General features: G+C 34.7%; 5 protein-coding genes, 1 long non-coding RNA gene and 1 pseudogene across 9 annotated transcripts; 4 read left to right on the top strand and 3 right to left on the bottom strand.

The window, feature by feature from the left end:
* Nucleotides 1–9,441: 9,441 nt before the first annotated feature.
* LOC122302482 (plant cysteine oxidase 2-like) lies at nt 9,442–13,853 on the top strand. 2 transcript variants are annotated; one of them, XM_043113770.1, is made up of 6 exons: nt 9,442–10,027; nt 10,710–10,828; nt 10,939–11,101; nt 11,555–11,770; nt 11,891–11,987; nt 13,574–13,853. In XM_043113770.1, the coding sequence occupies exons 1-6, from the start codon at nt 9,799–9,801 to the stop codon at nt 13,587–13,589; spliced, it is 840 nt and encodes a 279-aa protein (XP_042969704.1). In that variant the 5' UTR covers nt 9,442–9,798; the 3' UTR covers nt 13,590–13,853. The 2 variants fall into 2 exon arrangements, with proteins under 2 accessions (XP_042969704.1, XP_042969703.1); XM_043113769.1 differs by lacking the exon at nt 13,574–13,853 and having other exon boundaries at nt 9,444–10,027; nt 11,891–12,296.
* A 1,622-nt stretch (nt 13,854–15,475) lies between these two features.
* LOC122305837 lies at nt 15,476–18,347 on the bottom strand (annotated as a pseudogene).
* Nucleotides 18,348–32,327: 13,980 nt separating this feature from the next.
* LOC122302481 (galactose mutarotase-like) lies at nt 32,328–35,765 on the top strand. Its single transcript, XM_043113768.1, has 5 exons — nt 32,328–32,648; nt 32,785–32,834; nt 34,257–34,380; nt 34,489–34,596; nt 34,838–35,765. Exons 1-5 carry the CDS (start codon nt 32,474–32,476, stop codon nt 35,470–35,472), a joined length of 1,092 nt encoding a protein of 363 aa, XP_042969702.1. The 5' UTR covers nt 32,328–32,473; the 3' UTR covers nt 35,473–35,765.
* A 6,704-nt stretch (nt 35,766–42,469) lies between these two features.
* LOC122302480 (3-dehydroquinate synthase homolog) lies at nt 42,470–46,932 on the top strand. 3 transcript variants are annotated; one of them, XM_043113764.1, is made up of 10 exons: nt 42,474–42,661; nt 42,745–43,008; nt 43,128–43,294; nt 43,906–44,004; nt 44,129–44,197; nt 44,265–44,405; nt 44,505–44,594; nt 44,894–45,061; nt 46,029–46,107; nt 46,215–46,932. In XM_043113764.1, the coding sequence occupies exons 1-10, from the start codon at nt 42,607–42,609 to the stop codon at nt 46,340–46,342; spliced, it is 1,260 nt and encodes a 419-aa protein (XP_042969698.1). In that variant the 5' UTR covers nt 42,474–42,606; the 3' UTR covers nt 46,343–46,932. The 3 variants fall into 3 exon arrangements, with proteins under 3 accessions (XP_042969701.1, XP_042969698.1, XP_042969700.1); XM_043113766.1 differs by having other exon boundaries at nt 42,475–42,661; nt 42,763–43,008; XM_043113767.1 differs by lacking the exon at nt 46,029–46,107 and having other exon boundaries at nt 42,470–42,661; nt 46,215–46,400.
* A 1,854-nt stretch (nt 46,933–48,786) lies between these two features.
* Nucleotides 48,787–50,843, bottom strand: LOC122303821 (homeobox-leucine zipper protein ATHB-20-like). The gene is made up of 3 exons (XM_043115795.1): nt 50,527–50,843; nt 50,042–50,421; nt 48,787–49,412 (listed from the first exon to the last, which is right to left on the bottom strand). The coding sequence occupies exons 1-3, from the start codon at nt 50,657–50,659 to the stop codon at nt 49,050–49,052; spliced, it is 876 nt and encodes a 291-aa protein (XP_042971729.1). The 5' UTR covers nt 50,660–50,843; the 3' UTR covers nt 48,787–49,049.
* A 5,986-nt stretch (nt 50,844–56,829) lies between these two features.
* On the bottom strand, nt 56,830–58,867 carry LOC122305576. The gene is made up of 2 exons (XR_006241166.1): nt 58,293–58,867; nt 56,830–57,226 (listed from the first exon to the last, which is right to left on the bottom strand). It is a non-coding gene; the product is annotated as an uncharacterized LOC122305576 (long non-coding RNA).
* A 4,830-nt stretch (nt 58,868–63,697) lies between these two features.
* Nucleotides 63,698–66,027, top strand: LOC122302479 (uncharacterized protein At3g28850). The gene has a single exon (XM_043113763.1). The coding sequence runs from the start codon at nt 64,432–64,434 to the stop codon at nt 65,770–65,772; it is 1,341 nt and encodes a 446-aa protein (XP_042969697.1). The 5' UTR covers nt 63,698–64,431; the 3' UTR covers nt 65,773–66,027.
* The last annotated feature ends 212 nt before the right edge of the window (nt 66,028–66,239 follow it).

Here is a 66,239-nt window from a genome sequence, read left to right as displayed (position 1 = left end):
TGAGATGGAAGATTCGAAGTTGAAGTTCACCATGGCAGATGAATGGGCTACGAAGTGAAAAGTAGAGTCTGGGAGAGAAGAACAAAAAGAAAGTAAGGAAGTTAACTGATTCAATGTTTTATTTTTAATATTTAATTGATGCCATGTGGGCATTCCTCGTCAAGCGGGAGCAAGAAGCGGGATCATCAAGTGGTGGGCATAGCATTTTCCATAAGGAAATGAAAACCTTTCTTATAATAAATGAGCACTCGCAATGTTTATCCTTTAAAATATATTATTAAAATTTATTTTTTTATTTTATATATTAATTTTTATAAAAAAACTATACATCAATTTATCTTAATTTTATATTATTTAAATATTTTATTTTTTAACCTTTTTTATTCATTTTAAATATTTTCTTTAATTATCAATAATATTTTCATATCTTTTGATATTTACAATATCTTCTCATTATATTTTATTTTAAATTAATCCAAATTTATAAACTAAATCAAAATATAAATTAATTAAAAAAATAGATTATATAATAAAAATATTGTCAAAGTAAATTAAAAGTCTATTCTCGATAATTCTTGAAAATATTCTTAAAAAATATCTACATTTATTATTAACAATATCAAAAATTTTGCATGTATAAAAGTCAAAGGTACTATAAAAAGAGTGCTAGAGAGTATATGAGAGATAATAGAGTCGGGCCTATATAAAAGTGATAAAACTGTTAAAATGAAAATAAGATAAAAATGAAAGAGGATAAAATGAGAAGAAAATAATTTAAAAATATTTAAATGAATGAATAGTAATCTCTACATATAGAAAATTTACTATAGTTGAATGTAAAATAGGAATAGAATAGATGATCCAATGAAAGAGATTTTTTGTCATCTTTCTTTATACTTTACAAAAATTTATATTTTACAAAATTCATTGGTAGTACTTTTAAGCAAATGAAAAGTCTTTGAGAATATGATGAAAATTATTATAATAATAATAAAATAATTTGAGTTATATATGAATTCAATATATGAAATTAAGAACATTTAAATTTTTACTGGTGGCAATGGTAAGAATCTGGTGACGTGTGAGGAGGTATTAGAATGTTATGGGAGAGTACTGATTTATATAAATTTTAAATAAATTATGTACAATCTATTTGTAAACAATTGTATTTCACACTAAGAGTGTCAAAAAATAAAAATAAAAAAACCACTCATTTTAATTTATCTTTTTTTTTTTTTTTTTTACAAAAGATTTGTGCACTATTTATACCGATACGTACCTAACATTAGCCATTGGAGAAGGAGTTACTTTGAGGCCAAATAACACTTTTCTGCAACAAATTCACGTTCAAGTTTTAATGCAGGTATGTCTTGATAGTTTGTGTTAGTGGAAAAATCTGTCACAATGAAAATGAAAGAGAAACATGCAATCTCGATAAGATTGAATCCTTAAACGAAATAAATGATCACGCTGTATTAAATAAGTATAGTGAAATAGACTTGAGGAGAACACCCCCTTCCTAGCCCCATGGCATGGTTGCCATATACTCATGGCCAGTTATAAAAAGCGAAGCTCTAGGTATAAGAAAGAAGTGATGCATAGTTACACTTGTTACATTCTAGACTATCTACACTCTCTTTACTCTTGCTACTATTTTATATATTTTCTTAAAGTATTATTGAATTTGGCATCAGAGACTCATCCTATCACTACAAGGGTCACCTTCTTTCAGTATCATCTTTGTGTTCGCAAGCTCCAAATCAAAGACCTGAACTGTTGAGGGCCCGACTTAAAAACATACGAAACACGATGTTTATAATTTGTGCTAAAGAATATGGCCTTACCATATACGGAGATGAATCCCTTGTCTTCTTGCAAAATAATTTTTTTTTAAGTAATTTTATATATAATTATAAAGTATATAAGTGTCGTGTAATTATTTTAAAAAATAAAAAATTACCATTAAAAAAATTAATTTTTTTATATGAGTTTTAGTATTTATTCACTTTTTTAAAAATAATTATATAATAATTGTATATTTAGGAGTGTAATTATTATTTTATTTTTTATTTTTAAGAAAAAGGATCTATGAACGAGCTATAATTCAGATCACAAATCCTAGAAATTGTTGTCCTTAAAAATGCGATTGTCAACATGCTTACCGAACTACCTTAATTTGCTTTTTCCTGAGAAGTACTGCTAATTGAGCCAACTTATATGTAATCAAGAATGCATGATGAACTGACATGAACCTGAAATAGTCAAGCCGCACTTATTTGGGTGATGATGCAGGCAATGCGTGAAAAATGTTAAAATCTTGGTGATTTAAATAAGGTGGGCTCTTCCTTTTGACGAGTGCAGGGAATGTGTGTATATCACGTGCGACTTTTTGTACAGAATAAGAGGTGGTTCTTGATGATCTGGCGGAGAACCTAAGGCCAGAAACGTCTCAGAATATGACCATATTGAAAAGTGAGATTTGTACGTCAAAAATTTCGACAAATTAGCACGTTTTGAAATTTGAAGGTACCTGCCATGATCCGCGTTCGGCTGCGAAAAGGATTATCCACATTTGCGTCCAAAATAGCAATAATTAGTTCGCCGCTGTAGTCAATTTTCATCCAAACTGGAATTGGGGCAAAATAATATATCTCAAATTTAAAATTTTTATCTTATTATTATAATTTTTTTAAATTTATATATAAAATATAATAAATAATTCAATTTTTTTAAATCTCAATATAATTTTTTTTAATTTTAAAATAATAATAGTACTAAAAATAATATTTTAAACTCTCATCTCAAATTTAAAATTTTTATCTCTACTCCCAAACTTCTCAAAAAAAAAAAAAAAACCAAAAAGCCCTTTGCAATCATCAGCTTTAGGGGTGAGTTCGGTCCGGTTCAGTCCGGTCTGGAGAGGTTTTATAGACCGGACCATACCTATTCGGTCTAGAGTTTTCCCACCTTGGACCGAACTGAACTCCCTCAGGACCAGTTCGATCTAGTCCTATTCGGTTCGATCGGTCCATTCGGTCCACGGTTAACTTTTTTTTTTATCTAATGACATTTTTTTTAATACTTATATAATTATATTGTGACATATTTAATATATATACATATAGTATACTATTATATGTATATATATATATATTAATAATACGCTAATACTATTAGTCTATTGGTACTAATAACTATACTAATACTAATACTATAACTAATAACTATATGTAATGATAGTAATACTATATCTAATACTATATTAAATAATAGTAATACTCTTATTACTAATACTCTATGTAGTTATAATGATTTAATACTAACATATTAGATATTAAGCTAACTATACTAATACTATTATAAATTTACAAATATATGATATATTATAATTTATACTATAACTTTTATAATATGTTAATACATTAACATATATACTAGTACTATATATATTTTTTTGATCAGTTATACTAGTACTATATATTATAGTTAATAGTTATAAATTAAAAACTATAGTAATACATTGATACTAAATATATATAGTTATATTTTTAGTGATTTAGTTATTAACTTATTATGATTAGTATAACTATATAAATTATAATAGTATTAGACCATTAATATAGCTATATATTAGTAATATTAGTTATAGTGAATCAGTGTTTTAGTATAACTATATAAGTATTAACTATAATAATTTATATATATTAATTAAATATAAGTATAGTGATAATTAAATTATATTAATTAAAGTGATAAATATACTATATAGCTATACATAGTATTAATTATAGTGATTAGTATAACTATATAAATTGTATAATAGTATATTATTATTAATAGTAGACTATTAGTATAGGTCACTATAGCTATTGTTGAAGTATTAGTTATAGTGATTTAGTATAATTATATTAGTATAAGTATAACTATAGTCTATATTAGACAATTAATATTTTTATACCATATATAATTATATAATTAATTATGTACAACTATTATATAAATAATATATATAAATAATTTTTTTTTAATTTTCTATTCGGTCTGGTCCGGTCCAGTCCGGGGTGAAAAACCCCCGGATCGAACCCTTTCGGTCCCTTAAAAATTGAACCAGATCGGACTGGACTGATCCCAATTCGGTCCAGTCCAAATAGGACCGATCCGATCGGTTTATCCGGTCTGAACCGTCTAATTTTCAGCCCTAATCAGCTTTTTAATCCCAATTTAAAGTCCATGTGAAAACGGCATTAACTTTCAAATTTATCATTACAAATATATACTCATTATGGCAACGTTCTTTAATTTTGATCTATTTTCCTCTCTCTTTTTCTTCTTTCTATCTAGACAAAAAAAAAAAAAACATTAACTCCTTAATACGTTAAAATATCAAAAATAATATTTATAATTATAGAAGAAGTAATTATCAATAAATATAAAAATTCACATAAAAATTAATTTTTTAATAATATATCCTTTTTTTTTTAATCAAAATGAATCACAATGCTTGCATAATCATGATTGTATATAAGGTTACTCCTTCAAATATGTATATATATATATAAAGTAATGTTACTTATTATCTCAATTTTTATAATCTTTTCATCATTTTACAATGTGATATTACATAATTAGAGACTATTTATTATATTTTATTTTTAAATTTATCATATAATGCTATATCATGAGATGATAAATAGATATTTTTCATATATATATATATATATATATATATAGTAGAGGTGAAAACCGACTGCAGCGGTTTGGGTTTTGTCAAAAATTGAAATCCATTGAAATCCACCGATATAGAAGTTTTCGAGAGGATGAACCACGACCAAAAATTGAAATCAGCAGTTTCACAGCCACTTCTTGGTTGACAGCAGAGCACGAACATAGTTTAGAGAGAGAGAGAGAATCTAGAGAACAAGAGGGTAAGGAAGGGGAAAGATGACAAGCTAAAACAAACGAAGTCGTTTTACTTAAATTTAAGTGAAATGACGTTATTTTACATTAATATATAAATATATAATATATCGGCCGGTTCAAAGTTTTAAATTGGTTCAGACCAGAACCAAGCTAGTCAGTTTCTTCTATTTTCTACCAACGGCCAACCAGTTCTTTATCAATTATGTCTGAATCCTTTCGATGCCGATCCATCCTATTGGTTCCTGTACACTTATAATATATATACACAATAATATTTGAAGAAAATATAAGTTCAGCTGTAGCTAATCAAATCACGTGGGACTCTATTCCGAAGGAAAGTGATGGCTGATGGTGTAGAAAATGTGTAGAAAATAAGTAAGAAAGACTTTTATAATTGAATGAATAAATGTTACGTACAATAAAAATATAGGGCATCATGCGTTGTTGGCCCTGCACGTGGAGATGTCTATTGACGCGTGGACGAGGGGCAAAATATCTGGGTGGCGTGTGTGGCCTCTGATAGGGTTGATTTTTGTGTTGTTGAGCTCTATGACGGATTTTCTATTGAGGGACGTTGCTAAAAATATGAAAAAAAAAGGAATACATGATGTGGCTAACCACGGTGGTGGGTGCCGAATCTTGTAGTGGGCAATGGTGAAGTATCTGAAGGCAGGTGGGAACAACTCTCTCGCAAATTAGACAATCTGTAACTTTCGAATTTGATCCTAAAATTTGATTTCAAAACTAGCAGCGATTAAGGTCGGAAAGCACAGAACGGTAACATGCTTATCGGGAAAAAAATGTCAGAAAAATTACGTAATGAATCTACAGATAACTTAGGATTCTGATGCCACGTAGAAATTAAGTAAAAATAGATTTCTATAATTAAATGAGAAAATATTATATACAGTAAGAAAGTTAGAAAAGAGGCCAAGTGAGGTAAAGAAGATATATATATATATATATATATATATAATATTATATATATATATATATATATATATAGGTGGGAGTAACGTGCAAAGCACGTTTGTCTAATTTTATGAAATAATTATTTGTAAAAAATAATATATATTTTATAAAAATTATTAATGTCACTTAATAATTTAAGGCATATTAGAGAAAATAAAAAATTAGTTCAAAATATCATATAATCTAATATATATTTATAACATCTATAATTTTAGTAAAGATGTATACGAAAAATTTAATAAAAGTCTAACATAAACGGTAGTTCAAAATATGTATCATTTGATGTTTGTATTATTATTCATCAATTTATGTTATCCTGTAGACGATCAATAGAGATAACATTGAAATTCTTATTTTGCTGTTGGTTGAGTCGATCAGGGACAACATAAAGTTAAAACATAATCTTTTTATAAAATTTGTGGTATAATATTTTCTATATATAGTATATATATAAATCCTAAAATATATTTTGAAGTTGTTGGCCGAATTTACTCTTTCTTGATTAGCTCAAGGATCATGGCTTTTGTCACGTACCCATCATAGCAAGCCTATGTGTGGAATATGACTTAGCGGAAGTTACGTCCTACTACCATGGGAAAAGAAAAAACACTTTGATTAAACACACTTGTATTATATATTATATGAGATTTTTAAATTTAAAATATTCAAAAATCTGAGTTAATGAAATGTATAATACACGTATATTATACTTAACTCTTAAGGATTTACATCTTATGTACCTAATACACGTGTATATGTTAAGGAAAATGAGAAAAATATAATAACTAATCTTTAATTACTTATTATTATATAAACTATTAAATATTATTATTATTGTGATTAATAAATCATATAACAACATTGAATGCTATCTCTCTCAATATTTATGTCTTCATTTTATATGTCAAACCGTTAAAACAAACGGTGTTAACTTTAACGGAAAAACAAGAAAAACCGTTAAAACAAGATTTTCCGTTTCATACACACTTTTTATATATAGAAGATATATGAAACGCTTGGATTCCCAATAATACCAAATAAAATTAACAAAATATTTTGTTGAAGAAACAAAACTCAAATTAAACTCAAACGGCCGGATGGCATGCACCACCTTGCAAACTCACGAGGGCACGCGTTCAACATTAATAGCATGACTAAGGTAGCTGGTGGATTTTGAACCAAAACATTAGCGTACATGTGTTTATTTTTTAACACTGTGCGCAGTGGAATCGTCGGCCCCCAAGCAGCCTGTACTTTCGGTTGTGGTGCTTTTCTAACTTTTACGATAAAAACACTTCGGCTAATTTAGATGGTAAATCTATTTTAATTTATCTTATTTAATTATTATAATTTTTTTTAAATTTTTAATATAAAATATATTAAATAATTTAATTTTTTAAAATTTTAAAATAATAATAATATAAACAATATAAGATTATAATAATATTTTATTTTATTTAGCTCAACATCAAAATGAGACCTCCCCACCAAACTCGTTCGTCGCCTATTTACGAAGTTTTCGTTACGAGTTTCTAAAGATTTTGTGAACCTAATTAAGTGCCAAGTGTCCCAGCATCAACAAAGAAAAACTATGCTTCTTGAACACTCGGAACTTGTCATTGATGTTTTGACACCTATCCTTCTTCTTTTTTAATATAAAAAATGACATCTGATCAACACCCTCCAAACTAGAAAAAAAAGAAAAAAAAAAAAAAACCTTTTGTCTTGCTGTTTCGTCCCTGGAATTGGATCCAATTCCTGATTAAGTAAAACAAATAGAGAAATTAATTTATGCCTAATTTTTATTTGTTAATTAACTTTTTGCAGGTGGGTGTTTTTCATCGTATTGTTTTTTATTCGAAAAAGTTTAGTTGCAAATATACTTATGTATTAATATATATACCAATTTATTATAATTAGTTAAAAAATATATTTTATTAAAAATAAAGTTAATTTAAATTTTAAATATGAAAAAATTAGTATTGATATGCAGATTAGTACGCGACTTTACTTATATATAGCAGAACTCTTTTTATTCTATTTGATTTGTATATCTTCTGCTACAAAATATTTTGGTTAATTTTTATGTTTGAATTTTGGCCTTTTTGTTTATTTTATGACTCTAGGCATTTGGTTGTAGCCATATCTTTCTTTCATCACAAGTGAGAGTTATTAATAAAATTAAAATACCGTTTTTAAAAAAAATTGATTGAGAAGATATTTATGTTTTCAAATGCTCCTTATATATATTTTTAGAAAATTACTACAAAATACAAAGAAATTACACAAAATAAATTCACCAATTGATGTAGTTTTATGAAATCCGTTAGATAGATTTTATAATAAAAATAATTTTATAATTTGAAATATCACGTTGAGTTATATCAATTTATAAATTTATTTTTGTATAATCCTTTTATGACTAAAATATTTTCCGTACTTTTATAATTATTCTTACCAACAAATGGAGTTGCAATTATGTTGTATATATTAATATGATCTCTTCTAAAATAATATATATCGTGTTCATTCCGGAGACTCATGATATACCATAAGATTCATGCATAACTCCAAAGAGGACGGCCAGGGATTGAGTTTCTCAGCAATTGGAGTTAAAGATCAGTAACAAGAGATTAATTTGAATTAGGATCCACAAAAAAAGGCTTCATGTTCTAGGAAAGCTTTAATATAAACTTTCACGATAACCAGAAAATGATGAGAAAGAGATCAAAGGGTAAAAAGATCGAATAAATAGTTAACATGGTGTTAAAAAAATAAATCACATACACTAAAAAATAGTAGAATTGGGGTTCAATTCAATTGGTCTCCCTTAAAAGGAAAATTTTAATTGTAAGTATAATTACACATTAATATATAGACCAATTTAATGTGATTGGTAAAAAAATAAATTTTATTAAAAATGGTGTTAATTTAAATTTTAAATATAAAATAATCAATATTAATATACAGATTAGTACTCGACTTTACTTTTACGTAACAAAACTCTCCTTAAAATGGTAGAATTAAAATATTCAATTCAATTAGTACGGAATCTTAATTATAGTCCAAAATAGAGAACATTTTCATAAGGGAGAGGCAAATTTTGGATTTTCCCAATTGAGGTGGTCAGGTTTGAAGTTAGTAGATAATATCACGCCAATTTTTAGAAAGGGGATAATTCGGATTCCTTAAAAGTTCCCTCATACGGTGTGAAAAATATATTAAAAAATAAAAAAAAAATAGTTGTAAGTATAGTTATATACTAATATATGTATTAATTTATTATTATTAGTTAAAAAATAAATTTTATTAAAAATAATGTTAATTTAAATTTTAAATATAAAAAAATTAATATTAATATATAAATGAGTATATAATTTTATTTGTATGGAATAAAATTTTAAAAAATAAAAAAGTAAAGCAAAAAAATAAAGAAGTTCAAAGGAAGGGGTGTGACTGGATGAAAATCCGATGTTGGAACAGCCCACTGGAAACCAAGCATGGCCCCTGGTTTTTTCAGTCCTTCAAAAATCAACTCTCTCTCCCTTTCAGCTAACCCTCGCCCTTGTCCCCTTTATATTCCCCCCCTCAATCCGCTCCCACCATCTCCTTCACCAACAGAGATGCCAATTCTCTGGTCTCTGTCCTCGTCTTACCCCTCACCTCCCTCTACCATACTCTTTCTACAAGTACCTTAACGTATATTTTATCAAGCTGTACCTCTCTTTTTCTCTTCATCTGTTTCCTCTGTTGCTCGTTCGTTGATACCTAGATGCAAATTCTGCGTTTTGAGTAATACACATTTTCGCAAATTGTTTTCTGGTCAATACCCGAATCGTGATCCTGCATTTTCTAGAAGGTTTTGGGGGAAGGCCATTTGAGTTTCCGGTGTGAATTTGAGGTTGAATGGGGATTGAGACAACTCGGGCTGATCGAAAGGTTAATAAGGAGTTACGGGAATTCCCCAAGGCGACAAACACGACTTCGAGAAGCAAGCCGAGGAAGAGCCGGCGACCGCAAAAGAAGACGTCGCCGGTTCAGAAGCTATTCCAGACTTGCAAGGAAGTATTTGCCAATGGTGGTACCGGGACTGTGCCATCCCATGAAGACATTGAACGGCTACGAGCTGTTTTGGGTATGTTTTGCTTCTTTATATATGGTAGAATTGATTTCTGTGTTTGAATACGACTTTTTCGTATGAGTACGCCTGTGGGTATTGAAATTTGATCGAATCGAATATTTCTGCTGGCTTGTGCATTGGTTTCTGGGGACAGTTTGATTTGGCAGTTTCTGAGTTTGGTTAAGTTTTCTGTTTTCCGTTTTTCTCTTAAACCGACATGTTTGGGTTTCGAGTGGTATTTGCTTTATCTAGAGATGTTGGTTCTAACATCTATGACTCGGGGCAAACAATGTAATATCGTCTTGATAAAAAACAAAACAATGTAATACGCCTAAGTAAGATCAGTTCCTTTCTGGATCGGTTATTTATCTTAAATAGTTATCATAGGATGGTGGGAATAACATTTTCCTTTTTGGTTTTCGGTCCAAACAACGACTATGGCTTCTACAACGGGTCACCCTCTGATCCCTTAAATGCCGCCCCAAATTATGGCGGGATTCGGTTGTTGTTATTTTTTTCATATTCCTTTTCTAATAACGATTATCTGGAGTTTGGAAGCCTATGACGTATGATATAGTACCATAGTACTACTACCAATGCCATCGGCTCTACTCGTGCATACATCAGCCTTCTACAAAGCTTGTGGTTTTCCCTCTTCATCTATTTGTCCTTGATTACCCTGAATTCATTTTTGCAGATAAAATGAAACCGGAGGATGTTGGCCTCAGTCCCGATATGCCGTGTCTCCGGACACAAGGTGCTCGGAGAACACCAGAAATAACGTACATTCGGCTCTATGAGAGTGAGAAATTCTCGGTATGGAAGCTTCTCCGAGGTGCCATCACGCAGTGACAAGACAAAATCAGTTTATCCTAATGCATGAACATTATTTACCTGAGTCTCACATCCCTTTTCTATCATTGCAGATGGGGATCTTTTGCTTGCCGCCATCTGGTGTTATACCACTTCATAATCACCCCGGAATGACTGTTTTCAGTAAGCTTCTGTTCGGGACCGTGCACATTAACTCGTATGATTGGGTGGTTGATGGCCCTAGTTACACATCCGCTCAGTTGAATCCTTCAGAAAGTAAGTCTTTCCTTTCACGTTATGCCATCCAAAGTTTCTCCTTTGGAGAAAAAGCGGAGTTTGAATGACTGGTACTGCATGCTTGCCGATGTTCAGCCATTAGTACAAATCCTGTGTTCCAGTTTGGTATTAATATACGATGCCAAAATCAGCCTCTTTTAAGAACGGGGGGAACGATAGTTATATTAGAAAGGCACTTATAAAAAGAGTAATGCATAAGGAAGGTAGTATTTTACATCTTAATGATTGAAGAAATGTTTTGGGGGCGTAAGCATCTTATTGAATGTGTGGAAATCCTTCTGTTAGCTTGTTACGATAATTTCATTCGAAAAAGTTTTGAGTTTGATAGACCAGATAAGCCCTTACAATTAGAAATGTTATTTTCAATGCTTTCCCTTTCTCGTTTTCGGATAAAAGAATCACCATTAATTTGACGTACTTTTATTTTTGCAGCCACAGCTGCTGCTCGTTTGGCTAAGGTTAAGGTTGACTCCGACTTTACTGCTCCTTGCAACACCTCTATCCTTTATCCTGCCGATGGAGGTAACATGCATTGCTTCACGGCGGTGACAGCATGCGCGGTGTTAGATGTGCTTGGCCCTCCATATTCTGAACCTGATGGCCGGCATTGCACATACTACCGCGAATTTCCTTTCACCAGTTTCTCAGGTACCATATTGCTTCATGCCAGAGTTTAGTACGAGATTAATTTCCTACAAATTATAAACGGGGGAAATGTCTTTTACTTGATATGGAAATCTTTATTATTTGTCTTTTTGTGAATTTCAGTTGATGGGGTATCAGTGCCTGAGGAAGAGAGGGAAGGTTATGCATGGCTTCAAGAGAGGGAGATCAAACCCGAGGACGTTTCTGTAACTATAGCAAGGTACAGAGGCCCAGAGATTGTAGATAAGTAATCTCGCCTATCTACATCTCTTTCCCCACGTATGACGTACCCATATATGTTGGCAAATTTGCAGTAGGCTGAGGCCCGGGAACCTTTGTTTTCGTTTGGTGCCTTGTTCTTTGTTGTTATTTTTCTCAATCTCTTTACCATTTTTTTTCCTCTGTGGGACATGAGGCACTAGATACTCTTCTTTCTTTCTTTCTTTTTTTCGCTCGACAGTTTTTGTACATACTCGGAACAAAAAACATAGAGGTTTCTCGGAAATGAGTATGAAAGTTACTTAGTTAATTGTCAGCATCTAGTGGATGACTGAGTCTATTTATGCCGTCTGTCAACTGATGACAATTAGCAGTATCTACCTGCCCCTTCCAGAGGGGCAAAAAGGTTACTAATAATTTGAGGACGTCGGGGTAGCTAGAGAGGTATATACGTAAAGTACAAGAAGTTGCTTTGGGACGGAAACTCCGAGAGGTGCTCTCATGAAAGACCAAAGGACCAAAGGTCACCGCAGCATTTACTATGAACAGGGTTGTTGTCATCCAGATTTGTCGTTACTTCGCGCTCTGTTTTTGTGATGGTGATCGGATGGGGCTGGTGGCTCTCTTTATTTTCTGTTGGAAGTCCTGGAATGAATGTATATTTGGGGACAGCACGACGTAAAACTGAGTCTGATGTAGCGCTCTTTTGACATCACAATTTCCCATGCGCTTTCAACGGGACGGCTGCTGAGAAAAAGTTGACATGCCATGTAGCCAGAAGTTGAAATAAATTAAATTAAGCCGCAACAATTTTCACACTTGTGCTGTCTGAGTTTGCATGCTGGACTCGTGATATTGGCGGAATTTAGGGCTGGATGAAAATTTAAAAATTCGATTTTAATTTTGATTCTGACCCTACTTCGACTCTGATTTAGGTTGAGTAGAAATTTAAAAATTTGATTTTAATCCTATTTTACTCTGGCTTTGGCTTGAAGTTTTCTTTTCAAGAAAAGTCAGAGTCGAATTTGAAGGTGGAGGTGAGTTGATTCCGATTCACTCTGATTTTGACTCTGACTTTATTCTGATATTGTACATATTTAATAAAAATATATATATATTTTTTATATATTAATCATATAAATATAATAATATGTAATAATAATATATAAATATTAAAATACATAATAACATGTAACACCAATGGATAAATACTAACATATAAATAATAAATTTATAATAACATGTAATACTAATGTATAATAACTAAAGTATTGATTATGTAAATTTTATATAACTATATCTTATATAGTTAATTAAACTCAATAATACATATACTAGCATGAGTTAATTATTATTATAAAAATATTATATATTAATCATATATATTTTATATAACTATAACTTATACAGTGAGTTAAATAATAATATGAACAAATGTACCTAAAATAATACACTTTTATTATAATAATATGTAATACTAATGTACCTAATATACCGTATAGTAGTAATGTATAGACTATAGTAATCAATCTATGATTCTATAACAACTTATAACATGTAATACTAATTTTGTTCTTTTTTCTTCAGGCACAAGTTGGAATGAAATTCGTTGCAATTTGTATAGATTCTTTTGTTGTAAGTTGGAACTTGTTGATGGAATTAGAACTTGATGGATGATGAGCCATAAGTTGGTTGGATAATTTGGGATGATAGATGATGATGGATAATTAGTTTGTAATTTTGGTTATGTATTTTTAATTTGTAATTTTGTATAAATGATTTTAATTTATAATTTTGGTTATGTATTTTTAGTGTGTGCATCATAGTTGGAAAATTTCTTGTTGCAAGTTAGAATTTTGTTTTATTTTACAGTGTCCAAGATTTTAATGTGTGTATCAAGTTCTAAGGATCTATGGATGAATGATCATTGTGTGAATGATTTATTTTTAAAAATTTGGTTAAATAAATTAGCAATTAGAAATTATATTTTAAAAAAAAAATTGATACGGAAGTCCAAATTCGATTAGAGTCTAAAATTGTAAAATTAAAATATCAAATAGATTAAAGAAAAAAGTCCAATAAAAAAGCCTAACTCCGACAAGTCAAAGTCGGAGCAGAGCCTATAGAAGTTTGAGTTGGAGTCAGAGTCGGAAGACGACAATAGTCACAATATAGACTCCGAAAAGTCGGTGCTCAACCCTAGTGGAACTAGAGAAGTATCTGGCATTAAAATACGTGACATCAACTAGCTATAATATATATATATATATTAAAGAGGACAAAATCGAAGTTAAACATGATAGCATTTCTCTAATTAGTAATATATAGTGAAACAAAGCATTTTTATTTATAGCGCGGAAATCTAGTTTTGGACCTAGACATCATGTACACCAGCGTGCTGCATTGCAGGATCGATCACATGGCATGGAACAATATCGGTTGATGAAACATATACAGTACTGATAATGCTAGCTGGAGCAATGACTCAAAATGTCTTCTTGATACGTCCACGATCTTTGTCAAAAAAGAAACTGTGCAGAAAATGATGAAGAACAAAGGCAAATCGAAAAGTAAATAAAGGTAGAAGGATATTCCCCTGAATCAGCGAGCCTTAAGTCCCATTTGGATATTTGGAACATTTCAATATATTTGTGAATGGTAGTTTAAAACTTAAATATTTGGTTTAACATGTTTGATGAGATTTTGGAAAATGAGATATAAAAAATTATTAAGTTAAAAAAGCGTTTGAATATAATTTTTTAATATCATTTATGTTTTGAAATTTAAAAAAGTAGTATTATTTTTTATATTTTGTCTAAGAATTTGAAAAAATTATAATGATTAGATGAAAAAATTAAAAGTATGAAATTAAAAATATTTTGTATTTAAATGATGTTTATGAATGAAATATCTGAATAAGCTTTAAGCGTTTGAATACAACTCACTTGCCTTTCCATTGGGATTTCTGTATTGGGTCTCTCTGATCTGTCTCTCTCAGTGTTTATATGTGTGTATGTGAGGAGTTCAACCGTTCAAGGAATTCATAGGTGTGTGCAGATGATAAGGCAATAAAAGGCAACCTTTAGTCTCAACAGTAGTAATAAAAAACCACTTCAAGTATTTATATTTTAAGGGATCTTAACACATAATACACTATACCGTTAAGCTCTAAATTAACGGCTTTTTGATGTTATTAGTTTGATGTTGGTGGTAATAATTATTAGTTCCTGCATGCTTATTGATACTGTTGGCCATTCGGCATGAGTCAAAATTCAGTGACTATCAAGGATATATATTATATAGTCTAAGAAAAATAACGATCTAATGGGCAAAAACAAGGAAAAAAAAAAAAGGAACATCCATGTGCTTATCAACTTCATTGCTTATTGGATCGATCGGATTGATAATAAGGGTTTTATGCCACATCTTATTACAGTAAAGTATATGTTTATGCATTTCCTTATTCAAAAGAGTATTATATATAATTAATCACGGGAGGCATGAGGCAAAGAGTGAAGTTCCAGCAGTCAAAACCACCATAGGGATATCCACTGCCAACGTAAACGCATTTATCGCTCACTCATGACATGCCACCACAGACGGATGCTCCAGTTTCAAAGGACCACAGAATTTCTCCATTTTTAGCACTCGCTGCATATATGGGTCCTTTAATTCTGATGTGTGGATCCAGCTAAGAGAAAATTGTTAACTACAGTAACAGGACCCGGGGAGGTGGCATTGCTTGGATTTGCCGTTGACCATAGGATATTGCCATTGCGAGCATCGATTGCCACCCATCCTCCGGCAGTTGTGACTATCTCTGACGGTTTGAGAGCGAAGTGCTTGCGATCAGAGTTTGCAATGTTTGTCTAGACCCTTGCATTATCGATCGGTTGCTGATCCCCCGATACCTCCTCCCATAACGCCATCGAGTCCAGCTTCCTGCATCAAAATCCCAGTAAGTAAATATCGAACAGATATATATATTTTTTTTTAAGCAAGCGAGTAGACTTCATTAAAAAAGTAGAAAAGATGATACATGATGAGAGGGTGGGGTTCCCCAACAAATGTCTCAGAAAAATAACAACAGTGAAGACCACGTGCGGAAACAAGCCACCCGTGAGTACAACGTGCCGAGAATTTTGGCACGGCTCTGCGTCGTCCCAGTAGATTGGCGATTGTAGGGAGCAGTGGTGCGGCGCGTGTGGGTTGAAAGAGGCCGGAGAGAAGTAGATCTGGCTAAAACCGAATCATAGGAGAGAGGAGGAAAAAAACACTACTTTGAAAGTATATTCACAGTACGGAAAAGAAAAGGAGAACACCCTCCTCTCCGACGAAGACTATCTCGAGAATGGAGTTTTCTAGAGAGAAGGTGGAGTGTCTCTCTCTAAAAATTGGAAGACTATCCCCCGAACAGAATTTGTTCTTAATTTGACTATAATTCCATTTATTCTATATATTCCAAAATTAAACAATTCGATAGGAAAAGACAAAGCACTTCTTTATAGGCCTGTGCAATATATCCAATGGGCCGACCAACCCGTGAGATCCGATTGGAAATGAACCGATAAAGTCGGATCATCGTTAAAGTCGGTTTTAACACATGTTGACCCGATAAATGTCGGGATGTTATTTTGAACCCGACTCTTCAATTTCCTTTTTAATCTCCACCCTCGCTTCATCAAACCCTAGCCCTACACCCGTCTAGTCCATGTCGTTGGTGCTCTGTATGTCTCCTCCTCGCAGCTTCTGGGTGTATTGGAAAACCACTGAGCTACCCGTCACTAACATAGAATCCATCATCGCTTTGATTTTCGCTAAATCATTTGGCCATCCAAAGCACCCTAAGCTAATGAGTGCCGAAGACGACGAAGATGTCCTGTTTCGAACCTTGTTCTTGATGAATCCCACCAGTTTCCACTTGTATTGAACTCGTCCGCCATGGTCGCAAATTAAAAAGCTCGACAGCTTCTTTTTTATTTTTATGTTGTATATTTGCTCCTCTAGCCTTTTCTGATCTGGTTTGGCTTCACACTCTTCAACTCTTTCGCCTTCTTTGTTTGTTTTCTTTGAGCCTTTGATGTTTGATAAAATGAATGAAAACGTTTTGCTGCTTTTCGGTATTTATACTATTGATTACTACCGTTTGGGAGAGGTAGAGTTTGTAGAAGTGATTTATGAGTAAGATTTGGTGATGTAGTAAACCAAACCTTTAGACATTCGATTGACATTTATGGTTGGGAGAGAATTTTGAAGAAAAAGAAATCGGAGGAGACGAAGGGGGTAGAGGAGGATCGATGCAGAGTAAGGACAACGGGTTTGACCCTATTTGATAGTTAAGGTTTGGAGTCGGGTCGAGTTGATGGGGGCTTCCCTGGCAGGCTGGGTCAAACCTAAATTATAGGTTGGACGGATCAGTGTGCAGGCCTAATTCTTTATATCTCCTTGAGAGGTACTTTTGTACAAAAGTCCCTTCTAATGGTCAGTTCTTGACATATCATAGTTTGACCAAAAGTTTAAACATATATACATATATATATAGGTTTGACTCTTGTAATATTATATCGTCCATTTACGCTTATACTTTATTCAAGCAGAAGATAGGTTGTAAATTTGTGCAAAAGAGGATACATTAGGCTAGCAAGCAAGACTAAAGGAGTTTTCTATTACTGTGATCCAAAGCCCATGCAAATCCACTTTTCTGAACAGCACCAACAAATTGAGTATCATTTGTGCCTCCCCAAAATGGGCATCTGGTTTTGGACCATGTGGACAATTAGGGGTGGAAAGATTGTTACATGCAAGGAACCAAACATCATAATATCCTAATTGTCAAAACCACTTAATCTTGCCAGAGTCTAGATCAAGCCCCAGGAAGGAGTCTCAGTGGTTATCTGGCTCGACACACTAATTGTTTGATTGTTCTCTTTTTCCTGACATTGGATTACTTACTGAGTTTTACTACGTACAAGCAAAGTCATGTGTTAATAATGTGCATACCAATACTAATTCTTTGATATTCAAAATTTAAATTAACATTATTTTCAATAAAATCTACTTTTTGACCAATCACATTAGATTGGTGCACATATTAGTATAAAATTATGCTTGCTACTAAATTTTGCCTTATTTTTAAGGGTGCTGAGTACAAGTTCCCAGTGGCAATGTAGACATGATTTCTTGGGAGATCAAGGGACGGGCTACTTCCATGGATGTAATTTTTTTATATCTATTATATTATAATAAGTGATTATTTAATTGCTACAGTAATTTTTGTTATTTTTCATTAGTTTTCTTGTTTTCCCGTTTGTATTCCGTTACTTGTAATTAAGTCCATTACTTACCCTTCCAGTGCACCCATCATTGAGACCAACCATGCAACGAAGATGTCCATACTCAACGAGAGTGGAGGAGAGGCGCAAAGAACTTGGAGATGGAGAATATTACGTTAGTGAGGTAGTGGTTGAATACTCTGAGAGAGAGAGAGAGAGAGAGAGAGAGAGAGAGAGAGAGAGAGAGAGAGAGAGAGAGAGAGAGAGAGAGAGAGAGAGAGAGAGAGAGAGAGAGAGAGAGAGAGAGAGAGATGTTACAGGAGGGAAGAGAGCACGGTGTGAGGGAGAGAGGAAAGTCATCATGAGACCGTGAGAGACGTGTGACGGTGGCAAGCGGCTAAACAATAGAGAGAAAGAGAGTGGTGAGTGTGTGTGTGTGTGTGTGTGTGTGTGAGAGAGAGAGAGAGAGAGAGAGAGAGAGAGAGAGAGAGAGAGATGCTTTGGGTGGCCAGAACTTACCCAATGAAAGAACAAGAAGCAGCGGCACTACGTGATGGAGGTTGAGTTTATGGTATCTCTAAGCTTAGCTAAGAATGGCGGCCAATAGGTTTGAAATCAATAGAGGCCGATCTCTAATAGGTTTGAGTTTATGGTTTGCTTTGTTTCGTGAGTGGGAAAACATGGGATGAATGTTGAGGAAAAAGTCGTGAAGTTACTCGGATGTCCACCATCATCTAGCAACCATCAGGCAGCCCAGCTCCATCGCGTCACTTCCCCCATGACGAAGCTGAAGCATTGAGCCACTGCCGTTGGAAACTTGCACGTTCTCTTCATCCCGGAAGCCCAACCGAGTACATCCATCCTAACGTGAGCTTCTTTGCGCCTTCATAGCAGCCAACCACCCCAAACCTCCTTGCACCACCACCCCGTGCATACCTTTGTAAACCGCCTAAGCCCCTGTTTTCCCTACATCAAAACATAGCAAGCAAAACTCCTCTCCAAGCTCTCAGTTTTCAACCACCTGGGCTCCGTCACATGCTTCACTTTCTTCTCAGTAAGTCTATGCCGCATAGCCTCTCGTTATTCTTGAGTGAAGGTCAGTTGCCTGCATAGGTTAGCTTCCTTTTTTATTATATATATATATATATATATATATATATATATACTAGGAAACGCAACGTCCTTCGGACGTTTGCCTAGTGACGGGCATAAATTTGGTTGTTAATCAAAGAAAATGACGAAAATAAAAAATTGTATAAGTTTTCACACTATGTTGATAAAATAAATATTAATAAAAAGAAATCTAAGAATTTTTGTTGGACGAGAAGATTATAAATGTTAAATGTTGTGGATGTATATAATAGAAGTCTGGTTCGATAATATGCCATATTGTTTTGTAGAATATAACAAGTATTACTACAATATTGGTATATAAATTTTTATACATATCTGTTTGTATAAAAAAGTCAACACTGAAAATATATTTGTGATGCAATGGGTCATAATTCAAACAAATTAATATTTACTCAATTCAAACAGATCGACGTTTAGTTTTATAATCATTTAGAGGCTCGCATAGTTAGTCAATATAATTTTGAACACCTATGTTGGTCTCAGAAATGAATAAGAAAATTACTTTCAAAGTGTGACAAAAGTAATTTTACAATTTGAGAACAATTAAACGGAAGCTACCTTTTACATATGGCTTTCAATGATAAATTAGTTATTTTCCATTATTCAAATTGTAGTGCCCAACAACACTAATTTAAAACCTTATGCTTTATTATAACTCTACTTGTCTATTATGCAACTGACTTTCAATCATATATATCTGCCTCTGACTGATATACCCTCTTTAAATACCTTATGAATTCGGGTAAATCCTCAATTTTAGTATGATAAACATTTAGCAATTAGTTTATAATTAAGGGTCATTTTCACAAGTTTTAAACTTAAGTGAACACAATGAATAATCTCTCAAAAAAATTTAAACAAAGCAAAAGATACCTAATAAATCATCATTTGAAAAGTTAAAATAAATTTCAAAATGAGAAAAAATATACGCGACATATTAGACAGTAACGAAGTTCGAAAGTAAAGAAGCAAACTTAAAGTTTATATACAAAATAGTGTCTCATTTAAGTATATAATTATACATATAGTGTCTCATTTAACAAGATAGTTATACATATAATTATACAAGATAGTGTCTCGTTTAACAAAAAAGGATTTAGAGTATCTATAGTGCAACTTAATTTATAGATTCAATAGAGAGAACATTGAGCTTGTTCTGTCGTAACTGTCCATATTGATTCATCTCTGCGCGCAAATGTATAATTCATTCTTTTTCTAAAAGTGCAGTTGCAATATTTGCTAGATATGGTAGATGTTCCTGTAATAATGAAAAAATATAGAACAATGTAATAGATTTTTTTTAATAAATTTCTAAAGAGAATTTTTACCTCGCCTGTGTGCTTTAATAGATCAACTGCTATTGAATTTAGAACTTCTTCTGCCACCAATCCAAAGGCAACAACTGCTATGCATCCTGTGTCATTTTCTATTTCCAAATATGCTTGAGAACTATAATTAATGAGAATATTATTATTGCATAATTTTTATAATTATTATTTTATATTTATTATGTAAAAAATAATAATTTAAACTGTTGAAGTAAAATTTTTACCGTGGTTGTCCACAAGACATATAGTAGAACGGTTGATGCAAGTCGAGCAGTAAAAATTTTGCTTTAATTGTAAATGTCGATTTCTGTATTAAAAATGAAAAAATAATTTTGTAGTATGAATGTAGCAATAAAGTGAATTTAAATAGAAATAAATAATTTAGTTTTAAAAAGGAAAATTATACCGTCATTGCCTCTGCAGAATCTATAATTTCAGCAATTTCAAAAATTTTTGTCATTGTTTGCATGGCATTACTTGAACTCGATCCTGTTGATGTATTGAAACCCTTGGCAATGATTTCTTGTAGTAATGCATAATTTTGGGTTGTCCTAAAAAATTATATTAATAATTAAAGCAATGTATGTAATAAAAAAAAGTTACATTTATAATTAAAACGATGTTCGTAATAAAAAAATGATAATATATGTTAAAATTATACAATATTATTTCATAATGAATGAAACAATAAATAATTTAGATTTTATAAAATTAATTATTGAAATAATTATTTTAAAAAGATAATTTACCATGTACGTAACGAAATTGCAGCTGGTAAAAGATGATCGATGGTAAACATGCTCGTCTGTTGTGATGATAAAGATAGACCTGTATTATAAATATGTGTTAACAAATATATAAATACATGATAAATAATCAACAAAAGTATTATTTTGAATACCATTATAAGAACCAACTTTAATTCGCATTCCGAGAATTATTGGTTTTGTTGCAATGATGTTTGAAATTTGTTGGCATTCGTCATCAACAAATTGAGCCCACATTGTTAAACTTAAAGGCTTTAGGCTATACAAATTAGAAATAGAATTAAGTTTGTAATAATAATATTATTATAATATGTTAAATAAAAAATGCTATAAATGTAATTAGAGATATGATTAAACCTCTCATCAATTAGTTGTATATCATAGCTAGAATCTCTATTTCAACAAAATATTTTTTGCTAGTTCCTAATGAAACGAAAGTATATAAATATATATAATAATTATTTATATAATCATTACCTATTTCAGAATCAGTATCCTTATAAGCGTCGAGCTCATTAAAAGGGATGATATTGTACTCCGGAGCCTTTAGCATTGGTTTGTCATTTTCAACATTTTCAATAATTGTCTTCGAATTGATGATCCATGATATTCATGCGATTCGATATGGTGTCTTGGATCTATTGCTTTCACATATGCATTGCCTATATAATAAGATTGAAAAACCTGCAATGTATCATCGTGCATATCGATATCCTTATCAAATATTACTGCTTGTAAACGATTTTCCTATAAAAAAGAAATTGAAGAATTAATCAATTGAATTTAAAGAAATAAATATTTATATATTAATAGCAAATATAATATAATAAATACAATAAGAAAATATGTTTGTAGATTAAAATGTATAAAATATAATAAATACAAAATGATTCATACCTGAGGATCTATCAATGTGAGGTTCTGATATCTTGTTATTGAGTTTCGTGCAATCCTTTTTGGAGATTTTTCTGCAACTAGCATTTTTACTTTCCAATTTTTGGTAGCTGGAGTAATGTCCTTAATTAATGCATAAACGGTTCGCATATTTGCCGTGCTTACAAATTAGAAGATAGATAAGTATTATTATATATATTATAAACTATATAATATAATTAGAAAAACAATAGAATGTATAAATGATAACAATATTTGAAAAACATCAACTGAGCAAACTAAAGGAAATATTAAATATGACTATTTATATAGGATTATAATGAGTTTGTTATTGTTTAAAAATCTTTATACACAATATTTTTTGTACAATTTTTTTCATAGTTATCAGTTGTAGTTGGTCTTATAAGAATTTTTACTGAATTGACAGTTTTCGCTCTTGATAATGCTACATATAATTGTCCATGAGAAAATACTAGTTCAGGTAAATATATTCCGACAGAATTTAATGTTTGTCCTTGTGATTTATTTATTGTCATTGCAAAACTTAATTTGATGAGAAATTGTGTTCGTTTAAATGGAAAACCATTATTTTCACTTATATCTGGTAAGAATGGAATTCTGGGTATAAAAACTCTTTTGCCTTTGTGATGACCAACTGAAATTTTTGCATCAATAACATTACGATTAAAATTACAACAAATCAATCGTGTGTCATTGCATAAACCTTCTGAAGGATTTATATTTCTAAGTAACATGATGAGACAATTTTTTTTAGCAATAATTCATGTGGTGGCAATCCATTTGGTATTAAAGTGTTTAAAAAATCTTCCATTATACCTTGTTCAAATGTATCAATTGTTTCATCGAAACTATAATATCGCACCATATCGCCAAGGAATTTTTCAATGATTATGACATTTATTTCATCAACTGAGTGATTTTTTGGTGTTAATATAGCTCTATTTGTCATTTCAATTAAGTTGTTTGAATAATTTGATATGTCTTCAAAAATAGTTTCTAATAAACAATTTAAAGATTCGGCATCATTGTTATATTGAATAAGCATTTCTGCTGGAATTTTGATTATATCATTAATAGTAATTGGTTCATTACCATTACCAACTTCAATTAAATAACGACAAAAATCAAGATCCAATCTAGATCTCATATTTTCTGTTAATTTAATTTTGATTAAAGAATACCATAAATGAGAACGAGCTAAGCTTGCATCAATTTGTTCTTCTTTTGTGCTTTTTCGAATTACAGGTAATACTTGACGAAAATTTCCGCCAAAAATAATAACTTTTCCACCGAAAGAAAGGTTTGTATCATTTATATATTGTAACATCTTGTCCACTGCCTCTATTGAATGTTTTCCAGACATAGGTGCTTCGTCCCATATAATTAATTTTGCAAGACGCAATAATTTAGCAAGATTTCCATGTTTGCTAACATTGCATGTACTATTTTTTTCTATATTCAATGGAATTTTAAAGCGTGAATGTGCTATTTGGCCTCCAGGTAAAATTGATGCAGCAACACCAGATGATGCAGTTGCAAGTGCTATCATATGTTTTGATCTAATTTCAGCAAGAAGTGTTTTGTATATAAATGTTTTTCCAGTGTCAGCAGGACCATCAATGAAAAATGCAGCAGGTTTGTTGAGAAGTAAAGTCTCGAGAATTAATTCATATGCATGTTTTTATTCAGAAGTTAAATGATTTGATGCAAGCAGATCTTCTTGTGGAATTGTAATAGTTAATTCATCATCAATTTCTTGATGTCTAAATTCTTCATCGTCAGAGAATATATCAATTAGAGCAAGATGATACATATTTATATTCTTTCCCATTGATTCAAGCGTAAAAGAGATGTTTTGTAATACCATTTTTTTAATAGTTTTTGCTGTTGTATTTGTTAAATAAAAATCTGCAGACATTTCTTTTTCAAATCGTTCCCAAAGGTCTTTTGAATTTGTAATATTACAATATACTAAAATTATTGCAAAAAAAACGTCTTAAACTATTTGGCATTTGGTATAAACAAGTTTCTTCTAAACATTCTTCTAAACTACTATTTTTGTTCAGCAAACCATGTAAATTAGCTGCTTCACGAAATGTGGGCACAACAATACCATTAACTGTTTTTAAATCTTCAAATGATTTTGGCCCTCTAATGTGATTCGGTAATATTCGCAAGTAATATCTTCCACCTTCAATTGGATTTGCACTAACAATTCGACCTATAACATTTCCTTTTTCTCTTGGAGTCCAAATTTTATATTGTTGATTCCAAACGAATTTTTCAGGAAATTCTTTGTACAATAAATTACGTGCATTTTGATCAATTTGATTTGTTAAAAAGAATTCAGTTAACATTGATTTTGTTGACAAATCTGAATTTAAAATGTTGTTTAAGTTTTCATGTGTACGAAAAGCTACTAAATGTTGATTTTCAAGGTGCAAATGTAAACTATAAACTGATGGATACATTTCGTTAAGTGCAAAACCATATATTCTCCATGTAGCTTCAGGTGGTGTAATCCATCTACCTGATTGAAATTGTTCAATTTCATCAATTTGTTGGTTATTTTCATCGTTGATTAAATTAAAAGCGATACGATCATTTCCTTTGTAAATATATTTATACAAATATTTGACAGCTTTGATTGTAGAACAAATTTCAACATTTATATGACAATTAAATTTTGAAAAAAGATATGGATTATATGGTACAACCCAACGATTATCTAAATTTTGTCATCTAACTTTCACAATTGTTCCGTCATTAAAACGTTTGTATAATGGAAAACAAACGTATATTCACAGTGCGGAAAAGAAAAAGAGAAGGAGAGGAGAGTGAAAGCTACAACTCCACCCTCCTCTCCGGCGAAGACTATCTCGAGAATGGAGTTTTCTAGAGAGAAGGTGGAGTGTCTCTCTCTAAAAACCGGAAGACTATCCCCCGAACAGAATTTGTTCTTAATTTGACTATAATTCCATTTATTCTATATATTCCAAAATTAAACAATTCGATAGGAAAAGACAAAGCACTTCTTTATAGGCCTGTGTAATATATCCAATGGGCCGACCAACCCGTGAGATCCGATTGGAAATGAACCGATAAAGTCGGATCACCGTTAAAGTCGGTTTTAACACATGTTGACCCAATAAATGTCGGGATGTTATTTTGAACTCGACTCTTCAATTTCCTTTTTAATCTCCACTCTCGCTTCATCAAACCCTAGCCCTACACCCGTCCAGTCCATGTCGTTGGTTGTATGTCTCCTCCTTGCAGCTTCTGGGTGTATTGGAAAACCACTGAGCTACCCGTCATTAACATAGAATCCATCATCGCTTTGATTTTCGCTAAATCATTTGGCCATCCAAAGCTCCCTAAGCTATTGAGTGTCGAATACGACGAAGATGTCCCGTTTCGAACCTTGTTCTTGATGAATCCCACCAGTTCCCACTTGTATTGAACTCGTCCGCCATGGTCGCAAATTAAAAAGCTCGACAGCTTCTTTTTTATTTTTATGTTGTATATTTGCTCCTCTAGCCTTTTCTGATCTGGTTTGGCTTCACACTCTTCAACTCTTTCGCCTTCTTTGTTTGTTTTCTTTGAGCCTTTGATGTTTGATAAAATGAATGAAAACATTTTGCTGCTTTTCGGTAAATTTATGTTTTGGTTAATTTCTAACCATGTGATCTTGAATTAGAAGCTTGTATATGTTTTAGGACATCTTTTTAAACCATGTAATGATTTAGTTTGAAGATCATATATTTATAAGTCATAGATCAAGAGATTTATCAAAACTAGTTGAGGAAAAAGTTCTTGTTTTTGGACTAAGTGTAAAACCAAAAACTCCAAATTTTATTTTGTGATTTTGGTGACTTTAGTTTGATGATTTAAAGCATGGTTGATGTTAGGATGATATTATGAAAATGTTAGAAGTAAGATTTGATTTTTGAAATTCTTGGAGATGTTTTGATTTAAGGTCAAAACTTGTGATTCAAGTGCTTGGATCTTTTTACAAAAAAGTTTGGTGTTGATTATTAACTTTTTCTAAATGGATGTTTTAAGTATGGTTTTGAACTTAGGATTGGAAGATGTTTGTTGCAAAATTTTGGTTTAAGCATGAGTTTTGAAGTTGGAAGGAATTGCAACAAAAATAAAGGGAAATGGCCTATGGATGTTTCAACCATAGTGTGTTCTTCATAGTTGTGTTTTGTTTTAAATTTTTCTGAGTTGATATTTAAGTTTAGGATAAAATTTACATGAGGAATGTAAATTTTAGAAACTTTTAGAGTTAGTATGCAAAATCCTTAAGTTATGGGTAAAACGGTCATTTTTCCACATGTAGAGAGTAAAATGAAAATTTTACTCTTTAAGTTAGTATTTTCCATATTTCAAATTATTAGTGATTTAGTTCTAACTTTTAGAATTACTAATTACAGTTCTTCGTGATCGCACTTGAAGTTTTATAAGAAACGCGGAGATCGAGGTAAGTTAGCTTTTAACTTACTAGCAGTCTACTGTGTATGTGTGCTAAGTAAAAGAACTACAGTGTATGTATGTATGTTATCATATGTGTCATGCCATGTCAAGTTATCATGTAATTGTCTATTATACAGAATTTATTCTGTCATCAATTTTTATCTGTTACATAATATATTCTGTTATATATTACTGTACATTACAAGTACGTCATGCTAAGTATGTCATATTAAATATGTTGTCTATTATATGTTATGCCATGTTACGAAATGTTTCTATCTCAAGTTGGTCATGTATTCTAAGTTATGTTCAAGTCACGTTATGTTACGTCAGGACTTCAGTCCTTTCGTATTCCAGTCACATTTCATCTTGAGTACATTATGATGTGTAGAATACATGGGGCCACAACAACTGTGGAGTATGCATTTTTAATGTTAAGTCAAGTTTGTGTAGAATACATGGGGCCACAACAACTGTGGAGTATGTATTTAACTACAATTGTGATGCGTAAAATACATGGGGCCACAACAACTGTAGAGTATGTATTTTTCATGTTAAATCAAGTTTGTGTAGAATACATGGGGCCACAACAACTGTGGAGTATGTATTTAACTACAATTGTAATGCGTAAAATACATGGGGCCACAACAACTGTGGAGTATGTATTTTTCATGTTAAGTCAAGTTTGTGTAGAATACATGGGGCCACAACAACTGTGGAGTATGTATTTAACTACAATTGTGATGCGTAAAATACATGGGGCCACAACAACTGTGGAGTATGTATTTTTCATGTTAAGTCAAGTTTGTGTAGAATACATGGGGCCACAACAACTGTGGAGTATGTATTTACACGTAGAATACATGGGGCCACAACAACTGTGGAGTATGTATTTTTCATGTTAATTCAAGTTTCAGAGCAAGTTCATGCTAAGTCAAATTCAGTTCATGTTTCAATTTAAGTTATGTCAATTATGCTATGTTGTACGCTAAGTTATTCTTTAATTACTTATGAATTTGATTATGCATTTATGCTTTTACTGTCATCCATGCATCATTAGTCTGTGTGGAAGTTTTTTGTTAACTTGCTGAGATTTGTAATCAAATCTCACTGTGGTAGTCCCAACTACCATTCCTCCCGAATGGTAGATCTTGTTACAGGACCTGAAGGAGGACCAGGAGCTGACCAACTAGACACAGTCGACTGAATGACGGTGCGTCGTTAATGTTAATATAGTAGTTAAATTACTACTTGTACGATGAAGTTGCATCTCCAGTACTTTTGGATCATAACTATTTTGGAATAGTGCTGTGATCTTAGTTATTCAATGGATCTTTATGTATGAAGTATGTTTTAAGTATTGGGATATTTTCAGTTTGGTGCATAGTATTGCTAAAGAAAAAAATTATCCGCTGCGAATATTGCATAATGTTAGATGCATGTTAGGATTATTGTATCTTATATGTCATAAACGGGGACAGGTAACCTTGTGTTGCATGTCTCGACGCTTCAAATGTTCGTCCGATCCCAAACGGAATTTGGGGGCGTCACATTACCCAATGAAAGAACAAGAAGCAGCGGCACTGTGATGGAGGTTGAGTTTATGGTATCTCTAAGCTTAGCTAAGAATGGCGGCCAATAGGTTTGAAATCAATAGAGGCCGATCTCTAATAGGTTTGAGTTTATGGTTTGCTTTGTTTCGTGAGTGGGAAAACATGGGATGACGGGCTGAGGAAAAAGTCGTGAAGTTACTCGGATGCCCACCATCGTCTAGCAACCATCAGTCAGCCCAGCTCCATCGCGTCATTTCCCCCATGATGAAGTTGAAGCATTGAGCCACTGTCGTTGGAAACTTGCACGTTCTCTTCATCCCGGAAGCCCAACCGAGTACATCCATCCTAACGTGAGCTTCTTTGCGCCTTCATAGCAGCCAACCACCCCAAACCTCCTTGCACCACCACCCCGTGCATACCTTTGTAAACCGCCTAGGCCCCTGTTTTCCCTACATCAAAACATAGCAAGCAAAACTCCTCTCCAAGCTCTCAGTTTTCAACCACCTGGGCTCCGTCACATGCTTCACTTTCTTCTCGGTAAGTCTATGCCGCATAGCCTCTTGTTATTCTTGAGTGAGGGTCAGTTGCCTGCATAGGTTAGCTTCCTTTTTTAGTATATATATATATATATATATACATTTTTTTAAAATTTTTTATAGCCTTTCAGAAAATACCTACGTACAAACTTACGTTATTACCAAATAAATAAAAATAAGTGCTATTTTTTAAACCACCGTGGTGCATTTGTAGTCCTTTTTTTTTACCCGTAAACAGTCATTGAGACTTTTTTTTTTTTTTTATATGTTATTTATGCCATTAGCTGTGAGTCATTACCGAATATGATTTGGACTTGCATTGTTTTTACGATGAGCTATACATTGAACTTATGACTATATTATATATATTATATTTGGGGTTTTAAATTATATTACGAAGTAATATTTTCTTTATGACTAAATTCAATAGAATAAGATTGTAATTTTGTTCTAAATGCTTTAAATTCGATTCAAATATATCTTACTAAACGAGTTTCCATTGTTTTAACAAATTGTGTAAAAAATAGTATTTTTGTGGACTTTAATTCCCACAAGTTAGTCTTCAAAAAAGGCTTTGTTTTAAATTTGGTGAATTTTTTTAGTGCAACTGGTAATTTGAATTGACTGGTTTTTCAAAAGTCATATTGTTTGAGTTATATGGGTTTGTTTTAGTTGCTTATTTGTTAAACTTGCATCAATTTATGGTCTGTTTTAATTTTATACAAATTATACTATTGCACTTTCTACTTTATAAACAGATTGTAATTATTTTGTATATTTATTTAATTACTTTATGCTTGGATGTTAAAATCTTGATTATACATTCTTTTAGTGTGATGATAGTATTTATTGTGGCTGAAAAGATGTTATTTTTATTTGTCTATAGTATTTTAATGTATCTTGACTTTAATTTTAAACTCATCTTTTTGTTTTCTAATATATCCAAATATGTAATTATTATATTTACCGATATATCGTTATCCAAAAATATTTGTTAAAGTTTATTTTTTTAAAAATTTTTAAAAACCATATTAATTTTGTAAAAAATATTTTTAACCAACTCTGCAAATATGCTTTACACTTGCTCCTGACGTAGTACATATACATATATATGAAAATTCTATATACCATACTACCATCCCACTTTCATCCCATTAAGTAAAATGTGTCATATTCATTACTATTGAATAATCATTTATTGCATACTTCTTTATCATCTAATAATGATAAATATGTCACATCTTATTTAGTAAGATGAAAGTGTGATATATAGTTTTACTCATATATATATATATATATATATATATTAAGGAGTAAGGTAAAATATAGTTATGAATTATGCAAGTAAAGTACAATTATTTAAAAAAGAGAGTAGGATTCACCATTAAAAAAATTAACTTTTTCATATGGCTCTTATATTTACTCACTTTTTCAAAAGGAATGCGTGACATTAGGAGTGATAATATGTCACACGACTCGTTAACCCAACACGAACACGACACGATAATAGCGGGTTAGGGTTTAGCCTTAATGGGTTCGGGTCAAAACGGGTTGACCCGTTAAGACACGATTGCTTAATGGGTTGATAACGGGTTAACCCGTTTTGACCCGTTATAACCCGTTATGACACGTTAAGAAAATTAAAGTTACAATTATACCCTTATATCTAAAAATAAAATTGTTAGAATTTCAATTTTGATATTTTTATTATTTGGATTGTAGTTTTGGACTTATAATTAGTTTTATAATTTTTATAAATATTGTAATTTTAACATTTATATAAAATTATGCTAAATTTAATCAGGTTAAAAAGGTTAATTTCAGGCCTATTCAACCCATTTATATAAATAGTTTAAAATGAGTTGTATTGTGTCGTATTAACCTATTTCGTAATATTTTCTTAATTTATTTGTTTACTTATAAAAAAAAAAACATATTTCGTAATATTTATTAATGGGTCAAAACGGGTTGACACGATACGACTCGTTATGTTAATGGGTCGGGTTAGGGTTGACCTATATGACCCGTTAACACGATTTGACACGACACGAACACGACCCGTTAACACGATTTGACACCCCTACGTGACATTTGCATATTTTATAACAGCAAATATTATTTCTATTTTTGGAGGTTACCAACGCCTTTAGAGTCTAAATGCGGCCTTGAATGTGTAACACACACTAAGTGAAGTTCTATGCCTACAAGGTTTTTGCTAAAATAAGTAAGTTCTTAATTGAATTATCTTATAAATCAAATTACATCATATAAACATTATACTAAATATGCTCTACAAAATAGAATAACTCATGTAATAATATACTATTGTACATCTCCATTGTCGTACCATTACGTTAGTCGAAACCTACCTAGAATTGCCCATACGGCAAGCATCCAACAATGTAAACAAGTCCTTGGCTATAAAATTGGGAAGAAGAAAATAATATGTAATTTTGCTTCTTCGTAGATGAAACGTTCTTGTACCGTGGGTGGAGAGACGGAGCATTGTCCTCGACAAACCAGCCAAACACAAAAATTATTCTCTTATTAAATGAACAAGAAAAAAGGAGTCAGCCGTGCAGGCCCACCACGTTGATGCAGAAAATCACGTGACACAAAATAAATAAATAATAAGTGCCCCTTGGAAAATTTCTTGCATATATATACACACACACATATATCCCTTATAATTCCATGCACCTACATTACTCATAGGGCGACGCCATCAACTTTAAGTGCCAGAGTTGAATTTGTGAGGGAACGTTGATGGGGATTTGAATTGCATGGCCGACGGCACTATTATTAAACAAGCATGCCTAGCTATATAAATGAGTCTTATCTGTTACATGGAGAGAGAATTGAATGACTTTCTCATGCGTGATATGCTCACACATTTTTTATTCTGGAAATTACATCATGAGGCTATAGAGGGCTTCCGCTATCTTAAGGGGCAGAATCTACGTACTGGAAACCTCTTATTGGGCTAAAAAGATGCACAAGGTAGGAAACAGTCTTGAAAGGTCCCCCGGGAGGTGCTCTATATAAATCCTCGATGGTTCTTTCCAATGGCATGGCCCAGTACGTAGCATAGCCCAAACAACCATGGAAGGTGAAGACGCCGAAATGGCGTAAATGATACGATCCAGATCGCTAGATAAGGGTCAATGGAGTAATTCTATCTTGCTTTCTTTTATTTAGAGCATCTTGACCGAATTACAATCTCGTGGGACCCACTATGAAGAAAATATGGTTTTCTTTTGGGGCCCGTGACATGACAACGAAGAACGTCCCCACTCCCAACATTGTGCGGCCGTGCCTTTACCAAGTCAAAACACATTGCTAAAAACAGCGGAGCCTTTGTCTACCTTCCGACTCCTGTTATTGTTTATCTGTTCAACTGGTACCCATTATCTCTATTTAGCGCAAATTATCTATCTTTGCACATATATAAATATGCCCATTTAACCATCGAGATGCTCATTCAAAGAAACGACAATTCTTAAAAAATGTCCGAGACTTCTACGTTGTGCTGCTTCATCATCCTAGCTGCATTTGGGTTCGTCAATGGCTCTACAAACAATCAAAAGATTGGCTTTTATGAATTAAAGAAGGGTGATATCTCCTTAAATCTCACAAACTGGGGCGCAAGCATTGTCTCCGTTTATCTGCCTGATAAAAACGGTAAGTTTCTGCTCCTTGGTGCTTGTGAATCATCTCTTTGAATTTCTGGGTAGTTGTTATTTTTCACTGCTCCTCAAGAAGTTCTTCCCGGTGCTATTCTTCAATATCTTTAATTTGTTTTGGTGGCTCTTTTCAGGAAAGCTGGCTGATGTTGTTCTTGGCTATGATTCACTCGAGGAGTACAAGGTGATCTTTTGCTTCATGTGCGGCTATGTTTTATCTTTTATTGACTTAAAAGTTAAAACCAAAGATGTTGGATTTCCTCTTGTAGAGATCCACATGAATCTCTCTCTGATTTTCTCTCCCAATAAGTTCGTACAGAGCTGTGATAGCTATATTTGCTGTATACCCTGTCGTTTGTAGATAGTTTTCTTGTAGAAACGCCTAATCGGTAGCCGTCCCACCGCATGACCACTTTGTTTAACTTATTTTCGAAATTTATTAGGTAACCAACCATGTTATATAACTTATTGTCCAATTCGACATAGTCCCCAAAAAATCAGGAGTTCAAATCTATGCTTCTCTAAAAGGTAGGAACTCTCATAAAGGTAAAAAGGTTCGTCAAGGCACCTTCTCACTGTGAACTTTTTCTTCTTAATTTTCTTTTCTTATTCTGAGAACAACCTTCACATAATGATAAAGTTAGGGGTAAGATTTTTGGCATGACTTCAGCAAAAGGACAATATTATAACATAAATTATAGGCATTGAAACCAAACCACCATACAGAGAGTGCCAGCCTCATTTTTGGACGACTGGAGTACCGTGCCGCAGGTCTACTGATAAATGACTTCAGACCATGGTTTTCTAATTGAACCAACTGTAACGTATGATTCAGACAGGTGGGATGGATCTAAAAAGAAAAAAAAGGGTGGTGAGATGGAATTGGATAAATATTTGTTCATATGGCATGTGATTCTTCTTACATTGTATGTGGCTGTCATATGGTACAGAAAATTTGTGATATACTTCTTTTAATCAGCATTTTCTGACCTGGTTTTATTACTTACATACGTGTAGTCTCCACCCCCCTCCCAAAAAATCATTCTGCGCTCTCCTTGGTAGGTGCACTTGTAGAGACAGGTATAAAGGACACTTCTGCCTAATCTAAAACATACTAAAATCTCTTGCAGATCACTCGGATCTTGACTCTAGTCAAACTTATCTTGGCAGTTTTGATATGTCAATGATTTTTGCTGGCTTTATTTCATAATATTAGGTGCAATTACTTTGACTTTCATGGTTCTGAGGTTCCCATGGGAGATCAATATTTTAGTTCTTAGAGCTTTTCTTGTCACATGTATGGACTAGGTTTGAAATGGTATATCTCATGCACTTCACCAAATTGCTAACCAAATAAAGATGACATTGAATCTTGTCAAATTAAAATACAAAGGGTGTTTATTAGGATAGAGGAACATTCTGCCAAAGCCTTAGTAGATGATATACACCAGCTATGACTCCCTTATGCAGTGAGAGCGCACTATTATTAAGTGTGCTGCATGGTGCAGAATTTTACACTAAGCTCTATGGTTAGTTTTTATTCCCAATTTTTTGTTTTTCTTCCACAACAAGCTGATAACCTATTGCAAATTTCCAACCTCTCTAGACGGATTCCACATACATTGGTGCTATTGTTGGACGGGTTGCTAACAGAATTGGAGGTGCTCAGTTTAATCTGAATGGTACCCATTATAAACTAGTTGCAAATGAAGGGAAGAACATGCTTCATGGTAAACTATTCTTATTTTTAAGTCGCTAGAGATGAATATATCCTTCTCAATGGATTTTTCACTTGCCAAAAAAGAGCTTCCTCTAATTGTGACAGAATGTATTCTTAGGTGGCTTGAGAGGATTTAGTGATGTTGTTTGGAAGGTGAAAAGGCATAAGAAGGATGGCCAGGCTCCTCACATTGTTTTCACCTATCACAGCGTTGATGGTGAACAAGGTATGTAAACTTTTTAGTTCTACTTTAACCTTTCTCCATCACTGCTCTCTCATTCTTGTACCATTGACTTGATACTTGTATTTGCGCATGAGAATGTACAAAGTGGCAGGCATCTTTGTTATTTCAAAAATCTTTAAATGATGAGCTGGTGCTCGTGGACCATCCTTTGGCTGAAAATATAGAACCCCACTGGTTTTATATACCTATGCATCTTTTACGGATTCTTTTGAATCTTCTGCAGGATTTCCTGGTGATCTCGTTATCACTGTCAGCTATTTACTCATCGGTAACAGCCAGTTGAGTGTAATTATGAAAGCCAGAGCTCTAAACAAGCCTACTCCAGTGAATCTGGCCCAGCACTCGTACTGGAACTTGGGTGGCCATAACAGCGGCGATATCCTTTCCAACGAGGTTCATATCTTTGGATCTCACATCACAAGTGTTGATAGTAATCTAATTCCCACTGGAAAAATTGCAGCCGTCAAGGGAACACCCTATGATTTCCTCAAGCCCTACATCATCGGCAGCAAGATAAAAGATCTACCTTCTGGTTATGACATCAACTATGTGCTTGATGGTGTTTCTGGCCACGATATGAAGCGGGCAGCAGTGGTACACGAGAAGAAGTCAGGAAGGGTGTTGGAGTTGTTCACAAATGCTCTAGGTTTGCAGTTCTATACAGGTACCTTTCTGAAGGATGTGAAGGGAAAAGGTGGATACGTATACCAACAACACGGAGGACTGTGTTTGGAGACCCAAGCATTCCCTGACTCAGTCAACCACCCCAATTTCCCTTCTACGATTGTAAGTCCTGGCAAGACTTACAAGCATTACATGCTCTTCAAGTTTTCGACGAAACCCTCATCTCATCATTAGATCACATGGATGATGAGTTGAACCTTTATAACGACAACCTGAGATTTCCGTGTTTCCACGCTCGTACATCATGATTCATGTTAACCTATTTGCAATTTGTGTTTGGGTTCTCGGTTCAGCCAAAAAATTGAATAATTGTCAAGTTTAGATTTTATTGGGCTACCTCTTTCCCTCACAATAATTGTATCCAACTCTTCCAATGCTTCAAAGAATTTGTTCGATCTAGACACTGTTTATTGTGCTTCAACACCAGCGCCTTACGGCCATATCAATATCATGGTGGGTTAGCCGTCCGTTTGTTTTGTAATTATTAGTTGATTTCGTCCAAATGGCAACTAACTTAAAACCAAACTGGGTTTCCGAACTTGATAATTGATATTTCTCAAGTATGTACCCAATGATAAAGTTCAAGAACTCCATTTTCCGACCATGGTTAATTAGCAGATATATATATATATATATATAGAGTTTAATCCAACTACTGTCTCTTGTTATGATTGGAGACAATGACTAATGGCTTAGTGGGTGGTGCACTAGACAATAAACTAGTGGCTTAGTGGGTTGTGCACTAGACAATAACTAGTGGCTTAGGCACCCACTCACCATTATCCTCTAGTTTAATCAACCCACTTCACTAGTTTAATCAATCCTCTAGTGCATTAATTGATGCAACCCACGGATTGCTCTCCTATAAATAGGAGAGCTTAATTGTGCAGAATAGATATCAAGAAGAGAAGGGTGTGTGCAGAAGAAAGAAGAGTGAATGCAAGTGGGTGAGAAGAGAGAGTTTACAAAGAGAGAGAATTTGTTGTAAAAATCATTTTGTAGTGAAATCACAGTAGCTGTGGACGTAGGCAATTGCCGAACCACGTTAAATTTTGTCTCTCCTTTCATTTAGTTTCATCTCTGTCTCCGACCAGTCCCCAACAACTGGTATCAGAGCCACTAGGTTCTGTTTGTGGGGTGGAGTTTTGGTGTGGTAGTGTGGATACGTACAGTCTAAGGAGGTTCTGTCTAGGAGATTGGAAATTTTAAGTGTGTCCATTGTGACCCTCCAATCTTTCCTGGGAACTTACTTAGTGAGGTACTATTCATTTCTATGGTAAAAATTCAGGTTGCTCAAAATCAATTTTTGACAACTCCAGGGTGTTCCTTGCATCAAGACGAATCCGTTGCTGCAAACGGAATCGGAAACGGAGGTCGGAGGAGCCCACACGCGCCCCGAGAAGATTGGCGCGTGCATATAGTGCAACTCACGTGTCCCCACGCGCACCCAAGGCTGAGCCGAGCCAAGCCGAGCCGAGCCGAGCCGTTTTACTGGAGCCGAGCTGTTTTACTGGAGCCGAGCCGTTGACTGGAGCCGAGCCGTTTGACTGCCACTTGTCGCACTCTGGTTGGCCGAAACTGTTTTGGCCTATTTAAACTCAATTTTGATCCAATTTTGACGATTCCGGACTCGTTTTCAACTAATTCGAGTGTTTCAGACACAACGGTGATCTTTATTTATTCAAATTTGAATTCATTTGTAAAGTTATGGCTGGAGAAGAAGCTAAAGGTGCTGGTATCGAGAAATTTGACGGTACAGACTATGGCTACTGGAGAATGCAGATAGAGGATTATCTCTATGGGAAGAAACTACATCTTCCACTCCTAGGAAGAAAGCCAGATGACATGAGCAATGAAGATTGGAGTCTCCTTGATAGACAAGTGTTGGGAGTCATTCGACTAACACTGTCAAGATCAGTTGCACACAATGTGGGAAAGGAAAAGACCACGGCAGATTTGATGAAAGCTCTATCAGACATGTACGAGCAGCCATCAGCCAATAACAAAGTGCATTTGATGTACAAGCTATTCTACTTGAGAATGGCAGAAGGAACTCCAGTTATTCAGCATTTGAATGAGTTCAACACCATCATCAATCAATTAGCTTCAGTGGGGATTGAATTTGATGATGAAGTACGTGCACTGATTGCTTTGGCTCAATTGCCAAAAAGCTGGGAGGCCATGAGAACAGCTGTTAGCAATTCTTATGGCAAAACAAAGATGAAGTATCAAGAAATCCGGGACCACATTCTTAGCGAGGAAGTTCGCAGGAGAGATACAGGAGAAGCATCAACTTCCAGTTCTGCCTTAAACCTCGAGACAAGAGGTAGAGGAGCTAGTAGAAGTTCAAATCGGGGCAGGTCAAAGTCCCGAAGAGGCAGAAGCAAATAAAGGTCCGGAAAACAAGTACAGTGCTGGAATTGTGGCAAGATTGGCCACTTCAGAAATAATTGCAAGGAAGCAAAGAAGAAGATTGAACATGACTCTGCTAATGCCACAACAGAAGATCTCCAAGATGTCTTACTCCTTTCAATCGACAACCAAATTGAATCTTGGGTGTTAGATTCAGGAGCCTCATTCCACACTACAGCACACCGAGAAATCATGCAGAATTATGTCACTGGTGATTTCGGGAAGGTGTACTTAGCAGATGGTGAAGCGTTGGAAATCGAAGGCATGGGAGATGTACAAATCAATCTGCCCAATGGAAGTGCATGGTTGCTACAGAAGGTGCGACATGTTCCAAAGCTCACGAGGAACCTGATTTCTGTAGGACAACTTGATACTGATGGGCACTCGGTACTATTTACCGGTGGCACGTGGAAGATAACAAAAGGACCTATGGTAGTAGCTCGAGGCACAAAAACAGGTACTCTATACATGACTTCAAGCATTAGAGATACTGTTGCAATTGTTGACGCAAATGCCAACCTATGGCATCAAAGGCTTGGTCACATAAGTGAGAAAGGAATGAAAGTACTATTATCCAAGGGGAAGTTACCAAAGTTGGAATCCACTGATTTCGACATGTGTGAAGGTTGCATTTTTGGGAAACAGAAAAAGGTTAGTTTCTTGAAAAATGGCAGAACTCCAAAATCTACAAAATTGGAGTTGGTGCACACAGATTTGTGGGGGCCATCCCCAGTCGCTTCTCTTGGAGGATCGCGGTACTATGTTTCTTTTATTGATGACTCAAGCAGGAAAGTATGAGTTTATTTTTTGAAAAATAAATCTGACACATTTGACACTTTCAAGAAGTGGAGAGCCATGGTTGAAAATGAAACAGGCTTGAAGTTGAAATGTCTGAGGTCAGACAATGGCGGAGAGTACATCGATGGAGGGTTCAAAGAATTTTGTGCTGCAAATGGGATTAGATTTGAAAAGACTATTCCCGGGACACCGCAGCAGAATGGCGTAGCTGAACGCATGAACAGAACTCTCAACGAGCGTGCCAGAAGCTTGAGGCTGAATTCAGGATTGCCTGAATGTTTTTGGGCTGATGCAGTTAACACTGCAGCCTATTTGATTAACCGGGGACCTTCAGTTCCCTTAAAGTTCGATCTACCAGAGGAAGTCTGGAGCGGAAAGAAGGTAAATCTTTCCCATTTGAAAGTTTTTGGCTGTGTATCATATGTTCACATAGATTCTACTGATCGTAACAAGTTAGAAGCCAAATCCAGAAAATGTTTTTTCATCGGTTATGGTGATGAAGAATTTGGCTATCGATTTTGGGATGATAAAAATCGCAAAATCATCAGAAGTAGAAATGTAATTTTCAATGAGCAGATTCTGTACAAAGCCAGGTCACAAGCTGAACCTGAGGAGCAGCCAAAGAAACCTGAGGTTGTTGACTTTGATGTTACTCGAGTCAACACTGATCAGAACGAGGATCAAGAGAATGATGATCCACAGATCAAACAACGTACACCACTCACTGTTATTCGAAGATCTTCAAGGACAATTAGGCCACCACAGCGGTTCTCACCATCTCTATACTACATCTTGCTAACAGATAGTGGTGAACCGGAAAGTTATGATGAAGCTCTACAAATTGAAGATTCGATCAAGTGGGAGAAAGCCATGCAAGATGAGATGGAGTCACTGATGTCAAATCAGACATGGGAGCTAACTAAGCTTCCAAAAGGCAAGAAGGCTTTGCACAATAAATGGGTGTACAGAATTAAAGAAGAGCACAATGGTAGCAAGCGCTACAAAGCCAGAATGGTCGTGAAGGGGTTTCAACAAAAGGAAGGTGTCGACTATACAGATATTTTCTCCCCAGTTGTAAAGTTGACCACGATCAGGCTAGTGTTGGCAATTGTGGCTGCAGAGAATCTACATCTTGAGCAGTTAGATGTAAAGACTGCATTCCTTCATGGTGATTTGGAGGAAGACATCTATATGCACCAGCCACAAGGATTCTCAGTGAAGGGAAAAGAGAATCTAGTTTGCAAACTGAAGAAGAGCTTGTATGGCCTAAAACAAGCTCCACGACAATGGTACCGGAAGTTTGACAACTTCATGTGCAGTAATGGATTTACAAGACTGCAGGCCGACCATTGTTGCTATATGAAGAACTTTGACAACTCTTATATTATCCTACTGTTATATGTAGATGATATGCTCGTTGCAGGGTCAAGCATCGAGGAAATCAATGAACTGAAGAAGCAGTTGTCAAAGCGGTTTGAGATGAAGGATTTGGGTGCTGCAAAACAAATCCTTGGTATGAGAATTATTAGAGACAGGTCTAATGATACTCTCAAGCTCTCCCAGGAGGAGTATGTAAAGAAGGTGCTCAGAAGGTTTAACATGGATAAGGCGAAACCAGTAAGCACACCCTTAGCTAGTCACTTTCGACTAACTAAGGATCAGTCGCCAAACACGGAGGAAGAGCAAGAATGCATGAACAGAATTCCCTATGCATCTGCTATTGGTAGTCTTATGTACGCCATGGTCTGTACAAGGCCAGATATTGCACAAGCAGTGGGAGCTGTGAGCAGATACATGAGTAATCCAGGAAAGCAGCATTGGGAAGCAGTCAAGTGGATTTTGAGATATCTACAAGGCTCTTCAGATACGTCACTATGCTTTACGAAAGCAGGTTTAAAACTACAGGGATATGTAGATGCTGATTTAGCAGGTGACGTTGACAGCAGAAAAAGTACTACTGGATTTGTGTATACGCTGGGTGGTACAGCTGTATCGTGGGCTTCTAAGTTACAGAAGATTGTTGCTCTCTCAACTACAGAAGCGGAATACGTTGCTATAACTGAAGCAGGGAAGGAAATGGTTTGGTTGCAGTCATTCTTGGAAGAATTGGGAAAGAAGAATGAAAAAGGTATTCTGTACAGTGATAGTCAGAGTGCTATTTTTCTTGCAAAGAATCCAGCCTTTCATTCCAGAACAAAACACATACAGTTGCGATACCATTTTATCCGATCTCTTCTTGATAGTGGACAACTGATACTTGAGAAGATTCAAGGAGCAGAGAACCCAGCAGACATGCTCACAAAAGGGGTTACTGCTGACAAACTGAAGCTGTGTGTAGCTTCAGTTGGCCTCCGTACTTAAAGGCATGACTTGAAGTTGCTGTGATGGTTGCTATGAAGATATGTAGACTCATTTGTCTCCAAGTGGGAGATTGTTATGATTGGAGACAATGACTAATGGCTTAGTGGGTGGTGCACTAGACAATAAACTAGTGGCTTAGTGGGTTGTGCACTAGACAATAACTAGTGGCTTAGGCACCCACTCACCATTATCCTCTAGTTTAATCAACCCACTTCACTAGTTTAATCAATCCTCTAGTGCATTAATTGATGCAACCCACGGATTGCTCTCCTATAAATAGGAGAGCTTAATTGTGCAGAATAGATATCAAGAAGAGAAGGGTGTGTGCAGAAGAAAGAAGAGTGAATGCAAGTGGGTGAGAAGAGAGAGTTTACAGAGAGAGAGAATTTGTTGTAAAAATCATTTTGTAGTGAAATCACAGCAGCTGTGGATTTAGGCAATTGCCGAACCACGTTAAATTTTGTCTCTCCTTTCATTTAGTTTCATCTCTGTCTCCGACCAGTCCCCAACATCTCTGACTCTGAGTCCTTAGAAATTTATGATATCTCGAATTGGCAATATTGCACAAACCTCATCTATACATAATATTGATGCCTGCCTTCAACCTGTGGCACTTTTCTTATACTAGAAAGAAATCACCATGACTATCAGCTCAACCTAGTTGGACATTATTCTCGTTAATTTTCTGCTATGGAAGTTGTGTTCGAACTAACACAATGCAACCTAGGTGCTAAATGTGACAAAGTTGTTTGTATTTTGTAATATTCCTCGTAAAATTAAGTCAAAACAAAAAGGGGTTGAAAAAAGGAATGACAATTTCTATTAGATCATTCTAATAGGTGCATGAAATGTTATTATGGTTGTATCTATTAAGAAGATAATGCATTAATTTAGCCAACTATGGTGCCATGAGACATATGATAAGTTTTTCATTTCTAAACATATAATAACTCTTTTCTCCAAGGATCGCGCAAGTCTTTTTTCTATCTGGCACTAATATATTTACATTAATTCTTAGTATCGTTATATTATGTGTTTATATATAATATTTAGTTATTTTATAGAAACTTGGTTTTAGAACTTTTTTTTTTTTTTCTATACAACCTTCAAGTTCTCTATATTTATACACGGTATTCCTTTATCATAAGTAATAATTATCAATAAAAAATTATATTTATGGAACTTTTTTTTCATACATTGTAATGTGTGTTGTTTTTTTAATAGAAAACACTAAACTCATCAAAGGTCGGTCTTGACATTGGGTACCGATAAGTGATTTTTTTTTTAATTTAATAATTAACGAAATATTTTTTTAATGATGTTGTGAATTTTTTTTATTAAAAAATTATTTAAAGATATAAAAAAACTCAAGCTTTTTGTTCTTCTCGAGAGATTTTTCGAGCTCTTTTTTAATTATCATTTTTTCGTCGTTCTTTTATTAAAAAAATTTACGGGATGAATAACATTTTTTAATAATTTCAGCGACTTTTTTATTTATCAGATTATAAACTTAGGACGAGTCTGACGACAGATCGTTTAATTGGACTTAAATGAAAAGTTTCAGGTTTATCTACTCGTGCGGAAATGGCAGGTCTTCATTGGCTCCTACTCTACTTGACCTTAGGTTCTTTACCTCATTCGAGAATAGGAATAGGATACCACAACCTAATTACGACATGAAGCTGCTATACATTCTGATTCTGCTTCTTTGGTTAGGCTGTCGGACTTCGATTCTCAATGCTGGTTCTTCCGTTGCTCAAAATTACCATCTTTGAACTGGTTCAAGCTCCATGTAAATCAACTTCATCCGGCTACTCAATTTTTCCACGCCCTTTCTTGTTCTTTTCCCTTTTCTTTTGGTTAATTCTAGTTTAGCTGAACGAATCTTCGCAGATAAATGGAACCCGTGCAGATCAAATTCCTGGGCCAAACACCATTCTTCGAATTCTAAAAACTTTCCTTCTGTCGCAATGCGTGCTTCTCATTCGTCTATGACGTCGTCTTCTGGTTCGTACGAGAAATCGAAGAGCGTGTGGATTTGGACGGAAAACAAAGAGGTCCTGACGGCCTCGGTGGAGAGAGGATGGAATACTTTCGTTTTCTCGTCTCGACATCGACAACTTGCTCATGAGTGGTCTTGTAAGCTTCATAGTACCTCCTCCTGTTCTTTTGAATTTCTTCGTTACAATGAATTATTCTATTCTGCAGATATGGTATATTAGTTTCTTAGTTTTCCCTTCTGCTTATGTGGTTTGCAGCCATTGCCTTAATAAGTCCTCTCTATGCTGAAGAGGGAGAGATTTTTGATAGTGAGAGTAAAAGGGTTGCCACGATTTTTGAGGTTTCGAATCCCCAAGAATTACAGCAGCTGCAACCTGCAATTGGGCACGCGGAGAATGTTGTTATTGATTTACTAGATTGGCAGGTTTGCTTGTTGCTGGATGCTCATCATAATTCCTATCTTATGAAATTTGTTTCTACGCTCTTTAATTGGCCTTCAAGTACTGCATGTCAACTAACAGCGTTTATGGAGTTGTTTAAGTTATGCCAGAAATAAATCAGTTTTATCTGTATCTGAGAATATCTCTAAAGTCAAAAATGTTTTCACTTATGGGTAGTTACAATGCAAAGTCTTGGCCAATTGCTCCATGACTTGGAGGTTACCAGATATTGTGTGAAGTTGTATAATAATTATGGATCTTGTTAAACACAGTTTCTCTAGACTAGTTTTTTAATAAATTGAAAAGTTCCTTTTATTTCACTTGTTTTGATGAAAACTTCTCAGGATTCATTATCAATGCAAATTTTCTGTTGTTTCCATTAGCTATTGAACATGGTGGTCCTGATGTACAGTACTTTTCATTGTACCAACGCGCGAGATCTTGTGCAATATCGGGCCACATTTATGGGTGTTTTAAATTCTAGGACAATCTGTGCCGCAGTTCTGTTTCCAGCACCACCCTGTTAACCTATCTCTAGTACGTGTTATTTTCAAAATAAACCCAATGGCTTTTTCTTTTTTGTTTGTCTCTAAAGGTAATTCCAGCGGAGAATATTGTTGCAGCATTCCAAGGCCATCAAACAAAAGTGTTTGCGATCTCAAAAAATCATTCTGAAGCTCAAGTCTTCCTTGAGGTATAACTTATATTGTACAAGAGTAGGAACAGCTGGTGAAATTCAATATTCGATTATTAAAATTGTCAATTTGGCTCTTAGAAGATGCATCTTGACTTCCTTTTCATATCCATTTTTTGCACAGGCCCTGGAGCATGGTCTGGGTGGAGTTATCTTAAAAGTTGAAGACGCTGAAGATGTTCTTCAGCTAAAGGTATTTAGTTTTAGGATAGGTCTTCTTGAGTGTAAGGCACAGATAATTACCTAATAAATTCTTTCAGGACTATTTTGACAGAAGAAATGAAGTGAACAACCTTTTGAGCTTGACCAAAGCCACTGTAATTCGAGTTCAAGTTGCTGGAATGGGAGATCGAGTTTGTGTCGATCTTTGCAGCCTCATGAGACCCGGTGAAGGACTTCTGGTATTTTTCCACTTTCTCTTCTATAATTTTCCCCTCATGATCTACTGTTGAGCCAATTGAGTGCGATGCCATCACTTTTATGGCCTGTGTGTTCCTTAGGTTGGATCTTTTGCAAGGGGATTATTCCTCGTGCACTCAGAATGCTTGGAGTCAAATTATATTGCAAGCAGGCCTTTTCGAGTTAATGCAGTAAGTTTTGGCTTTAAATTTGATAGAGGGCTGGTACTCAGTCCTACAAAAAGTTTATTTTGTCTCAGTTTAGCACCTGGGGAACATGTAGCAGTTTATGTGTTTTCTAATGTTCTAATGTGAAAAGAGCATCCAACCTTGAACAGCCAGTTTTTTGCCTTTTTGGAAAACTAAGAAACAAATTAGTCAGTGAATATATTCTTAAGAATGGCAGAAAGTTGTCAGAGCCATTTCCTGGATGACTGGGTTTGGTATTCTTGTGATTATGTAATTTACCAAGTACATTTGGAACTTTACAGGGACCAGTACACACCTATGTTGCCATTCCAGGGGGAAAGACTTGCTACCTTTCTGAGTTAAAATCGGGCAAAGAGGTGATAGTAGTTGATCAAAAAGGCCAACAACGAACTGCAATTGTTGGGCGTGTGAAGATTGAGACTAGACCACTAATTCTTGTTGAGGCAAAGGTACATATTTTATAAACTTGGAAAGAAAGTGATCTCTTGATGTTATTTCAAATCCATCAGCTGTTTACTTCATGCATATATGGTTTGATGCATCTTTGATTTCTCTTTTACTTGCAAAATGATGGCCCCAAAACATAATGAAAGAAGCTGGGCTGAGAGCAAGTTTCATAACAATTAGTCAAGTGAAGTTCATCGGTTCTCAGCAACTAAATAATGTAGGATACGTACACGCTTCTTCCAAACCTATACCTTGCATTCCCCGGTAGTTTGAATATCTCCTATCCCATTAGTTATGGTAGTGTCTCCATAGTCTAGATTCACATTGCATAACCCCCTGACTCCCCAAAAAAAAGAGGTTGGTCGGACACTGCTTGTCATCTTACCTGTCTTTCACAGCTCCCAGAATTTGTAGATAGGTCTGAATTTATTACTTCTCTACCAGAGCTAATTTTCTTCTTCTTTTTTCTTTTTCAAATAAAAAGTCTACTAGAGCTAGTTGTTAATGCTCTCTAATCTATTTAGGCCTGTACCAAAGCTTCCGTCTTTTGTAGCCAGGTTCTACCATACCCAACTGGATTGAACATATACGCCACACCTGTTTGGAAAAGAAATTGCAGCTTCTGTAAATCCCATTCCTCATCCTTCACCACTTCACATAGTCTCAAATCTGGAATTGTTGTTATTTCCACTTCATTTACAAGCCAGCCCGTGCCTCTCCACTCATCAAACCAAAAGGAGATATTACCTTCTCTAGCCAACCATTTATTTACCTTTCAACACCTCAGGAAGGAGGGATATTATAGATTTCCAAAGAATTGTATCTTGTTTTGACTGCTTAATGAGAGAAGGATGTCTACCATTGTCATATTTGGCCCTAAAAAAAATACTCTGCCCATATAGATTTAGATTTTTCATCTCAATTCAATATCCAAACCAGCCCTAGTTTTCACACCTTTTACTGTTGCAGAGAGATTCGGATGACCAACCTTTGTACAGCATCCTTCTACAGAATGCAGAGACTGTTGCTCTTGTTTGTCCCCATCAAGGTCTTTTCTGACTGTAGCAAGTGGTTTCTTCTCTGGTCAAATTTATTAGTTCATTACCTATTTCCTTGATATGATAGAGTGTAACCTTGATTCTCTGTCTTCTGCAGGAAATGGGCTGCAAAAAACAGCAATTCCTGTAACTTCACTCAAAGTTGGAGATGAAGTTATGCTAAGACTACAAGGAGGGGCCCGACATACAGGAATAGAAATCGAAGAATTCATTGTGGAGAATTGAACGAACAAGGTGACATATTCTTCAAGTGGAATTTGTTTATGACCTCCCGTGGATACGATGCCAAGAGAGGTTGCCTATCCACTCTCACAAAGGACAACACCATTGGTATGGTTTGACTGCACGCAATATACTAGTCAATTGCGTTAAAGCATGCGGTGGACATTATGATGGCACCATCATGTGGAACCTATACTAAAGTGCTGGAATAAATCGTGGTTATTTCTCCATTTTACAAATTGCATTAAAAAGTAAAAACTCTCCCACTAGCAACACTTATCAGGTAGAAGCCGAGAACCTAGCTTTTCATAGGAGTTTCATAAATGAGGTGAGGGCACTAACAGAGATCTGACATCAAAATATTGTGAAGTTTCATGGGTTTTGTTTATATAAATGATTGATGTTTTTAGTTTTAAGTATATGGAAAGGGGAAGCCTAGTGTCCTAAGCAATGTTGCTGAAGGTGTGGAATTGGATTCGAGCAAGAGAGTGAACATCATTATTAAAGGCATAGCACGTCTTATCTTACATGTATTATAAACGCATCCCAACGATTATTCATCTAGATATATCAACTAGCGATGTCTTGTTAAACTCGAAATTGCAAGTTTTTTTTTGTCTTATCACTTCGGCACTGCTAAACTCCTTGATCTTGATTCTTCCAATCAAATATTAGTTAGTTGCGGGCACCAATGGTTATATTGCCTCAGGTAAATTGATCTTTTCATGCTAATTTATATCAATTTATTTTTATTCACTCCCACCTATAAAGATATAAAGAAAGCCACGCCGCACCAAATCCCGCCTTACAATGATATACGTGTCCCAAAAATTTCTTTCTCACAAGAAGCCAATAGCCATGGTTGGATCAAGGAGTGAAAGTTGAAACTCAATCACGGAATGCTAGCAATTAGGTTGAATATATGGCTTTACCTCTCGTCTTTCTTTCACAAATTTGTCACTGTGGTTGAAAGGCTGATTTACTTTGATAAACCAAATACCGCCAAGTGCTCAGTTTTAAGTCTGGTACTTATATCAAGGTTCTACAATTCTGGGTTCATTCCCCGTGACAGATTCTTCAATGGGTTACATTTCTGCCGTCAGATAATGCCCATATCTTTCTTCGAATGAGCAAGAATTGAGACGGCTCTAAATAGTCCCTTACAATGCATCTCTTACTTTTTGGTATTTTTTTCGCTGCCATTTTTATGTTCTTTAATGGTGTTAACAGTTAACAGAAACATAATTTAGGAATGTACGTGTTTTCTTGGTTCTGAATGTGGAAACAGATCACCCCATCGCCAAATTCTTTAATTAATAAAGATCATTTTTTTTTTCTTTTATAAATGATTTTAACAGTTGACCAATCTAACAAACATGTGCTCTGCCTCTATCTCCCATTAAAAAACAGAGAAATCTCAAACATTGTATCTATGATACCGCTCCATATCTGCCTCTGTTGTTTTCATAGCTCCTAGTACGCTAAAATATGGTGGTGTAATTGAAAGCAATGGGCATATCATCTGCCTTCCCCTTTGCAATTGCAATCATTCAACTCTATCATGCTTAGCTTCTGGTGTGAAATCTGGTTAACCGTACTCATGCTTCTCAGTCCTCATGGGAAAAACTATGCAGTCAAGAACAAACTGAAAGCCTTGTCAAGCAACGATGCTTTTGTTTTTTATTCTATATTTTCCTGGCTCCGACACAACCAATCCTCTTATGCTGCCAGAACAAATTTCCTGCATGGCCATGCAGTGGTCCGTTTTAAATATGCGTTGAACATTGAATCCCGTTGTTGTAAGCATAACGCCAACTGGTTTTTCGTTTCATATAAGCATTAATGTCCCGTTCAGATATTTTGAACTTTTTTTGTATTTAATATATCCCTGTGCATTGGGATCGGATCCTAGCGTCAAAGCCTACGTATCCAAATTGGAAAATGTAGTAAATTCTGTCTTTTTGCTTTAAGGATTATCAATTAGCATTATTCTTCAAATTAATTAGCATTAATTAGCATCTTCTGTGCGTGCTGTGTCTACTGGTTTGTCAAATCATGGCAAATGTTGCAGTAGATCACATGGGTCCTGTACAGAAGGAGTACACGGTTGGATACCTTCCCTTGTCAGATGAAAATTACAAACGTCCCCTTCAAAGCTAATCGAACCGAAGAGACAGTAACGTTTCCTAGCCCTCTAATTTGCATTCTTCTCCTCCTTTCTCCTCGGCTTCTTTCCTCCTGGAATGCGAGCTCTGAATTCCAACACCCTTTTTCTTGTTTTGTCTACGTCTATACTCACCTAGATTTTGCTCTCATCAATCCTAAATCGCTGATACATGAGGTCAGTCCCCCTTCTTCCTCATCTTTGAAAACTTTCCCTAAGCGCTTCTATACTATTGTTTTTTGTAGTGCAATCTCCAAACTCATGATTCCAGATCAACAAACAATTAAAAACTCATGTTTTTTTATTTCATAGCCTACATGCCAGAGCTGGAAACCCACTCAACCTAGCTTATGTATCAAAATCCAGAAAATGAAGAAAAACATAGTGTGTTTTTCAGAGTTTGATCGCTCTCCCAAACTGATTTCCAGCACACTTGAAATTGGAGCAGCTAGATATTTCAAATCTATACAACATAAATTAAAAGACCCAGGCGCCCTTAAATGAAGCGCGTAAATTTTGGAGTGTCAATTGTTTGAGAAGCTTGCTTCAATGGAAATGCTGCTGCTCGGGCCACGGCCAAAAATCATGCTGGTCTTCGATGTTGTTGAACATGTTGCTGAGGCTTTCTTCTTGAGTCATATGGCCAGTTTTCACCCATTGGAAGTGGTCGGATCTTGATGAGTTTTGGAGGAGTTGGGGCATGCTTGTAGGCCTTGTAAGGGATGAGGGGAAGAGGTTCTTACTGCTTAATTGTAAAGATATTAGGCCATTCGTTATCGGTGTTCTTGAGTTATCCAAGTTGATATCATAACTATTCTCACTCCCATTGCTCCAAGAATACTCGATTTCCTTCTTCATGCTTTTAAACCCGGCTTCATTTGTCTGGTCTTTACTTTTTAGAACCAATAACTGCATCATCGCAATATATAACAAGCAACCAACATGATTAATCGATGGAGAAGTTGAGAACGAGGATACTGTACATAAAGCTATAAACTTCTGGATCTTTACTTCCAGTGTAGAAGATAATTAATTAAGAGGTATTGTCATTAATATAATATTTTTTTCCTGAGAAATACTTCAGACACTGACACTTCTTCAGATCAGCAATCAACTAATTAAGCTAAAAAGTTAATGGGGGAATCAATCATGACTTTTAGAACCCAGCTAAAATTAAGGCGCTCTCCAAGACACATGATGCACCAATATTCTGGCTAGCAATTAAATGTAATAGGAATTCTCTACACAAATTTGGATCTAGAAAAATTGTATCTTCATTTTGCCAGAGAAAACCTATACTGGTGTTAATAAGTATAATTGGAGGAAGAAAAGTTTCATTTTCATGCACTCAAAACACTAAAACGCATAGCTAGGAAAGCCAAGAAACTATAAGCAAGAACTACTAAAATACTCCCAGATCATAAACTTCAAGTTTCTCTTTCCTATTGAAAACCAAATATCAATATGATATATATTGATGATTAGACAGGTAAATACAAGCTAAACCCACATCCATTGATGCAGCAGGATTAATATACCTCTGCGTTAAGCTTCTTGTTCTGGGCCTGAAGAGCATCATTGTCAGCCTTGAGGGATTCAAACTGTTTCTTCAGGACCTCATAGTCTTTCTCCAATTGCTTGGTCTTGCACCTAGCCCTCCTGTTTTGGAACCATATAGCTATCTGTCTTGGTTGCAGGCCCAAAGCTTTAGCCAGCTGCACTTTTATCTCTGGATCCAGCTTGTTTCCCAATTCAAAGCTCTTCTCAAGCGCCTTTACCTGTTCTAAACTCAGCCTCTTCTTCCTTTCCCCAATCTGTATTCCATCATCTGACAACTCATCATCTCCATGCACTTCTTCACACTTGTTGTCAATGCCCGAAAACGACATCGATCTCTTCATCAAGGAAGGCGCACCACCTTCAGCAGCAACCGATCGAGCACATAAATAAGATCCATACCAAACTACTGAGCATATGAGAGAGAGAGAGAGAGAGAGAGAGAGAGAGAGAGAGAGAGAGATACCGTGATAGTATTGTTGAGGAAGACATGCGCGGAGGGTGTTGCAGGAAGGGAGGTGATCTTGACCATCTCCTTGACTTTGGAAATTGAAACTATGAGATGGTGCGAAGGCCATCATGTCATTGGAGAATACCATGCATGGCCCTATGCTTTGTAGATCTTTCCGCAACAATTTATGGTGCTGTAGGTGGGTTATGGTCTGGCTCTCATTCTCATGCTGATGACGGGTTTTGCAGAAACATCAGGAGGCGATGGGTGCACAGACTGATCAAAGACGGCGACTGCTTTGGAGAGAGAGAGGGAGAGTTTTAAATCGTGACTAGAATAATTAAATGAAAATATGTTTTTGTTATTGAGTAATGATTGGTATATTAGTGCACCTGCATAATCGTTTTAAAAAGAACAATAGAGGTTATTATTAAAAATTAATTAATTTTTAATGTCAATTTCGTATTTACATAATAATTTTAAATAATTACTTATCAACTCTACGATTATAAATATTATTTTATTTTATTGTATATGCTAACATCATGAATTCAATTCATCCTTAGGTTTTTAAAAAGTGTCACTGGGGTAATAATACAGGTACGTATCAGTCAACTAATCAAAATGAAATTAAAAATAGAAAATGAATTTTAAAAGCCAAGATCTATTTGAAAATCCAAAAATTCTAGAAAATATAAAAAGAATAAAAAAAATAAGAACACTACTCTATAATAATAGATATTATATATACATATATAACTTACAAAAGCTAGAAGTCTATACAAAACCGAAAGAAGATATTAAAAACGAGAATCAATTCAAGACAGGAAAAAAAAAAATCCATATAAAGCATAAAAAATACTATAAAATTATACATAAATTAATATATTAACATTTAAAAAAATTGTAAAACGAAAGAAAAGTAAAACAAAGGGGGACAGATCCTCTTCCAGCTCGTTGGCTAAATAAAAAGGTTAATTTATAATAATAATGCTGATGATCTAGTGGCTTACATGATCATTAATATTAGAAGTTTATGGAAAATAAATCATTAGAAGTTTAAATATATATATATATATATATATATATATATATATATATATATATATTTGATACATTTGTGGAAATGGAATTTCGAACTCCAGGCTTCCATTTTGGACGCTAAAGGTTGTGTCAGTCAGACCACAGGCATTTGACCAGAAGTTTAAATATTAGTGCTTTGCTTAGGCCTCAGTGTTTACCTCTGAATTTTAAACGTGAGTAAAAAATAATTGACTATTCATATGATCTAAACTTGTGGTCTTCATGATAAATTATCAAAATACAACCCAATTAGAATTCAAACCTGTTAGAAACGGTGAATCTAGTTATGTGTGTAGAGGAAGATCCTGCTCATGGAGTCATGCATGTTGGCTGTCAAACAAGCTAGCGTTGATCAGCCATATATATAAAACATTCATCACCATCAATGAGCCTCATCTGCAGCCAAAAACTAAGTATTTGCTGGCGGCCACCACCATGATCAGAAGATGACGTCGACTGAAAACAATGAGTATTTGAAAAACAGATGAGTTGTCTCAAACAGACGTAAATTGCCACCCAATGTTTCGAAAGGCCATGCATGTGTGACGAGGAAACTTGGGAACATGAATATCCAGATTCCAAGCTGGAAAAATATTGATAAACAATTGCTTTAGATTTCTCACTCATTCCGGGAAAACATATATGAGGTAGACATTGCATTAATTATCCAATAATTAATAAATGCGAGACTGGCAGTACTGGCCGGCATGGCTGGAGATCAATTTCGGGTAGGTTCTATATATATTCATAATTAAGAATCCATATTCTCTGTGTCATCTTCGATCCTTGCACGTGTTCTGAAAAATTATCCACTCTAGCTAGGGATTTGAGCATATATACGGTAAGGCCAACAAACTCCATGCCAATTAACCTCGTTTTCATGAATGCATGCTTCTCATGAACGTGTCTGGCCTCCATGGCTAGATGCTGGAGTGTAATACCATCAGAAAATGGAAGGTATATATATATAAATTATAATGCGTTAACTTTTGGTTTTGTGGTCTTAAAAAAACCTAACACGTGATTAAATAGAAAATTCTATACACTATACGTCTATTTTATTTTCATTCTATTATATAAGATGTGACATATTTATCACCATTAAATGATATTTTATTAGGTGAATATTCTTTATCATCTAATGGTAATAAATATGATACATTTTATATAATAAGATGAAAATAAGATAACAGTATAGTGTATAACATTATTCTGATCAAATATATATATATATATAATTGAGTAGGTTTGGTTTTTCAGTGGTGAATTCATGTAGTACTAGTAGTGAATTCATTGCACAATAATATTAAAAAAATAGGAGAATCTCTCGGCCATTCCTTATAAGTTACATTAATAATATTAATGTAATCACCTTTTTGAATGAGTAACGGCCGGGTTAGTCTTTGTGTGGAATAACGGCGTTTTGATTGAGAAATATTTTTAATTTATTTTATCTTATTGTTATAATTTTTTTTAAATTTTTACATAAAATATAATAAACAATTCAACTTTTTTAAATATCAAAATAATAATAATAATAATAAATAATATTCTAATAATATTTTATTCAACTTTTAACTTTCATAATTTAAAACCATCTCATCTTATCTCATTATCCCTAAGTATATATTCATCGGGATATTATATAGCACGTGTCATTTAGCCATTGATGGAGAAATCATTTGTTGCTTTTGGTTATCATTTTTTGTGGGTTAGACCCACCATCAATCATCCATATATATATTCACGTAAGTATATATTTGTGGAGATCAGGAGGAGGCCGGTGGCCGCCGGGAATTCTATATATGTTTAATTTAAAGGTGTAAATTAGCTTCCGCGGGCAACGTCATTTCCCTCTTTGGAGGAATCCGCGGGGACGTGAATCCATGGTATTCCTTGTTAATGCTAGCTGCTGCTGATCACCTCAAAACATTAATTAATAAAAGCAAGTGCTCTGAATCTTGATCTCCACCTGCCCTCCTGCTCCCATGTGCCTCTGCTCTCTCTCTGAGATTCTTCAACCACAGACACATGCAGACCATCTTTATTATTTATTGTTATTTCTTTTTCTAGGCTGGCAAGTGGTTGATCTTTTCTTCAACCATACATACAATACTTTAATGTTCATGCATGAATACTGCTAATTAACCTTAATTATCAACAGTTTCATCATCATGATCATCCGGGACTTGTAACAGCTTTTTCTGCTTTAAGCTGTTGGCTTAAATCCAGCTTCCATCATGCATACGACTGATCATAAGGACTTTCACGCAAGTTATTTCACCTCAAGGTAACCCGATATTAGACGGACTAAAGTTTGGAGTTATGAAGTCTAGAGTTTTTTGAGTGTGGCCATAATATATTTTATAAGAAAGAGACCAAATTACAAATTATTTTCCACATTCTTGTATATGGTCATAGAGTGCATAAGTATCGCTCAATCGATTTGAAAAAAAATAATGTCTATTATTAAAAAATTAATTTTTTTTATATGGGGCTTATAAATTTACTTATTTTTTAAAAAGAGATTATGCAATACTTACACACTTTACAACTATAAATATCATTTCTCAAAATTAAAAGCTGCAAAATAAGTTGATTTTAGCCATCACAAAATGGAGTCCTTGTATTGGATTATAAGGGATTAAGGACATGCATCATGATTTCTTACCAGCATCTACAGTAGGCCGTACGTAAATAGACCACCAAATGTGATACGAAATTATTTGTGCAGGTGTAGGATGTGCAAATTCCATATAGTCCTTTAAAAAAAAAAAGTAGACCCTATTATAAATAAATTAATTTAAAAAAAAAAAAAAAACCTTTTTTTATAGTAGGATTAAACTATTTTTCAAAGAAACTGCATAAGACTTGAATGAACTGGATTTGCCTTGGCATTAGTAGTAGAATCGGCAAACACTCCAAAAAAAGATTGCAAGAAAACCTAATAATCAAGTCACAATAATTTCTAGGAAAAAAAAGTCTCACTGGACAAGCATCTAGACCCTAATTCATCGGACACGATCATACATTCTGTAGCAGCTGAATATGGACATTGTCTCTGCTAAAACTGCGTAATAGAACAAAATAAAGGTCGTCTGGGCCTCTTTTCCAACTGAAGTTCTTGGGGTTAAGAACTTAAATCTGATGTACTGGATCGGTTTATTCAAGTGTCCCTACGAATTACGACAGAGCTCTTTACAGACAACACAAAACTTGAGCGGTCCAACGTTAAGGTTACATATCAGGCCTTCAGTTGCGTGCTCATGCCGACATGGCCCAATACTGAACGGCGAGTATGATGATTACAGACGACTTGGGCCTCTAGTTCAAACTAAAGTCTATTATTGTAAGCCTTATCCACTTGACGAACAGGCCCATATGATTAGCAAGAGCCTGAGACAACACAATTTCAATAGGAAAAGGGAAAATAAGACTATATACGAGAAAGGGAGATAATTGATCAGGTATGAATTTCTGTACGCCAACTAACATATATAAAGAAAAGAAAAAGAGAAATACTTTTTGTAGTCGGGAGATACAGTCGGTGTGCAGTCGGCTGTAAAAAAAAAATTAATACGGGACCTACATGAAAAAAAAAATTCTTTTTATAACTTTTTATAATTCATGTAGGTCCCATTGAATATAAAAAAAAAATTTTATAATTTTTTTTTATTCATTCCGTACAGCCGACTGCACGCCGACTACGTGTGGCGACTGTATGTAGCAAAGCCTAAAGAAAAATGATAAGTTCAGTCGCCTCGTGCAAGCGCTGTGTAAGCGGCTGCTGATGTGGAAAAAAAAAACAAAACGCACCGTTTTGGACAACAAAGCCAACGTGCCCTCATTCCTTCCCTCACTTTTTATTTGCAATTCCCTCCCTTTTTGTGTTTCCTCTCTTGATCCTTCCATGAAGTCCCTCCCCTTGAAGCGCCTCCCTTCGTCGAAGCACGTCCCTCCCTTCCTATGATTTTGTAAATGTTTTCATTTTCCTGTTTTTTTTTTCCAATGAAAAACTAACATGGGTTCTGTTTGTATTTGATTTTTTGCTTAAAACTATAGTAGATGTTGTCGCGAAGGGCCAGTGGATTTGGAATTTTAGAAACTGGAAAATATCCATGAAAGTGACCCACCGGGAGAACAAGACCAGTTCGGTGAAGACTAGTTCGGTGGTAGTAGCTATATGAGGAAGATGACCCACACGAAGCAGATGACCCATATGAGGAAGATGACCCACGAAGCCGAAGATGAGCTCGAGAGGACGACGGAACATGGAAATGGCATTGCCTAGTGCTTGTTTTCAAGTTCCGACCCTTTTCTTGATCCCTTCGAGAAAAAAATTGTTACACACTCACCACAACTCTTAACTTCAACGCCATCAAAGAAGAGCCTTTCAGAAATGCTTCTCCCAGAGGTCATCTTCATCCGCCTCCCTAGAAGGAGAATGAAGTGTTTGAGTTCAAGCGGCTCTTCTCCAACCTTAACCAAGCCACATTGAAGAGAGAACTTTGAAGCCTATCAAGTGAAATTTTACTGGTTGCGACACGACAATGGGTGCAGGAATCCTTGCAATTCCTGCGGTGACACAAGAATTTGGATTTCTAGCTTCTGTAGTCATGTGCATTCTTTGTTGGGTTTTTATGGTTGTGACAGGGCTGCTCCAAGCTACCACTGTAGAACAAGTGCATCTCGGTTCTTCTTTTAACTGATTTTTCAATAGTTTGCTTGGACTTTGTTTAAAGCATTTCAAGGATGGTATCGTTTGTGAATTAGGATCGAATGTGCTTTGAAGAAATAATGAAAACAGAGGAAATAAAGAATGCACTTAGGTGCTCGACACAATGTCTCAAAGGAAGTCAGATTCTCATTTCTATTCTGTGTATTTCATTTTCATCCTTAATACATCAGCTTTACAGCACATATATCATACTGAGTAAGAGCAAATTAAATTACTATCATTGATCACACGGTTCACATTTATATAAATGTGTATACAGTGAAAAGCTATGTGGTGCTTTTGTTTGCTATGCTATACTTAATAAAAATAAAAAATAATTATACAAATTGATCCTCCTTCTATACGTAATAAATATAAAAATAATTATACAAATTGATCCTCCTTGTGCACAACAAAGGCAGTTAAACTTTTCACTCAAAAACTTTTGCATGTTTTTGCTGTGCACTAAAAAAGGGTCATGAACTTGTTAACCAAATGTATTAGGTAGCTTACAGAAATAACACATCCACACTCATCACGTACATAAAACTAAACAGATGCTTAGTATGCCTGAAGCATCATCATTACAAAAAGGTTTAACACCATTACAAAAAGGCTTAACCCCATTATCATCAGTTGAAGATCCACTTGTGGTGGTAGTTACATGATCTCTATGTATGATTATAAATAAGCAGTATCCGAGAACCCATTACATATGAATAGGAAATCTAATCATTTTCCAATATAATACAAGACTTCACCTAAATTCCATTCTGGTTACAACAGCTAAGGTATGATTCAAATAGATTCACAAGTTGAAAACAAAAGGTTGCCTTCTAGAGAGATGAAATGCAATTTCTCAAGGTGCTCAATGGATGCCTTTCTTGATTTTGCCAGCAATAAAAAATCCAAAGCCTGCAATGAATTCACATTTAGAGAACAGTTGGTAAAGCCCTAACTCCTCACACTATTTAAGAAAATAAGAAAGTCTAGCAAGTTAAATTCTAGTCACAAATTCTATCATTTTCCATTTCTTCCGTAGTGATCAGTGATGTTCATATCATACCAAATATTGGGATATAAGAGAGATAAGCCACTTTCTTCATGCTATCCCAACAAGGGCAATAAAGCAACAAGAATAGGCTTTTTTTTTTCTTTTTCTTTTTTTTTTTAAGTGATTTGCCACAAGTTGCTCATGAAAAGTGGGTAACTTCCACTTTCTCCTGACGAGTTTTGAATTTAAATTTAAATTGCATATTGTCACAAAGACACAATCATATAAGAGGAGTTCAAAATTGGAAATGCAGAGTTCAGCAGGTATCTTTTAATCTAGATTGAGTAGAATTGCAACAATTGTATATGCACTATAACATTAGCCACTGCTACTGGTTTAAAGGTTCAGTACAATTAGACTTACCATCATGTGCAGTAGAATTTGCTAGATGCAAGTTTATTTTGATTGTTTTTGTAGAAGAAATGTATAAATTCAGCTCACGTAGCTTTTGACACGAACCCATCAAACAAACTAGAACCAAGAAACAAGAAAGAAAGTATCTTTTCCAACTAATTCAAGGCACAAACAAGTGTCAACCAAGTCACAAACAAGAAAGAAAATATCCAGATAATTGATTGCATTTTGAGGGTTGAACGCTGAGGTTGCATTTTGATTTTTCTTGGTTCTATTTGTAAAAATCCCATTCACGATAATTGATTGCACAAAATCGATATTCATAAATAGTGAGATAATGCCAATTCCAAGTCTCACTTTTCAGAATCAAATCGCATTGATGCTTGCCATAATTTTGCATGAGCTTATGTTAGATGGAAAGTACCATTTACGATACTAGTGCAACTACTCATTTTATAATTGGACATCTTTTCTATCCAGCCGATATATACATCCTATATATCCTTTTTATGAGTGAAAATATAACAGACCTTACAAACCAACCAAGAAAAGCTAAACATTAGAACATATTACCTATTCAAATTTGTAGCTGAACTTGGAGGGAAGTAGAAGAGCAGCCTCTGAAGCAATAACCTTTCTATCTTACAGTCTGGCCTACCTACTATTACCAAATCTGATGGTGTCTCTTTCAAAGAGTTCGTAATAGAGATCCACGAAGAAGAGGACCCATCCGAATATCTTACGGCCTCTCAAAGATCCATACAAATGAAGATGACACTTCAAGACCCACACGAACGAAGACTAGACCCACAAAAATACCTGCACAGATCCACTTCAAGACTTGAAGATCTCGGTGCCAAGGACGAGCTCGAGTAGAAGACGACACCACAAAGCCGAACACGACCTCGAGAAGAAGACGACGCCACGAAGCTTCAGACCAAACCACCACAACGCCACAACCCAAGCTTCTGTGAGATCGAAGACCACTGCAAGCTTTGGACCAGAGCACCATGAAATTTCTGTGAGATTGAAGATCGCCTATGGCCAGAGCACCACGAAGCCACTAACCTTCTGTGAGCACAAAGACGAGGTTGCAGACCAAAGGAGCAAGAAGCGGGAATCAGCTCGATCTGAAGTTTTTGGCTCTTTTTTTTTTTTAAAATAAAAAATAGATGATGACGTGGCAACTACACGACGACTATATGCGACGACTGCACCTAGCAATTTTGTAAAGAAAAAGAGTTTTGCTAAATACAAGTATAGTTGCGCACTAATCTGTATACTAATACTGATTTATTCATACTTAAAATTTAAATTAACATTGTTTTCAATAAAATCTACTTTTTGACTAATCACATCACATTGATGCACAAATTAGTGCACAATTATGCTTGCAACTATATTTTTTCAAAGAAAAATTCTGTACAATATGTGGCTTATTTCCACATTGTTTCTAATTCACCATGCAACAAACAACAAACAATACGCGATTTGCGCGAACTCGCTTGTAACTAGCAAAACTATAATTTTATATTCCCTGATAACATGATCGTCTTTTGGCCTAATTATTCTAACGATATCTAGTTTTCAGAAACGACGACTTTTCAAATCATTACTTGCATACATTCCATATATGGCAAATAGTTCCTAAACTAGAAGCCTTAATCTCTGCAAAACTCAGTTTCCAGAATATATACACACACTAAATTGCAGATTTGGGGTTGTGGCCACATGTTACAGCTTGCCTGATTCTCATCCCAAAAATTCAGATTCAACGTTCGTAGAACATCGACCATTCGATTCAATCGAAATGCATGTCTCATGGTAAGAAGTTAATTTGGCGAAGCAAGTCGGAATAATAAATTAATAATTAGCAAAAAGCTGCATGCATGGGGTAGTGGAGGCCATGAAAGTGGTAGATGGGGGAAGCAAGAGGCAGACAGACATTCCATCCAAGAAGCCACTAACTCACTCCGCCCGCAGACCCATTTCAATATTAATTCCTTAAATAAGCCCAAAAAAGTGGTCAACAGTATTGTTTTATAGATTTTCCTTGTTTTCAGCTTAATGCCAGGGAGAGTGGCATGCACGTCACAGTTTACAGTTAGCAGTCATCAGAATCGTGGCCTCGCGGAAACCATGCATCCACGCAGTCTTAAAAGAAAAGAGCAGCATGAATGCATACATGGTGATCTTCTAGCTTCTTCCCCATTATTAGGAGATGGAGTGTTTTAATCCGCTGATCCAAAATAAATTAAGTCATGTGTAAATTAAGTTCTTCGTATGGACATTATTGAAAGTATGATCGATGTGTACGTACGACGTTCTCTTGTCACTTGATCGATCAGTTCTACGTACAGCTCTAAGCCTCTAACCGATCGATGCTTTGGATGCAGACCATGCATGATGATCTCTTTCAAAATGACCGAAGAAATCTATCAAAATTAAGGAGTAAAGTACTATGCCTTCCTGGCCCTTTGCCTCCGCCAATCATTTTCCCCACATGCATGTGGAAATATTAATCTGTTTATCTCGATCCGTACCGTACATGTACCTTTAGGTTTATGGAGCTGCATGGATGCCTCGATCCCCATCCAGAGGTGCAGCCATAATTGTAGTAGTAAGATCTGTAATTACAAAGGAGACTATACACATGCCATCACGTGGATGGACAAATCACACGTGCTTTCGTAATAATTAGCCGAGACAATCCCCATACAGCTAGGGATCCTGCATATGTAGTACTTCTTGCCGTGATCATATGGGATTGAGTGACTTTACGATCAGTGAATTTTTTTGGTTTCCTTTCTATTTTTTTGTAAGTTATCAACTTTGTCATGTCCAAAATAATGATCAATTGCATATATGCTTTCATGAGAACATGTGGATCGTAAAGAATCTAGAGACTAAACTTCACATAACACAGATCACTCTATGACTTTATTGGCACTTGAAGGTCACACACACACACACACATATTATATACGCTCGATCGAAATCTTATCACCATATCCGGCGAGAAACATAAACAAGAGCTTATGCCACCGTCTTTGTCTAAACAGCTTACCCGTTGTCTTGATTTTAGGATAAAATTAGTCTTAGCTGATCATAGCTTATAATATACTTCTAAACTTAAGTCTTGATCTACACGAAAATAATATATATATCACTACAAGAAAAAAAGCTTTTGCGACCAAAATTTTGTAATTAAAAAGACTATTTCTAACGAAAACAATCGAGTATGTTTTCGTCAGAAATAATCTTTTTGGTTGCGAAATTTTAGTCGTTAAAACTCGTTTATCTTGTAGTGTATACGTATATATATACTATTCGTTTTTCATTGATTAATATATAGAAATTAAACTTCATGCATGCGTTTAATAGTTCAATTGCTTAGCACGTTCATGATCATAATAATTTTGAGGTAATTACTCAATTTAATTGGGATCGACGTACCAAATCACATTATGAAACATACCCAATTCTCACCCACTGAAAGAACTGCATGCCGCTATCTTCATGAGCGATATTCCTCGATCACCAATTTTTTGAGTGGACGTATTTACTTAGATGTGTATATGCTACATAATTAATTAAATTACCAACCAGGCAACCACCATGATCTTCATTGATATATATCTAACAAGTTCCTCCAAAATAAATGTCGTTGTAGAAATACATCATGATCAATATATATTTTAATATATCTAACTGAGTTCCTTTCAAAGTGCACGATAATGCCAATATTGGAACTCAATTGTAAGACTAGTAGTATTGGTGATCGATCTGGGAGTAGTACGGACAACCAACACTATGTTTTTCAATTGACATTTTGTTACATTATTTGTATATATGGTAATAGAGGTGATCAAGTACTCTTATCGCTTCTTAATTAACAGCTTCGAGTAGATCATGAGATCATTTCTTGACGAAAATGGGCATATTAATTACCTCATATTTTATTTTCCTCAGTCGATTTGGAATGATCGATACAATCTTAAATCTTATTATTTGTTAAACTCTAGTGATCAATTATATATAGTATCCCGCAAGAAACATCAACGTACACGATCAATGTTTCATAAATATATTTTTTCAGATTTTTAATTAAGAACATTCAATTGGAGATCATCAGTTATTGAGATTCTAAAAATTAATTGAAATTAAACAGACCAAATCTCATAATTAGTATAAAAATGAATTTTTTTAAAATCAAATGGATATTAAAATAAACAAGTTTTAGACAATTAGTTCAAAACTAATTATTCAGGTTTTATTTAAGGACAATGATATTCCCACCCTCTCAGCTCCCCATGGGAGCTGCCACTCTCATTTTTTTTATTTAGTAATTAATAAAATATTTTTTAATGATATTATAAATTTTTTTATAAAAATTATATTTAAAAGTGTTAAAAAAATACACATAAAAAAAACTAAAAAAATAAAACACTACGTATTACTACTTAACGGTAACGGGTAGTTGGGAGCAGTAGACGTAGCACCGTCCTTTAGTACTTAAATAAGGATTATCATGATCCATCGAAAGTGATAACTAATATTTAAATTAAAGTACTAATTAACCTTACATTGACGGTAACATATTCCTCATTTTTCAGCTGGCCGGAGCAGTAGCTTTGAAAGTCATTTTTATTTTTTGTCAAATCCTTGATGCTTCCATTTGTGTTAATTTTTAAATTATCATCATATATTAAACTAAACAAAAAACTGACAAATTAATTCATGTAAAAATAATTATTATTTTTTAATTAAAATGAGTTATTTTAATCCTAAATAATCATTCTTATGCATCAAATTCGTTACACATAAAAGATTTCGACCCACTTTTTATTTTTTCCTGAGCAGATATGATTATCATTAATCCACTTGAAAAAGGAAGAATTAAAGAGTAAAATAATAAAGTTTTGTTATGTGTAAATAAAATTACATATTAATTTACGTATTAATATTAATTTTTTTATATTTAAAATTTAAATTAATATTATTTTTAATAAAATTTATCTTTTAATTAATCACATTAAATTAATATACATATTAATATATAATTATACTTACAATTAAATTTTTTTTAATTAAAGAAATGGATATTCAAAGTCCTAAATGTTAACGTCAGGTCGTCGTCGGCGAGCTTCCTACGCGCCTTGGAGTTGGAACAGTATTCATAACGACAGCCATCACTATTAACACTAGGGGTTGTATATCTATCTCCCTCACCGGTTAATGGTTATTCTGGTTAACAGTTCGTGTACGAGGAGTCAGAGTTTCGATCAATCCATTTAATTGCCAAAATTTTCAACCTTAGTTTATTAGTTCTATATCGAATTTACAAATTCTTTCTACACTTATACCTTATTGAAAATAGAAATGATATATATTCAATCATTTTTATAATAGCATTTTATAAAAATATACTCAATTTAAAATATATATAATTATATAAAAAATTATAAAAATAATTATACGTATATCATTACTCATATGATAAATATGTAGGTGTTTAGATGATATCATATTAAAATGTATACGGGTAATTAAACTTTAATCTAAAATATTTAATTAAATCAGATCAAACCTCTCAATTTTTTACATTATCAACCCTACCTATTATTATTATTATTTAAATAGTTATCTTTTGAATAAATTATGATCTGTTTATGTAAAGAAATTGTAATTTAAGGTACTACGTAAGGCTACATATGTTTGGAAGTAACTTTTATATATTTGTTTTTCTGATTAAACATGTCTTATATATTTGGTTTCGTGGGGGGAAATCTCCGAAATTCCACCGACTCATTCCCCTCGGTTTTCTGTATTCACCAATTTATCTCACAATTAATAAAAGGAAAAAGAAAAATAAACAGTAAAATACGGCAAATCTTTTATTATTATTATATTATTAATCTTTGAATATTTCTATTTGGCATAACATACATTATATACATTGCCGCTGCCAACTACAAGTCGGTTCTCCGTTGCTCCTTCTCTAGAAGATAGTCAGAAAAGAGAGCGTGTGGGATCAGGTGGTGAACTGGTCTCTTTTCTTCGTCGCTCTCGTTCTTTGACTTCGGAATCCCATTTCACTTTCCTCCTTTTCTATTAGCGAGTTTTCCTTTCACGGACGGCTTCCCAATTTTCCTTCTTTTGTTATCATTCCACGAGGGAGGATTTTTGGAAATTCCAAAGATCTCCGAAGCCCACTTCTGCTTCGGCTTTTGTCTTCTTCTTCCGACAATTCTTTCGAATTTTGAAATAGCATTTTCTGTAGATCATCACAATTTGAATTTATTTTTTTCCATTGAAGATCCATTAGTGAAAGTTTAATTAAAGCCAAATTCTGAAACTGGGTCTCTGACGGTTTCGAATTTCGCTGTTGCAAATTTGTAGTTTTCTGAGCTTACGCGCTTTAATGGGTGTATTCGTTATCACTGAAGAACAAGAAGGTAAGCATTTTTGTTCATCATCCTTAATAAAAGTTCTCTAAATATTGTCTTTTTTTTTTTTTTAAAGAGCCTCATTTCCTGGAAGCTGTACTTTATTTGATCGAATCTCCACCAATAACCCAACTCATCCAGCTCATTCCCACGGGAAGGTTCTTTTCAATCTAATCCTAGTTCCAATTATTATATTTTTCATTCACACCTTTTACTTTTGCTTCGTTTCCAATCCAATCTTGATTGTGTTTGTGGGGGCGTTAATGGGTTGCGCAAGTTCAAAGCAAAAGCGATGCCGGCACTGCCGGAGCCCCTATTCCCCTGCCCCCAGAAGCTACTCTATGCACATCCACCACCCACCACAGAGCCAAGGCGATAGCTACCATGTTGTCGCTCTCACCTCCTCCACGCTGGGTTCAATCAAGCTCGAGCCTTCCACCCAAATCAACCATTTCAACAACAAGATCATCGATGTCGACGATGATCTCACTAACGGCGATGGCAATTACATTGGCTATGTCGAGGACAACCAGAAGAAGAGCAAGGAATTTGCATTAGGCCTAATCGAGGCCAAAACATGGTCAAACATGATCGAAGAGAAAATCCCAAAAACTGTTCCCAGGACGCCGATTAGAACACCACCTGGAGAGCCCGAGACCATCAATATATGGGAATTAATGGAAGGCCTTGAAGACGTTAGTCCTCTGCGGTCCCCTAATCACTTCAGGAGCTTTTCTTTTGATGTTGTTCGCAGTCCAAATTCGATTCCGGTTGATATTGCTTTTGATCGTCCAAAGTCAAGATTTCAAGGACACGGCACGGCCTCGCCGAAGCCTACGTGGCTTCATATGGGAGGAGATGATGCGGATTCCGTAGATATGATTTCCCAATTCGATCCCCAAGTCATTTCTACGTTCAGGAAATCACTCCAAGAGCTGCCACCTGATAACCCATTTCACCTTCGGTCATTGGACAATGATAAACACCAAGAGCAAGAATCGGCTGCAGAAGCCAGCAATGACTTGCCATTGGACGTCGACAGTGAAAAGAAGGTAAATGCTATTGTTGTGAGTGATTACAAATGCGGGAAGGACAAAGTGGTGGTGTACTTCACAAGCCTGCGAGGGGTGCGGAAGACGTATGAGGATTGTTGCCATGTGAGGGTGATCATAAAAGGCCTTGGCATCCGAGTTGATGAGAGGGACATGTCGATGCATTCGGGGTTCAAGGAGGAGCTTAAAGAGCTATTGGGAGATGAGTTTAATGGGGGAGGCTTGCCGAGGGTGTTTGTGGGGAAAAAGTACATAGGTGGGGCTGAGGAAATCCGGCGATTACACGAGGATGGTCGGCTCGAGAAGGTGGTAGAGTGTTGCGAAAGAGTGGATGATGGTGCTGGAGTTGGAGGTCCTGGTCTAGCTTGTGAGGCTTGTGGGGATATAAGGTTTGTGCCTTGTGAGACATGTTCAGGAAGCTGTAAAATTTACTATGAACGCGACGAAGAAGAGGAAGAAGAATGTGGTGATGAGGAGGGTGAGTATGGGTTCCAACGTTGCCCTGATTGCAATGAAAACGGGCTTATACGCTGCCCTATATGTTGCTATTAGTTTTCAGGTTGCATCGACGAGGTACTTTTGCCATTTTTGTGTCCATTTCTTTTCGCTTTTTGGTTCCCTTAATATTCTCTATGTGAGAGTTGTTTGTTGTACAGGAGAGTATTTGGTATGTTTGGTTGGAGATCAATGAGAGGGAAAAAAAAAAAAAAAAATCTGTAATAGGAGGAGGGTGAACAGTGTGTTCTAAGCAGGTTTCCTCAACCTCAAAAGAATGTTATAAAGGCTGTATACGTATAAATTTTGATTTCAGAACTTGTATTCTTTCTCCTCCTATATGTAATTTACAAGATACTACATGAAATATGCATTAGCAGCTAGTCTTCCTTTCCTTCTTGCAAAGCTATTTATCTCAAAATTGCCATCTGAGTGTAGTGGTCTCAAGGTTCTGGGTCAGTTGTAGTTGTATTGGTACTGTTCTACCACGCTGACCACACTTGTAGGTGCGACATGTTTTAATA

This window comes from Carya illinoinensis, chromosome 3 (genome assembly GCF_018687715.1).
Source record: "Carya illinoinensis cultivar Pawnee chromosome 3, C.illinoinensisPawnee_v1, whole genome shotgun sequence".
NCBI lineage: Eukaryota > Viridiplantae > Streptophyta > Magnoliopsida > Fagales > Juglandaceae > Carya > Carya illinoinensis.
Note: the sequence above shows the minus strand (reverse complement) of the source record. Positions and strands in the feature narration are given on the sequence as shown.

Bases quoted from the DNA above. Each gene is read 5' to 3' on its own strand.
- LOC122302482 (XM_043113769.1), top strand. From the start codon at position 9,799: ATGGGGATTGAGACAACTCGGGCTGATCGAAAGGTTAATAAGGAGTTA. The intron at 10,028-10,709 runs GTATGTTTTGCT...TCATTTTTGCAG, and splicing joins ACGGCTACGAGCTGTTTTGG to ATAAAATGAAACCGGAGGAT. The intron at 11,771-11,890 runs GTACCATATTGC...TGTGAATTTCAG, and splicing joins TCCTTTCACCAGTTTCTCAG to TTGATGGGGTATCAGTGCCT.
- LOC122302481 (XM_043113768.1), top strand. From the start codon at position 32,474: ATGTCCGAGACTTCTACGTTGTGCTGCTTCATCATCCTAGCTGCATTT. The intron at 32,835-34,256 runs GTGATCTTTTGC...CAACCTCTCTAG, and splicing joins ATTCACTCGAGGAGTACAAG to ACGGATTCCACATACATTGG. The intron at 34,381-34,488 runs GTAAACTATTCT...ATGTATTCTTAG, and splicing joins AGGGAAGAACATGCTTCATG to GTGGCTTGAGAGGATTTAGT.
- LOC122302480 (XM_043113764.1), top strand. From the start codon at position 42,607: ATGCTGGTTCTTCCGTTGCTCAAAATTACCATCTTTGAACTGGTTCAA. The intron at 43,009-43,127 runs GTAAGCTTCATA...TGTGGTTTGCAG, and splicing joins ACTTGCTCATGAGTGGTCTT to CCATTGCCTTAATAAGTCCT. The intron at 44,198-44,264 runs GTATTTAGTTTT...AAATTCTTTCAG, and splicing joins AAGATGTTCTTCAGCTAAAG to GACTATTTTGACAGAAGAAA.
- LOC122303821 (XM_043115795.1), bottom strand. From the start codon at position 50,659: ATGGTATTCTCCAATGACATGATGGCCTTCGCACCATCTCATAGTTTC. The intron at 50,422-50,526 runs GTATCTCTCTCT...TTGCTGCTGAAG, and splicing joins TCCTCAACAATACTATCACG to GTGGTGCGCCTTCCTTGATG. The intron at 49,413-50,041 runs GTATATTAATCC...GCGATGATGCAG, and splicing joins ACAAGAAGCTTAACGCAGAG to TTATTGGTTCTAAAAAGTAA.
- LOC122302479 (XM_043113763.1), top strand. From the start codon at position 64,432: ATGGGTTGCGCAAGTTCAAAGCAAAAGCGATGCCGGCACTGCCGGAGC.